Genomic DNA, 72,089 nt, shown 5'->3' on the forward strand with positions numbered 1-72,089 from the left:
TTTTGCCCCCTTCTCTGACTTTACTAAAGCACCTAAACCCCGGAACCTGCAACAACCATTCCTGTCCCTGCTCTATCCATGTCTCTGAAATGGCCACAACATCGAAGTCCCAGGTACCAACCCATGCTGCCAGTTCCCATACCTTATTTCGTATACTCCTGGCATTGAAATAGACACACTTCAAACCATCTATCTGAACACTGCCGCCTTCCTGCGAAGTCAAATCTGTGCTCCTGACCTCTCTACTCTCAATCTCTCGCACCCCAAAACTACAATCCAGGTTCCCATGCCCCTGCTGAATTAGTTTAAACCCCCCCAAAGAGTACTAACAAATCTCCCCCCCAGGATATTGGTTCCCCTTAGGTTCAGATGTAGACCATCCTGTCTATAGAGGTCCCACCTTCCCCAGAAAGAGCCCCAGTTATCCAGAAATCTGAATCCCTCCCGCCTGCACCATCCCTGTAGCCACGTGTTTAATTGCTCTCTCTCCCTATTCCTCGTCTCACTATCACGTGGCACGGGCAACAACCCAGAGATAACAACTCTGTTTGTTCTCGCTCTGAGCTTCCATCCTAGCTCCCTAAAGGCCTGCCTGACATCCTTGTCCCCTTTCCTACCTATGTCGTTAGTGCCAATGTGGACTACGACTTGGGGCTGCTCCCCCTCCCCCTTAAGGACCCGAAAAACACGATCCGAGACATCACGTACCCTTGCACCTGGGAGGCAACATACCAAACGTGAGTCTCTCTCGCTCCCACAAAATCTCCTATCTGTGCCCCTGACTATTGAGTCCCCAATTACTAAAGCTCTGCTCCTCTCCCCCCTTCCCTTCTGAGCAACAGGGACAGACTCCGTGCTAGAGTCCCGCACCCCATGGCTTACCCCTGGTAAGTCGTCCCCCCCACAAGTATCCAAAACGGTATACTTGTTACTCAGGGGAACGACCGCAGGGGGTCCCTGCACTGACTGCTTCTTCCCAGTCCCAGTCCCTCTTACAGTTACCCATCTATCTCCAGTCTTTGGTGTAACTACTTCCCTGAAGCTCCTATCTATGACCACCTCTGCCTCCCGAATGATCCGAAGTTCATCCAGCTCCAGCTCCAGTACCATAACTCGGTCTTGTAGGAGCTGGGGCTGGCTGCACTTCCTGCAGGTAAAATCAGCAGGGACACTAACAGCATCCCTCACCTCAAACATCCTGCAGGAGGTACATTGCACTACCTTCCCTGCCATCCCACTTAATTTCAACCAAGTTCTGGTAAACAAATATAAAACAAATAAAAAAAAAATAATAATATAATATAGCACTTCTTTCAGTGACGGCCGTACAAGGACTGATGTACCATCAATTCGACTCAAGACACATTTAGGATCCGAACTGTGGCTTTAATCAGCTAGTTGTTAGCCCGGTGGTCGACTACAGAGAATGGCCGACCGCCGGGAACTCTGGGTACTTATACCCCGCCTCGGAGGCGGGGCCTACTTGCCTCTCGACCAATTGGAGAGCAGTCACATGACTAGTCCTAACCAATCGGACGAGAGGCACATGACCAGCAAGAGCCAATGGGAAGCCAGTGCTCTGCACCAATGGCAGTGCTCATATCCATACCACCACAAGGACACCCAGGTCTCATAGCCCTGTTAGAATTTTAGAGGTTTGACTTCCGGTGGCGGCCATGGAGTAGGAGGCCGCACATTTGGTAATTCCCGCTCATGACGGACCTTTTGGTCCTCTCCCCCCTCAACGGAGCAGCTGGTCAAATTTATTCAGGAGGGTTTCGCCAAGCAAGAGGATGAAGGCCGAGACCTGATCAAGGCATCGATCGACCGGGTGGAGCAGGGGCTGGAAGCCCAATGTCGGGCGATCCAGAAGGTTGAGGAGGTGGTGGTCGAGCACGAGGAACTCCTAACTGCGCTGGAGGTACAGGTGGGGCTGATGAGGGATCAGCAGAAAAGGCTGCAGGAGCAGGTGGAGGACTTGGAGAACAGGGCCTATCGACCGAATGTGAGGATCGTCGGCCTCCCTGAGGGCTGCGAGGGAACGGACACAAGGGCCGGTGTGGCAAATATGCTCGAGAAGTTAACGGGTGATGGGGCGATTGCCCAACCCTTGGAAGTGGATAGAGCGAAGAGAACGCACGTGAGGAGACCGCGTGTGAAGGAGCCGCCGAGTGCGATGGTGGGGCAAACGCACCGGTTCCTGGATAAGGAACAGATTTTGCAGTGGGCCAAACAGACACGGAGCTGTAAGTGGGAGAACAGCGAGCTGGACATCTACCAGGACCTGGGAGCGAGTATGGCCAAAAGAAGAGCCGGATTCAAACGAGTAAAATCGGCCCTTTTCCAGAAGAATGTGAAGTTTGAGCTGCTTTATCCAGCTGGTTTATGGGCCACTTTTAAAGATCAGGAACTCTATGTTGAGTCGCCGGACGAGGCAATGGACTTTATTAAAAGTGAAGGGCTGGCAGGTGACTGGGAACATTGAACTCTTGGGACGGGTAATGCTGTATCGATTTTGAGCTGTATGTGAAATGTTTTTGATATTGATTCTTGGCCTGTTGCTCAGGTTTGGAAGTTAACCTGGTTCTGGTGGGGGGGGGGGGGGGGGGGGGGGGGGAGGGGGGTGGATGGAGTTTCTTTGTCCTTTCCCTGTGTTTAGTTGGAACTGTGTTTTTTGAATATGTATGTCCGAGCGGGGGAGGGGGAGGGAACGATAGTGGGTAGGATGTTTGGTGCCATGGGGGGGGGGGGAGGTTGGAGGGGGGGGGGGGGGAGCTACCAGGGTAGCTGTGGGGGCTAGCTCATGGAGGCGCAGTGGGGGGGGGGGGGGGGGCGGGGGGGGGGGGGGGGTAGGGGGGGTTGAGCAAGTGATACGTTTGCAAGAAGGGCTTGGAATTGTTGTGCTGTTGCCTCCTGGTCAGGCTGATCCCGTGGAACGTCAGAGGGCTGAATGGGCCGATTAAGAGGGCTCGCGTGTTTGAATGTTTAAGGGGATTGAAGGCGGACGAGGCAATGCTACAGGCCCGAGGGTAACAGATCAGACTAGATTGAGGAAGGGGTAGGTCGGACAGGTATTTCACTCGGGGTTAACGCAGTGTCTAGCTGACAACATGAGGGTTAAACACACAGGACGATCCAACGCTCTGGCCCCTGGATAATTTAATCCAGAGTTCCCCAGTTTTGTATTTGACCCAGATTCTTCCTCTCAGTAGCCAGAGAATGGGTTGGCCAAAGAACAAAGAACAAAGAAAAGTACAGCACAGGAACAGGCCCTTCGGCCCTCCAAGCCCATGCCGACCATGCTGCCCGACTAAACTACAATCTTCTACACTTCCTGGGTCCGTATTCCTCTATTCCCATCCTATTCATGTATTTGTCAAGATGCCCCTTAAATGTCACTATCGTCCCTGCTTCCACCACCTCCTCCGGCAGCGAGTTCCAGGCACCCACTACCCTCTGTGTAAAAAACTTGCCTCGTACAGCTCCTCTAAACCTTGCCCCTCGCACCTTAAACCTATGCCCCCTAGTAATTGGCCCCTCTACCCTGGGAAAAAGCCTCTGACTATCCCCTCTGTCTATGCCCCTCATAATTTTTTAGACCTCTATCAGGGCACCCCTCAACCTCCTTCATTCCAGTGAGAACAAACCGAGTTTATTCAACCGCTCCTCATAGCTAATGCAATGGCCATAGCTAATGGTCCATTCAAGGATACTGGAGGGAATCTATATGTGGAACCAGAGGAAATGGGAGAGATACTAAATGAATACTTTGCCTCAGTATTCACCAAAGAGAAGGACTCGGTGGATGAGGAGTATAGGGTAGAGTGTGCAGATATTCTGAGTCATGTTGATATTAATAAAGACGATGTGTTGGGCATCTTGAAAAACATTAAGGTGGATAAGTCCCCAGGGCCAGATGGTATCCACCCCAGAATACTGAAGGAGGCAAGAGAGGAAATTGCTGAGGCCTTGACAGAAATCTTTGTATCCCCATTGGCTACAGGTAAAGTTCCAGAGGACTGGAGAATAGCCAATGTTGTTCCATTGTTTAAGAAGGGCATCAGGGATAATCCAGGAAATTATAGGCCGGTGAGCCTTACGTCAGTGATAGGGAAATTGTTGGAAAAGACCATTAGACTTATGAGCAGAATGAGGCCACTCGGCCCATCGAGTCTGCTCTGCCATTCAATCATGGCTGACATTTTCTCATCCACATTCTCCTCCCTTTTCCCCATAGCCCCTGATCCCCTTATTAATCAAGAACCTATCGATCGCTGTCTTAAAGACACTCAGTGAATTGGCCTCCACAGCCTTCTGCGGCCGAGTTCTACAGATTCAACACCCTCTGGCTGAAGAAATTCCTCCTCATCTCGGTTTTAAAGGATCGTCCCTTTAATCTGAGATGGTGTCCTCTGGTTCTAGTTTTTCCAACAAGTGGAAACATCCTCTCCACGTCCACTCTATCCAGGCCTCGCAGTATCTTGTAAGTTTCAATAAGATCCCCCCGCATCCTTCCAAACTCCAACAAGTACAGACCCAGAGTCCTCAACCGTTCCTCATACGACAAGCTCTTCATTCCAGGGATCATTCTTGTGAACCTCCTCTGGACCCTTTCCAAGGCCAGCACATCCTTCCTTAGATACGGGGCCCAAAACTGCTCCCAATACTCCAAATGGGGTCTGACCAGAGCCTTATACAGCCCCAGAAGTACATCACTGGTCTTGTATTCTAGCCCTCTTGACACAAATGAAAGATCTTAGAGGTAGGAATTACTTACATTTGGAAACAAATGGACTTATTAGTGATGACAGCATGGTTTTGTGAAGGGGAGGTCGTGCCTCACTAATTTGATCAAGTTTTTTGAGGAAGTGACAAAGATGGTAGATGAGGGAAAGGCAGTAGATGCTGTTTACATGGACTTTAGTAAAGCCTTTGACAAGGTCCCTCATGTGCAAAAGGTGAAGTCACATGGGATCAGAGGAGAGCTGGCAAGATGGATAGAGAACTGGCTCGGGCACAGAGGAGAGCAGTAGAAGGGTGATTTTCTGAATGGAAGGCCGTGACTCGTGACGTTCCACAGGGATCAGTTCTGGGGCCTATAAATGATTTGGAAGAAAATGTAGCTGGGCCTGATGAGTAAGTTCGCAGACGACACAGAAATTGGTGGAGTTGCGGATAATGAAGAGGACTGTCAGAGGATACAGCAGGACATAAACTGGTCTTGGGCGGAGAAATGGCAGATGGAGTTTAATCCGGACAAGTGTGAGGTAATGCACTTTGGAAGGTCTCATGCATGTAGGAATTGCGCAATAAATGATAGAACTCTTGCGAGTACTGACGGGCAGAGAGATCTGGGCATGTCTATCGATCACTGAAAGGGGCAACACAGGTGGAGAAGGTGGTCAAGAAGGCATACGGCATGCTGGCCTTCATCGGTCAGGGCATTGAATATAAAAAATGGCAAGTCATGTTGCAGCTGTACAGGACCTTAGTTAGGCCTCATTCGGAATATTGTGTCGAATTCTGGTCGCCACACTACCAGAAGGATGTGGAGGCTATGGAAAGGGTACAGAAGCGGTTTACCAGGATGTTGCCTGGTATGGAGGGCATTAGCTCTGAGGAGAGGTTTGAGAAACTCGGTTTGTTCTCACTGGAACGACGGAGGTTGAGAGGCGACCTGATAGAGGTCTACAAGATTGTGTGGCATGAACAGAGCGGATAGTCAGATGCTCTTTCCCAGGGTAGGAGAGTCAAGTACGAGGGTACATAGGTTTAAAGTGCATGGGGGAAAGTTTAGAACAGATGTGCGAGGGAAGTGTTTGACACAGAGGGTGGTAAATATATGGATCGCGCTGCCTGGGGAGGGGGTGGCAGCAGGTATGATAGCGGAATTTAAGGGGAATTTAGACAAATATCTGAATAGGATGGGAATGGAAGGATACAGACTCCGTAAGTGCAGACGGTTTGCGTTTAGGCAGGTACCATGGTCGGCACGGGCTTGGAGGGCCGAATGGCCTGTTCCTGTGCTGCACTGTCCTTTGTTCTTTGTTGTCCAGTCTCCAAACTTTAATAATGTCCAAAGGTATTTCATTGCGTAAAGGTTGGTCAAATGGAAGAGATTGTTGAGCAATCAAACAGAAGAATGTTTGATTTCCCGGCATCCTCACACCCTGCTTTGATAAAGAGTACAAATTCCTGACAGCGATGAGCTAGAGACCAGAACCAACAAAGCAGCAAATCATTAGTGTGGGAACATCCAAAACTGCCCAACGTCAGGTCCTTGCACAACACCACTCAGCAAATTCTGGAATTTTCTTTTTGCACAAATTTCAACATTAAGATGAACTTTACAACTTCTCCCAATATCTCAGTACAACAGAACATGTCAAAGGTCATCAAACGCTCCCAGGACAGGTACAGCACGGGGTTAGATACAGAGTAAAGCTCCATCTACACTGTCCCCATCAAACACTCCCAGGGCAGGTACAGCACGGGGTTAGATACAGAGTAAAGCTCCCTCTACACTGTCCCCATCAAACACTCCCAGGACAGGTACAGCACGGGGTTAGATCCAGAGTAAAGCTCCCTCTACACTGTCCCCATCAAACACTCCCAGGACAGGTACAGCACGGGGTTAGATACAGAGTAAAGCTCCCTCTACACTGTCCCCATCAAAGACTCACAGGACAGGTACAGCACGGGGTTAGATACAGAGTAAAGCTCCCTCCACACTGTCCCCATCAAACACTCCCAGACAGGTACAGCACGGGGTTAGATACAGAGTAAAGCCCCCTCTACACTGTCCCCATCAAACACCCCCAGGACAGGTACAGCACGGGGTTAGATACAGAGTAAAGCTCCCTCTACACTGTCCCCATCAAACACTCCAAGGACAGGTACAGCACGGGGTTAGATACAGAGTAAAGCTCCCTCTACACTGTCCCCATCAAACACTCCCAGGACAGGTACAGCACGGGGTTAGATACAGAGTCTCTCCCTCTACACTCTCCTCATCAAACACTCCCAGGACAGGTACAGCATGGGGTTAGATACAGAGTAAAGCTCCCTCTACACTGTCCCCATCAAACACTCCAAGGACAGGTACAGCACGGGGTTAGATACAGAGTAAAGCTCCCTCTACACTGTCCCCATCAAACACTCCCAGGACAGGTACAGCACGGGGTTAGATACAGAGTAAAGCTCCCTCTACACTGGCCCCATCAAACACTCCCAGGACAGGTACAGCACGGGGTTAGATACAGAGTAAAGCTCCCTCTACACTGTCCCCATCAAACACTCCCAGGACAGGTACAGCACGGGGTTAGATACAGAGTAAAGCTCCCTCTACACTGTCCCCATCAAACACTCCCAGGACAGGTACAGCACGGGGTTAGATACAGAGTCTCTCCCTCTACACTCTCCTCATCAAACACTCCCAGGACAGGTACAGCATGGGGTTAGATACAGAGTAAAGCTCCCTCTACACTGTCCTCATCAAACACTCCAAGGACAGGTACAGCACGGGGTTAGATACAGAGTAAAGCTCCCTCTACACTGTCCCCATCAAACACTCCCAGGACAGGTACAGCACGGGGTTAGATACAGAGTAAAGCTCCCTCTACACTGGCCCCATCAAACACTCCCAGGACAGGTACAGCACGGGGTTAGATACAGAGTAAAGCTCTCTCTACACTGTCCCCATCAAACACTCCCAGGACAGGTACAGCACGGGGTTAGATACAGAGTAAAGCTCTCTCTACACTGTCCCCATCAAACACTCCCAGGACAGGTACGGCACGGGGTTAGATACAGAGTAAAGCTCCCTCTACACTGTCCCCATCAAACACTCCCAGGACAGGTACAGCACGGGGTTAGATACAGAGTAAAGCTCCTTCTGCACTGTCCCCATCAAACACTCCCAGGACAGGTACAGCACGGGGTTAGATACAGAGTAAAGCTTCCTCTACACTGTCCCCATCAAACACTCCCAGGACTTGTACAGCAAGGGGTTAGATACAGAGTAAAGCTTCCTCTACACTGTCCCCATCAAACACTCCCAGGGCAGGTACAGCACGGGGTTAGATACGGAGTAAAGCTCCCTCTATACTGTCCCCATCAAACATTCCCCGGACAGGTACAGCACGAGGTTAGATACAGAGTAAAGCTCCCTCTATACTGTCCCCATCAAACACTCCCAGGACAGGTACAGCACGGGGTTAGATACAGAGTAAAGCTCCCTCTACACTGTCCCCATCAAACATTCCCAGGACAGGTACAGCACGGGGTTAGATACAGAGTAAAGCTCCCTCTACACTGTCCCCATCAAACACTCTCAGGACAGGTACAGCACGGGGTTAGATACAGAGTAAAGCTCCCTCTACACTGCCCCCATCAAACACTCCCAGGACAGGTACAGCACGGGGTTAGATACAGAGTAAAGCTTCCTCTACACTGTCCCCATCAAACACTCCCAGGACAGGTACAGCACGGGGTTAGATACAGAGTAAAGCTTCCTCTACACTGTCCCCATCAAACACTCCCAGGGCAGGTACAGCACGGGGTTAGATACGGAGTAAAGCTCCCTCTATACTGTCCCCATCAAACATTCCCCGGACAGGTACAGCACGGGGTTAGATACAGAGTAAAGCTCCCTCTACACTGTCCCCATCAAACATTCCCAGGACAGGTACAGCACGGGGTTAGATACAGAGTAAAGCTCCCTCTACACTGTCCCCATCAAACACTCCCAGGACAGGTACAGCATAGGGTTAGATACAGAGTAAAGCTCCCTCTACACTGTCCCCATCAAACACTCCCAGGGCAGGTACAGCACGGGGTTAGATACAGAGTAAAGCTCCCTCTACACTGTCCCCATCAAACACTCCCAGGACAGTTACAGCACGGGGTTAGGTACAGAGTAAAGCTCCCTCTACACTGTCCCCATCAAACACTCCCAGGACAGGTACAGCACGGGGTTAGATACAGAGTAAAGCTCCCTCTACACTGACCCCATCAAACACACCCAGGACAGGTACAGCACGGGGTTAGATACAGAGTAAAGCTCCCTCTACACTGTCCCCATCAAACACTCCCAGGACAGGTACAGCACTGGGTTAGATACAGAGTAAAGCTCCTTCTGCACTGTCCCCATCAAACACTCCCAGGACAGGTACAGCACGGGGTTAGATACAGAGTAAAGCTCTCTCTACACTGTCCCCATCAAACACTCCCAGGACAGGCACAGCACTGGGTTAGATCCAGAGTAAAGCTCCTTCTGCACTGTCCCCATCAAACACTCCCAGAACAGGTACAGCACGGGGTTAGATACAGAGTAAAGCTTCCTCTACACTGTCCCCATCAAACACTCCCAGGACAGGTACAGCACGGGGTTAGATACAGAGTAAAGCTTCCTCTACACTGTCCCCATCAAACACTCCCAGGGCAGGTACAGCACGGGGTTAGATACAGAGTAAAGCTCCCTCTATACTGTCCCCATCAAACATTCCCCGGACAGGTACAGCACGGGGTTAGATACAGAGTAAAGCTCCCTCTACACTGTCCCCATCAAACATTCCCAGGACAGGTACAGCACGGGGTTAGATACAGAGTAAAGCTCCCTCTACACTGTCCCCATCAAACACTCTCAGGACAGGTACAGCACGGGGTTAGATACAGAGTAAAGTTCCCTCTACACTGCCCCCATCAAACACTCTCAGGACAGGTACAGCACGGGGTTAGATACAGAGTAAAGCTCCCTCTACACTGTCCCCATCAAACACTCCCAGGACAGGTATAGCCCGGGGTTAGAAACAGAGTAAAGCTCTCTCTACACTGTCCCCATCAAACACTCCCAGGACAGGTATAGCCCGGGGTTAGATACAGAGTAAAGCTCCCTCTACACTGTCCCCATCAAACACTCCCAGGACAGGTACAGCACTGGGTTAGATACAGATGAAAGCTCCTTCTGCACTGTCCCCATCAAACACTCCCAGGACAGGTACAGCACGGGGTTAGATACAGAGTAAAGCTTCCTCTACACTGTCCCCATCAAACACTCCCAGGACAGGTACAGCACGGGGTTAGATACAGAGTAAAGGTTCCTCTACACTGTCCCCATCAAACACTCCCAGGGCAGGTACAGCACGGGGTTAGATACGGAGTAAAGCTCCCTCTATACTGTCCCCATCAAACATTCCCTGGACAGGTACAGCACGGGGTTAGATACAGAGTAAAGCTCCCTCTATACTGTCCCCATCAAATACTCCCAGGACAGGTACAGCACGGGGTTAGATACAGAGTAAAGCTCCCTCTACACTGTCCCCATCAAACACTCCCAGGACAGGTACAGCACGGGGTTAGATACAGAGTAAAGCTCCCTCTACACTGTCCCCATCAAACACTCCCAGGACAGGTACAGCATAGGGTTAGATACAGAGTAAAGCTCCCTCTACACTGTCCCCATCAAACACTCCCAGGACAGGTACAGCACGGGGTTAGATACAGAGTAAAGCTCCCTCTACACTGTCCCCATCAAACACTCCCAGGACAGGTATAGCCCGGGGTTAGAAACAGAGTAAAGCTCTCTCTACACTGTCCCCATCAAACACTCCCAGGACAGGTATAGCCCGGGGTTAGATACAGAGTAAAGCTCCCTCTACACTGTCCCCATCAAACACTCCCAGGACAGGTACAGCACTGGGTTAGATACAGAGTAAAGCTCCTTCTGCACTGTCCCCATCAAACACTCCCAGGACAGGTACAGCACGGGGTTAGATACAGAGTAAAGCTTCCTCTACACTGTCCCCATCAAACACTCCCAGGACAGGTACAGCACGAGGTTAGATACAGAGGAAAGGTTCCTCTACACTGTCCCCATCAAACACTCCCAGGACAGGTACAGCACGGGGTTAGATACGGAGTAAAGCTCCCTCTATACTGTCCCCATCAAACATTCCCTGGACAGGTACAGCACGGGGTTAGATACAGAGTAAAGCTCCCTCTATACTGTCCCCATCAAATACTCCCAGGACAGGTACAGCACGGGGTTAGATACAGAGTAAAGCTCCCTCTACACTGTCCCCATCAAACATTCCCAGGACAGGTACAGCACGGGGTTAGATACAGAGTAAAGCTCCCTCTACACTGTCCCCATCAAACACTCCCAGGACAGGTACAGCATAGGGTTAGATACAGAGTAAAGCTCCCTCTACACTGTCCCCATCAAACACTCCCAGGACAGGTACAGCACGGGGTTAGATACAGAGTAAAGCTCCCTCTACACTGTCCCCATCAAACACTCCCAGGACAGGTACAGCACGGGGTTAGGTACAGAGTAAAGCTCCCTCTACACTGTCCCCATCAAACACCCCCAGGACAGGTGCAGCACAGGGTTAGATACAGAGTAAAGCTCCCTCTACACTGACCCCATCAAACACACCCAGGACAGGTACAGCACGGGGTTAGATACAGAGTAAAGCTCCCTCTACACTGTCCCCATCAAACACTCCCAGGACAGGTACAGCACGGAGTTAGATACAGAGTAAAGCTCCCTCTACACTGACCCCATCAAACACTCCCAGGACAGGTACAGCACAGGGTTAGATTGTTTTGGTTTTGAAAGTCTACAATACTCCGTGCTGCATGTGGCTTGCTAATTATTTGATGCAGGTACAGACTAACCTTCTGCATTTTGCTCAGTTCAGGCTGGGAGAATCGTTGAGTGAGGGAAAAGGCAGACATGTCAGATGTGCTGTTTTCGAAGTTGCTGTCATCGGAACAGATGCAGCGGGGACGGTGAAACTGGGATGGAATCCGGACTGAGGAGGGTGTGGGTAGGGAGTCACACGTAATGACACCAAGGTGACAGATAAAACCATAAGATCACAAGACATAGGAGCAGAATTAGGCCACTCGGCCCATCGGGTCTGCTCGCCATTCAATCATGGCTGATATTTTTCTCATCCGCGTTCTCCTCCCTTTTCCCCATAACCCCTGATCCCCTTATTAATCAAGAACCTATCTATCTCTGTCTTAAAGACACTCAGTGAATTGGCCTCCACAGCCTTCTGCGGCAAAGAGTTCCACAGATTCACCACCAAGAAATTCCTCCTCATCTCTGTTTTAAAGGATCGTCCCTTTAGTCTGAGATGGTGTCCTCTGGTTCTAGTTTTTCCTACAAGTGGAAACATCCTCTCCACGTCCCGGCTTGGGTCACTGTCTGTGCGGAGTCTGCACGTTCTCCCCGTGTCTGCGTGGGTTTCCTCCGGGTGCTCCGGTTTCCTCCGACCAATCCCGAAATGTGTTAGATGATTTGGACATTGTGAATTCTCCCTCTGTGTACCCGAACAGGCGCCGGATTGTGGCGACTAGGGGCTTTTCACAGTAACTACATTGCAGTGTTAATGTAAGCCTACTTGTGACAATAAGTGGGACTGTGGCGCTGTGAGGCAACAGTGCTAACCACTGTGCTACCCTGCCACCCACAGAGGGTGTACCCACACCTCAGGGACCATAGAAGTCAACTCACCACCACCTTCTGAAGGGCAACTAGGGATGGGCAATAAATGCTGGGCTACATCCGTATCCCGTAAATTATTTTTTTTGAAATGGTGGAGCAGACTCGATGGGCCGAATGGACTACACTTGCTCCTATTTGTCATGTTCCTTCGTTCTCTCTATACCTGTGGCTCTCTCTCCTCCCTCTTTGTCACTATCTCTCTCTGTATCAGGATTTCCAGGCAGTTACAGCTGTTTACTGATTTCTCAATTGGCAGCCTCTCCTGCCCTCTGTTGCAATGTCCCGGCTGATGGGCCAAGCTCTGACCACAACATTGAGCAATGGCTAGAATCTCAGAGGTGTGGAGGAGGGTATAAATGAGGAGGGGGTCCTGCAGCATTCAGTCCGCACGCTCAGCTCCTCTATTCACTTTGGAACAAGCTCACCAGCTTACTGACCAAGGTACGTGTCCAGCTTACTGACCAGCTTACTGACCAGCTTACTGACCAGCTTACTGACCAGCTTACTGACCAGGTTACTGACCAGCTTACTGACCAGCTTACTGACCAGCTTACTGACCAGGTTACTGACCAGCTTACTGACCAAGGTAAGTGTCCAGCTTACTGACCAGGTTACTGACCAGGTTACTGACCAGCTTACTGACCAGCTTACTGACCAGCTTACTGACCAGGTTACTGACCAGCTTACTGACCAGCTTACTGACCAGCTTACTGACCAGCTTACTGACCAGGGTAAGTGTCCAGCTTACTGACCAGCTTACTGACCAGCTTACTGACCAGCTTACTGACCAGCTTACTGACCAGGGTAAGTGTCCAGCTTACTGACCAGCTTACTGACCAGCTTACTGACCAGCTTACTGACCAGGGTAAGTGTCCAGCTTACTGACCAGCTTATTGACCAGCTTATTGACCAGCTTACTGACCAGCTTACTGACCAGCTTACTGACCAGGGTAAGTGTCCAGCTTACTGACCAGCTTACTGACCAGCTTACTGACCAGCTTACTGACCAGCTTACTGACCAGGGTAAGTGTCCAGCTTACTGACCAGCTTACTGACCAGCTTACTGACCAGCTTACTGACCAGCTTATTGACCAGGGTAAGTGTCCAGCTTACTGACCAGCTTACTGACCAGCTTACTGACCAGCTTACTGACCAGCTTACTGACCAGCTTACTGACCAGGGTAAGTGTCCAGCTTACTGACCAGCTTACTGACCAGCTTACTGACCAGCTTACTGACCAGCTTACTGACCAGCTTATTGACCAGCTTACTGACCAGCTTACTGACCAGCTTACTGACCAGGGTAAGTGTCCAGCTTACTGACCAGCTTACTGACCAGCTTACTGACCAGCTTACTGACCAGCTTACTGACCAGGGTAAGTGTCCAGCTTACTGACCAGCTTACTGACCAGCTTACTGACCAGCTTACTGACCAGCTTATTGACCAGCTTATTGACCAGCTTACTGACCAGCTTACTGACCAGCTTAATGACCAGGGTAAGTGTCCAGCTTACTGACCAGGGTAAGTGTCCAGCTTACTGACCAGCTTACTGACCAGCTTACTGACCAGCTTACTGACCAGGTTACTGACCAGCTTACTGACCAGCTTACTGACCAGCTTACTGACCAGCTTACTGACCAGCTTATTGACCAGCTTATTGACCAGCTTACTGACCAGCTTACTGACCAGCTTACTGACCAGCTTATTGACCAGCTTATTGACCAGCTTATTGACCAGCTTACTGACCAACTTACTGACCAGCTTACTGACCAGCTTACTGACCAGGGTAAGTGTCCAGTTGGCATCTTCCAAAAATAACCCCAAAAGTGACAAATGTGGCAAAGGGCAGCAACAATTCGAGCCCATGTTCACCGTCAGCCAACTCGGAGTGGGTTAATATTCACAGGGGGTCTCTGGGAGTGGGTTAATATTTACAGGGTGTCTCTGGGAGTGGGTTAATATTTACAGGGGGTCTCTGGGAGTGGGTTAATATTTACAGGGGGTCTCTGGGAGTGGGTTAATATTTACAGGGGGTCTCTGGGAGTGGGTTAATATTTACAGGGGGTCTCTGGGAGTGGGTTAATATTTACAGGGGTTCTCTGGGAGTGGGTTAATATTTACAGGGGGTCTCTGGGAGTGGGCTAATATTTACAGGGGGTCTGTGGGAGTGGGTTAATGTTTACAGGGGGTCTGTGGGAGTGGGTTAATATTTACAGGGGGTCTGTGGGAGTGGGTTGATATTTACAGGGGGTTTCTGGGAGTGGGTTAATATTTACAGGGGGTCTCTGGGAGTGGGTTAATATTTACAGGGGGTCTGTGGGAGTGGGTTAATATTTACAGGGGGTCTGTGGGAGTGGGTTAATATTTACAGGGGGTCTGTGGGAGTGGGTTAATATTTACAGGGTGTCTCTGGGGGTGGGTTAATATTTACAGGGGTCTCTGGGAGTGGGTTAATATTTACAGGGGGTCCCTGGGAGTGGGTTAATATTTACAGGGGGTCTCTGGGGGTGGGTTAATATTTACAGGGGTCTCTGGGAGTGGGTTAATATTTACAGGGGGTTCCTGGCGGTGGGTTAATGTTTACAGGGGGTTTCTGGGAGTGGGTTAATAGTTACAGGGGGTCTGTGGGGTGGGTTAATATTTACAGGGGGTCTGTGGGAGTGGGTTGATAGTTACAGGGGGTCTCCGGGAGTGGGTTAATATTTACAGGGGGGTTTCTGGGAGTGGGCTAATAGTTACAGGGGGTCTGTGGGGTGGGTTAATGTTTACAGGGGGTCTGTGGGGTGGGTTAATATTTACAGGGGGTCTGTGGGTGGGTTAATATTTACAGGGGGTCTGTGGGAGTGGGTTAATAGTTGCAGGGGGTCTCTGGGGGTGGGTTAATAGTTACAGGGGGTCTCTGGGAGTGGGTTAATATTTACAGGGGGTCTGTGGGAGTGGGTTAATAGTTACAGGGGGTCTCTGGGGGTGGGTTAATATTTACAGGGGGTCTGTGGGAGTGGGTTAATATTTACAGGGTGTCTGTGGGAGTGGGTTAATGTTTACAGGGGGTCTGTGGGGTGGGTTAATATTTACAGGGGGTCTGTGGGGTGGGTTAATAGTTACAGGGGGTCTCTGGGAGTGGGTTAATATTTACAGGGGGTCTCTGGGAGTGGGTTAATATTTACAGGGGTCTCTGGGAGTGGGGTAATATTTACAGGGGGTCCCTGGGGGTGGGTTAATATTTACAGGGGGTCCCTGGGGTGGGTTAATATTTACAGGGGGTCTCTGGAGTGGGTTAATATTTACAGGGGGTCTCTGGGGGAGGGTTAATATTTACAGGGGGTCTCTGGGAGTGGGTTAATATTTACAGGGGGTCTCTGGAGTGGGTTAATATTTACAGGGGGTCTCTGGGGGAGGGTTAATATTTACAGGGGGTCTGTGGGAGTGGGTTAATATTTACAGGGGGTCTCTGGGGGAGGGTTAATATTTACAGGGGGTCCCTGGGACTGGGTTAATAGTTACAGGGGGTCTCTGGGGTGGGTTAATAGTTACAGGGGGTCTCTGGGAGTGGGTTAATATTTACAGGGGGTCTCTGGGGGTGGGCTAATATTTACAGGGGGTCTCTGGGAGTGGGTTAATATTTACAGGGGGTCTCTGGGAGTGGGTTAATATTTGCAGGGGGTCTCTGGGAAGTGGGTTAATATTTACAGGGGGTCTCTGGGAAGTGGGTTAATATTTACAGGGGGTCTCTGGGAAGTGGGTTAATATTTACAGGGGGTCTCTGGGGTGGGTTAATATTTACAGGGGGTCTCTGGGGTGGGTTAATATTTACAGGGGGTCTCTGGGAAGTGGGTTAATAGTTACAGGGGGTCTCTGGGAAGTGGGTTAATAGTTACAGGGAAGTCAGCACGGACCGGTCATTCCTCCGGCGTATATTTCGGGAAGGCCACATGTTTATATGGGGCGGCTGCTCTCCCCCCCCCCCCCCCCCCCCCCCCCACACACCAGGCGGTGTATCAGTGCGGGGGCAGCACCAAACTGGTAAAACCAGACCCTTCCTCCGGACATAGCCTCAAAATCGGAGAATCCCGTCCTACGTTCCCACACAGGGCCGATCTGCAACCAGTTTCCAATCCCCCGGGAGCGCAGTCGGAATACAATGCCCTTTCCTTACCATGTAAATTCACGCATGGCGTGGAATACGAGGCAATCCGCTTCTCGGGCCGCCATGTTGAGCGAACGGCCTGATAGCGAGGGCCCACGCTGGCCCCCCCACCCCCCCGGATCACCTAGGTAGCCCACTCACCCCCACGGACAGAGGTGATCCGACCTCCGCCCTCATCCCTCCTCCACTGACCCCTGAAATATGGGGACCCCCCAGGAACCCCGCAAAATGGAGAGCCTCCGAAGGACCCCCAGTAATAAGGAGAATCCCCAACATGGACCCCATAATATGGAGACGCCCCAGGTAATCCTGTAATAGGTAGACCCCCCCCCCCCAGGTAATCCTCCAATAGGGAGACCCCCCCCCCCAGGTAATCCTCCAATACGGAGACCCCCACAGGGACCCCTGTAATAGGGGACCCCCCCCAGGATCCCGGTAATAGGGAGACCCCCACAGGGACCCCTGTAATAGGGGACCCCCCCCAGGATCCCGGTAATAGGGAGACCCCCACAGGGACCCCTGTAATAGGGAGACCCCACCCCAGATAATCCTGCAATAGGGAGACCCCCACAGGGACCCCTGTAATAGGGAGACCCCCCCCCCAGATAATCCTGCAATAGGGAGACCCCCACAGGGACCCCTGTAATAGGGAGACCCCCCCCCAGATAATCCTGCAATAGGGAGACCCCCACAGGGACCCCTGTAATAGGGAGACCCCCACAGGGACCCCTGTAATAGGGAGACCCCCCAGATAATCCTGCAATAGGGAGACCCCCACAGGGACCCCTGTAATAGGGAGACCCCCACAGGGACCCCTGTAATAGGGAGACCCCCACAGGGACCCCTGTAATAGGGGATTCCCCCCCCCAGGATCCCGGTAATAGGGAGACCCCCACAGGGACCCCTGTAATAGGGGACCCCCCCCAGGTAATTCTGCAATAGGGAGACCCCCACAGGGACTCCTGTAATCGGGGACACACCCCCAGGTAATCCTGCAATAGGGAGACCCCCACAGGGACCCCTGTAATAGGGAGACCCCCACAGGGAGCCCTGTAATAGGGAGACCCCCACAGGGACCCCTGTAATAGGGAGACCCCCACAGGGAGCCCTGTAATAGGGAGACCCCCACAGGGAGCCCTGTAATAGGGAGACCCCCACAGGGAGCCCTGCAATAGGGAGACCCCCACAGGGACCCCTGTAATAGGGGACCCCCCCCAGGTAATCCTGTAATAGGGAGACCCCCACAGGGAGCCCTGCAATAGGGGACCCCCCCCAGGTAATCCTGTAATAGGGAGACCCCCACAGGGACCCCTGTAATAGGGGACCCCCCCCAGGTAATCCTGCAATAGGGAGACCCCCACAGGGACCCCTGTAATAGGGGACCCCCCCCAGGTAATCCTGTAATAGGGAGACCCCCACAGGGAGCCCTGCAATAGGGAGACCGCCACAGGGACCTCTGTAATAGGGAGACCCCCACAGGGACCCCTGTAATAGGGAGACCCCCACAGGGAGCCCTGCAATAGGGAGACCCCCACAGGGACCCCTGTAATAGGGAGACCCCCACAGGGACCCCTGTAATAGGGAGACCCCCACAGGGACCCCTGTAATAGGGGACCCCCCCAGGTAATCCTGCAATAGGGAGACCCCCACAGGGACCCCTGTAATAGGGAGACCCCCACAGGGAGCCCTGTAATAGGGAGACCCCCACAGGGACCCCTGTAATAGGGAGACCCCCACAGGGAGCCCTGTAATAGGGAGACCCCCACAGGGAGCCCTGTAATAGGGAGACCCCCACAGGGACCCCTGTAATAGGGAGACCCCCACAGGGAGCCCTGCAATAGGGAGACCCCCACAGGGAGCCCTGTAATAGGGAGACCCCCACAGGGACCCCTGTAATAGGGGACCCCCCCAGGTAATCCTGCAATAGGGAGACCCCCACAGGGACCCCTGTAATAGGGGACCCCCCCCCAGGTAATCCTGTAATAGGGAGACCCCCACAGGGAGCCCTGCAATAGGGAGACCGCCACAGGGACCCCTGTAATAGGGGACCCCCCCCCAGGTAATCCTGCAATAGGGAGACCCCCACAGGGACCCCTGTAATAGGGAGACCCCCACAGGGAGCCCTGCAATAGGGAGACCCCCACAGGGACCCCTGTAATAGGGAGACCCCCACAGGGACCCCTGTAATAGGGAGACCCCCACAGGGACCCCTGTAATCGGGGACCCCCCCAGGTAATCCTGCAATAGGGAGACCCCCACAGGGACCCCGGTAATAGGGAGACCCCCACAGGGACCCCTGTAATTGGGGACCCCCCCCCCCAAGGATCCCGGTAATAGGGAGACCCCCACAGGGACCCCTGTAATAGGGAGACCCCCACAGGGACCCCTGTAATAGGGGGATCCCCCCCCCCACAGGGACCCCTGTAATAGGGGACCCCCCCCAAGGATCCCGGTAATAGGATGATCCCCCAACAGCAACCCCAGTAATAGTGGGATCTCCCACAAGGACCTCCTGCTTAAAGGGACCACCATAGATCCCCCCTCCCCACAGACGGCAGCCCCCCCCCCCCCTCACAGACCACACCCCTCCAGAAAAGGGACTCGTGTCTAGAAGCTAGAGAACAGTCCATACAGGGCAGTGAGAAGAATTACCACTGCACTAGTCCTGTTGAAGATCCACCTGGCAATTCCTGGAAGCTGTGACCAGTGCTTTCCACAGATCCATACGCTGCAAGCCATTCATCGCTTTATAGTAGTGGCCTGTGATTGACAACTTCTACAAACCATCTGCAACTTTGATTCATTCATTTCCCTTCACAGTTCAGTGGCCTAAGTGGTGAAACTCCAATGTTTGTAAACATTGACCACAGCAAAGAGAGGTAAGTGCATTCCAAGCACTAAGTACATTTCGAGTGCTCAAGCACTGCACTTGCCTCTCTTTGATGCGGTCAATTCCTTTGATCTACTCTTTGTTGATTGATAAAGCATCTTTTGAGTTTTCTTTGATTTCTCTTCCCAATATTCTTTCTTGCTACCTCTTTGTTTCCCTAATTTCCTCCTGATTTCACTCCTTGTAGCCACCTGGGGTGGCCACTGCCCAACACAAAATGGAAGATTGCAAGGAATGCTGGGAAATTGGACATGTTGGAAAGCAAGCAGCTTGCAAAGTGCTTGTATATTCAGACTACTGCAGAAACCAGTTTTGACTGCTGCAGAAACCAGACAGCACTGTGAAAAGAAACCAGTTAACATACTAATGAGGCAATACCGGGCAATCCCCAGATACAATGGAAACAAGTTAAACACAGATCGATACATTCTATGGAAGGCCAGACCCTTTGGCGCCAGAGAAGCCCAAAACAATAAGTCCCAAGAACCGCCCCAGTGACCGAGGAACTGCCCCATGATTGGGGGGTTCAAACATATCGATTGGGAAGAGACCCAATCGATTCCAAGCAGGTAAGTGAGTCCGCCCAAAGGGGCGCGGATCCCCTGGGACCTATAAAAGGCAGGTCCCACACATGGTTCAGTCTCCTGGCTCCTGGCTCCTACTCCAGCCGTTGAGCAGCAGACACCAACAAGTAAGTGCCTCCCAACGACCGCTACCAGAGATAGGCACTCCTGACCCCCTTTTTAATTGATACCAATCTGAAGTCTGCAGACCAGAGCAGCGCAAGAGGTCTTGTTCCCTGACCCAGCAGTTCCTTCGAGATAAGTATTAGTTATTTAGCGGTAGGAGTAAGTTTAATCCTTTTAGCGGGTGCATGGGTAGTTATTATAATTGTATTATAATAAACTCTAGTTGTTTGGACTTACTAATTGCTGTATGGTTTTATTGCTTTGAACTTCACCTTGGACTTGTGACGGTGTCTTAACGATACCTGGCGACTCCAGAGCTTAGACAAGAAACAGAGCCAAATTGAGTGTTCAGCACACTCACCCAGAACGACCAACATCCTGAAGTTTCTGTACTTCTCTGGGCTCCACTAAACTGTAAGCCTTCTTCCACTAAACTGTAAGCCTTCTTCCACTAAACTGTAAGCCTTCTCCCACTAAACTGTAAGCCTTCTTCCCCTAAACTGTAAGCCTTCTTCCACTAAACTGTAAGCCTTCTTACCCTAAACTGTAAGCCTTCTTCCACTAAACTGTAAGCCTTCTTCCACTAAACTGCAAGCCTTCTTCCCCTAAACTGTAAGCCTTATTCCACTAAACTGTAAGCCTTCTTCCCCTAAACTGTAAGCCTTCTTCCACTAAACTGTAAGCCTTCTTCCACTAAACTGTAAGCCTTCTTACCCTAAACTGTAAGCCTTCTTCCACTAAACTGTAAGCCTTCTTCCACTAAACTGCAAGCCTTCTTCCCCTAAACTGTAAGCCTTATTCCACTAAACTGTAAGCCTTCTTCCCCTAAACTGTAAGCCTTCTTCCACTAAACTGTAAGCCTTCTTCCACTAAACTGTAAGCCTTCTTCCCCTAAACTGTAAGCCTTCTTCCACTAAACTGCAAGCCTTCTTCCCCTAAACTGTAAGCCTTATTCCACTAAACTGTAAGCCTTCTTCCCCTAAACTGTAAGCCTTATTCCACTAAACTGTAAGCCTTCTTCCACTAAACTGTAAGCCTTCTTCCCCTAAACTGTAAGCCTTGTTCCCCTAAACTGTAAGCCTTCTTCCACTAAACTGTAAGCCTTCTCCCACTAAACTGTAAGCCTTCTTCCCCTAAACTGTAAGCCTTCTTCCACTAAACTGTAAGCCTTCTTCCCCTAAACTGTAAGCCTTCTTCCCCTAAACTGTAAGCCTTCTTCCCCTAAACTGTAAGCCTTCTCCCACTAAACTGTAAGCCTTCTCCCACTAAACTGTAAGCCTTCTTCCACTAAACTGTAAGCCTTCTTCCACTAAACTGTAAGCCTTCTTCCCCTAAACTGTAAGCCTTCTTCCACTAAACTGTAAGCCTTCTTCCACTAAACTGTAAGCCTTCTTCCCCTAAACTGTAAGCCTTCTTACCCTAAACTGTAAGCCTTCTTACCCTAAACTGTAAGCCTTCTCCCACTAAACTGTAAGCCTTATTCCACTAAACTGTAAGCCTTCTCCCACTAAACTGTAAGCCTTCTCCCCCTAAACTGTAAGCCTTGTTCCCCTAAACTGTAAGCCTTCTTCCACTAAACTGTAAGCCTTCTCCCACTAAACTGTAAGCCTTCTTCCCCTAAACTGTAAGCCTTCTCCCACTAAACTGTAAGCCTTCTCCCACTAAACTGCAAGCCTTCTCCCCCTAAACTGTAAGCCTTCTTCCCCTAAACTGTAAGCCTTATTCCACTAAACTGTAAGCCTTCTTCCACTAAACTGTAAGCCTTCTCCCACTAAACTGTAAGCCTTCTTCCCCTAAACTGTAAGCCTTCTTCCCCTAAACTGCAAGCCTTCTTCCACTAAACTGTAAGCCTTCTCCCACTAAACTGTAAGCCTTCTTACCCTAAACTGTAAGCCTTCTTCCACTAAACTGTAAGCCTTCTTCCACTAAACTGCAAGCCTTCTTCCACTAAACTGTAAGCCTTCTCCCACTAAACTGTAAGCCTTCTTACCCTAAACTGTAAGCCTTCTTCCCCTAAACTGTAAGCCTTCTTCCACTAAACTGTAAGCCTTCTTCCCCTAAACTGTAAGCCTTCTCCCACTAAACTGTAAGCCTTCTTCCCCTAAACTGTAAGCCTTCTTCCACTAAACTGTAAGCCTTCTTACCCTAAACTGTAAGCCTTCTTCCACTAAACTGTAAGCCTTCTCCCACTAAACTGTAAGCCTTCTTCCACTAAACTGTAAGCCTTCTTACCCTAAACTGTAAGCCTTCTTCCCCTAAACTGCAAGCCTTCTTCCCCTAAACTGTAAGCCTTATTCCACTAAACTGTAAGCCTTCTTCCCCTAAACTGTAAGCCTTCTTCCCCTAAACTGTAAGCCTTGTTCCCCTAAACTGTAAGCCTTCTTCCACTAAACTGTAAGCCTTCTCCCACTAAACTGTAAGCCTTCTCCCACTAAACTGTAAGCCTTCTCCCACTAAACTGTAAGCCTTCTTCCCCTAAACTGTAAGCCTTCTTCCACTAAACTGTAAGCCTTCTTCCCCTAAACTGTAAGCCTTCTTCCACTAAACTGTAAGCCTTCTTCCCCTAAACTGTAAGCCTTCTTCCCCTAAACTGTAAGCCTTCTCCCATTGAACTGTAAGCCTTCTTCCCCTAAACTGTAAGCCTTCTCCCACTAAACTGTAAGCCTTCTTCCACTAAACTGTAAGCCTTCTCCCACTAAACTGTAAGCCTTCTCCCACTAAACTGTAAGCCTTCTTCCCCCAAACTGTAAGCCTTCTTCCACTAAACTGTAAGCCTTCTTACCCTAAACTGTAAGCCTTCTTCCACTAAACTGTAAGCCTTCTCCCACTAAACTGTAAGCCTTCTCCCACTAAACTGTAAGCCTTCTCCCACTAAACTGTAAGCCTTCTTCCCCCAAACTGTAAGCCTTCTTCCACTAAACTGTAAGCCTTCTTCCCCTAAACTGTAAGCCTTCTTCCCCTAAACTGTAAGCCTTCTTCCCCTAAACTGTAAGCCTTCTTCCCCTAAACTGTAAGCCTTCTTCCACTAAACTGTAAGCCTTCTTCCACTAAACTGTAAGCCTTCTTCCACTAAACTGTAAGCCTTCTCCCACTCTGTTTCCGCTGACATTCATGGTAATCAAGAAAAGGGGTTTTTCAGCAGGATCTTCCGGCCTCACCGACAGCGATCTCAAACCGCAACTTTCCTGGCGGCAGAGGTTGCAAACGGCAAATGCCATTGACAGCGGTGGAACAAGATCCCGCGTCCGGCCAATGGTTGTCTGCCTCCGTCACCACGAAAGACGGCGCGTGGGGTGCGTGGAAATCCCTGCCCGGGGTTTGAGAGTGCCATCCTCTATTCTTATGGAAACATATTTGTTCTGAAACTTCTTTATCGCTTCCTTCAATGCCTCCCTCTGCTCTGCCACTGACTTCACCTCAATTGTTTCCCGTCCACTTTTGGTAAATCACGAGCTGGACTTTCCGCCGGTGGGATTCTCCGTTGCGCGGGCAGTGCGCCCACGCCCACGGCTTTCCCAGCGATGTGGGGTTGGCACAATGAGCAATGCCATTGGCAGGTGGCGGAAACTAATAATCCCGCTGCCGGCAAGGGCCGACCAGGAACGTTCGGCTGGCGGACCGGAGAATCCAGCTCTGGGTGATCCCCCCGGAATAGAATCGCTCCTGGTCTGTGCTGGTACCTGGAGTGGCACCCAGGAGTGATTCACTCCCCTTTGCCATGCAAATCTATGATACCAAGGTCTAATGGCTAGCGCCCCTCCCCCCCCCCCCATACAACACAAATAATGCCCCCTTCCCCACCCCATTGACAAGTAGGGACATCCTCTCTCCCCCATCCCCCACAGCATGCACACATGAGTGTGACCCCCCCCCCCACCCGCCCAGCTAAATGCTTCCTGTGCGAAAAAGAGGAAGTGAAAGCACTTAGCTGCTTTTGCTGCAGTGAGGGTCTGTCAATCAAAGCAAAAGTGTTTATAAACCTTGTGGTCAGCATCGAAGCAGGTAATGGAGATGCATTCAAGCGTGAAGGGAAGTATCAATTGGGAAAATCTTTAACTCAGAGGAATTATTTGTGAGGTGTAATTAGACGTGTTAAATTCCTGTCTGTCTCTCTGCAGGATGCTTCTCCAGGTTTTTGCTGTTATCCTGATGGTGTCCGGATTGGGAAACGCCCACGTTGATCCGAGTAAGGAGCAAACAGGCTTTTCGGGATGGGTGGGGGCCTGAGGTGTGACCCAGGGCAGCAAATCAGAGGTAAAGAGACTGAGGCAGGGGCACAGAGGGCAAGAGAGAATGGGGAAAGAGAGAGAGAGATAGAAAGAGAGATGGAGAGAAATGAAGAGAGAGTGTAAATGGGAGAAAGACAGACACATGAATCTGGTCCTCTGATTGGCAATGTCAGGTGGGGAGCACAGGCCAATGGGTGAATGGGACTTAATGTAATTTAGGATTTTTGAAATGAGTTGAGGGTTGGGGCGAATGGAAGATTGGCCAGGAGAACATTGGAATACTGGAGTCTGGAGGTAAACTGAACCCTAACTTCCCCATGGAGGGAGAAGGTGTTTATCGTAATGTTTTAAGAAGGTTATGGAACACAATGTAAAACACCCTAAATCTCCCTGTTTCACCCCTAGGTCTAAACCTGGCCTTACAAGGGAGAGCCACACAGTCCAGCCTGGACAGTTACCTTGGCAACGCCATCAATGCAGCAGACGGGAACTCAAACGCGGACTGTAACATGGGCTCCTGCGCCATCACTGCCCTGGAACAGGAGCCCTGGTGGAGGGTGGATCTCCTGGACTCCTACACGGTGGCCACTGTATCCATCACCAACAGGATGGACGGCAATACCGCAAACCTGAACGGAGCAGAGATTCGTATCGGAGACTCCCTGGAAAACAACGGCAAATCCAATGCGAGGTAAGCGGCAATTAGACAAAGATTCTGGAAGGGAGCCCGCTGCCTGTTTGTGATAACACGAAGGAGGAAAGGACATTCATGGAGAAGCTGAGCAGAGTGACGGGCAGGAAAGGCCATTGGGCGGAGAATCGGTCCTGACGGCAAAATGGTGACGGGGGCCGGGTTCCCGCTGAATCACTCCGTCGCCTCGACAGCGGCGTCAATGCGTTCCACCCCCGCGCGTACAGTGAACACCGTTGGCATATCATTAACAGTCCTGGGATTCTCCAGGGTCTCCGCGATTCTCCGCCTCCAATGGGGGGGGGGGGGGGGGGGGATTCCCAACAGCGCGGTTAACTTGTGCTTTCAAAAATCCGGAAATGTGCACCATGTCCAACATCGCCATAGTTGCTGCCAGTTGGCCGGGGGGGGGGGGGGGGGGGGGGGGGGGGGGGGGGGGGCGTCTGCCCCGGGGGGGGGGGGCGGAGTAGTGGGGGGGTGGCCAGGAGGTGGGCCGTGGTGTCGGCGGGGGGGGGGGGGGCAGGGAACGCCATTTCTGCAGCCGGCAAGGCAGCCGTGCAGCTGCGCCCGCCGCTGACTGCCTACTGTGAACCGAGGGTGTAACAAAACATAGACGGCCGTCGGGGTTCGGAAGCCTACTGCGGGCTGGCATGGAGTAGCTGTGCCCTCTCAATCAACGGGTCCGCCTTGTGGAGTGGCACGTGTTTACGGAGGAGAACGGGTCCTGGAGCTGCCAGCCATGTCGGGAGTGAAACCCCGGAGGTGGACTTCCTGGGGAAGGCAAAGAGACGTTCATGGGGGGTATCGTTAGTCGCGGTGCACAGGAGCGACCGAACGGAGTGGAGGGCGTCGGGGAGGACCTCCTGCCAGCGGGAGGCCGGGAGATTTCTAGACCGTAGGGCCAGCTGGACGGCCCTCCAGACCGTCCCGTTCTCCCGCTCCACCTGCCCGTTTCCCCGGGGGTTGTAGCTGGTCATCCTGCTCGAGGCGATGCCCTTGTCGAGCAGGAACTGGCGCAGCTCGTCGCTGTGAAAGAGGATCCCCGGTCGCTGTTGACGTAGGCGGAGAAACCGAATAGAGAGAAGATGGTGTTGAGGTCTTTGATGACAATGGCAGACGTCATATCGGGGCATGGGACTGTTTTGTTATGCTCCTGACGTAGCATAAGCTGCTTCCTTGATGTGCACTCTGACAAAGGAATGTTCAGACTTGGAGATAGCTTTAACACGTTTATTAAACTGTTAACCATTCTCCTACTTGGATTCGACTCTCCTGTTAATCCTTCTATAGCTACTCAGACTGACGAACCAGTCTGCTAAAATCCACGTGGTGGGTGTGATGTGTTGAATCAACCCTGTGTACTCACTGAGTGTCTCCACTGGAAAGAGGAAGATCATGTGTGCTGTGTCCTTTTATATGGGTTGGTGTAATGCCCCCCTGTGGTAGTGTCACCTCTGTGTGTATCGTGAATGCCCATTGGTCGTGTCCTATCTTACTGACCTATTGGTTCAGTGTCTGTGCGTCATGTCTCTGGTGCTCCCTCTAGTGTCTATCTAGTCTACGTGTACTTACATTAACCCCTTGTGTATCTACAGTGATGCATATCACCAAATCCCCCTTTCCTCGTGTTACATGTTTTCTGTAGAGTATTTAAGAAAATTGAACAAATACAGGTAAATAAGTGATGCTATGCACAAGTTATGACAACAGTGATCATTAAACAATAAGTCCAAATCATATGCATGAGTCCAAAATTCATTAATTATTGTAGTCGAGTGTCTTTCCTGTTTGGTTGGTGAGGTGGTGATGTTGATGGTGGCATTGCTGTGTAAACACCGTCAGTGTCCCTGTGCGTAAGGAACCAAGAAGTGGTCAAATCACTTTGTTGTCTGATTTGGAGTATTTTTTTCTTCCGATGCTTGTGGTAGCGATGTATGCAATCTGTGTTGTCCTGCCATGGTATGTCATTGTACTGAGCTGAGCAGTAACAGTGTCCCTCATGGGCAGAGTTGTACCATGTCGTACCAGTCGTTGTTCCATTGTTGTTGTTTTTGTCGTGCTTGTTAAACTGTTAAACATTCTCTTACTTGGATTCGACTCTCCTGTTAATCCTTCTATAGCTACTCAGACTGACAAACCAGTCTGCTACAATCCACGTGGTGGGTGTGATGTTGAATCAACCCTGTGTACTCACAGAGTGTCTCCACTGGAAAGAGGAAGATCATGTGTGCTGTGTCCTTTTCATATGGGTTGGTGTGATCCCCTCCTGTGGTAGTGTCACCTCTGTGTGTATCGTGAATACCCATTGGTCGTGTCCTATCTTACTGACCTATTGGTTGAATGTCTGTGCGTCATGTCTCTGGTGCTCCCTCTAGTGTCTATGTAGTCTACGTGTATTTACATTAACCCCTTGTGTATTTACAGTGATGCATATCACCACAGCGACGGCAAAGGGGAATCGGGAATATTCGTCAACCACACTGAGGAAGTGCGTGTTTAGGTCGGTGGAGGGGAGGGGCCCTTTGAAGTAGTCCACGCTGAGGCGCTCAAAGGAGCGGGAGGCCTTCATCTGGCGCGTGCGGTCTGGCCGGTAGAAGTGCGGCTTGCACTCTGCACAGACCTGGCAGTCTCTGGCCATAGCCCTGACTTCCTCGATGGACTAGGGCAGATTGCGGGCCTTAATGAAGTGGTAAAAGCGTGTGACTCCTGGGTGACAGAGATTGTCGTGCAGGGTCCGGAGTCGGTCCACTTGTGCGCTGGCACATGTACCTCGGGATAGGGCATTGGGGGGCTTGTTGAGCTTACTGGGGCGATACAAAATCTCGTAATTGTAGATGGAGAGCTTGATCCTGAATTTCAGGACTGAATTTCAGAAGCATGGAGGGTGTGTGAAAAGAATGTCACGGGCCTGCCTGCCTGGTTGAGGGTGGCAGCCAGAGCGACGTCTGATGCATCGCTCTCGACTTGAAAGGGGAGGGACTCGTCGACCGATGTCGGCCTTGACACGGTTGAAGGCCTGATGAGCCTCGGCCGTCAGGGGGAAAACAGTGGATTGAATGAGTGGACGGGCCTTGTCCACATAGTTTGGGACCCACTGGGCGTAATACGAAAAGAACCCCAGGCATCATTTGAGGGCCTTGGGACAGTGGGGAAGGGGGAGTTCCATCAGGGGGCGCATGCGGTTGGGGTCGGGCCCTAGAACTCCGTTCTGAACCACATAGCCGAGGATGGCTAATCGGCTCATGCTGAACACACACTTCTCCTTGTTGTAGGTTAGGTTGAGGAGTTTGGCAGTGTGGAGAAATTTGGAGAGGTTTGCGTCATGGTCATGCTGGTCATGGCCGCTGATGGTGACGGTATCTAGGTATGGGAAAGTGGCCCACAGTCTGTACCGGTCAACCATTCGGTCCATCTCACGTTGGAAGACCGAGACCCCGTTAGTGACGCTGAATGGAACCCTAAGGAAGTGGTAAAGGCGGCCGTCTGCTTTGAAGGCAGTGTCTGGGCGGTCAGCCTTGCGGATGGGGAGCTGGTCCACTATCGAGAAGACCCGGTACTGTGCAATCTGATTGACCATATCAGATATGCGTGGGAGGGGGTACGCGTCGGGCTGTGTGTATCGATTGATGGTCTGGCTGTTGTCCACGACCATTCAATGTTTCTCCCCAGTTTTCACCACTACCACGTGGGCTCTCCAGGGGCTGTTGCTGGCCTCGATGATGCCTTCCCGAAGCAGCCGCTGGACCTCAGACCTGATGAAGGTCCTGTCCTGGGCGCTGTACCGTCTGCTCCTGGTGGCGACGGGTTTGCAATCCGAGGTTAGGTTTGTAAACAGGGAAGGTGGATCGACCTTAAGGGTCGCGAGGCCGCACACAGTAAGGGGTGGTAAGGGCCCACCGAATTTCAGGGTTAGGCACTGGAGGTTACACTGGAAGTCCAGGCCGAGTAGCCGGGCAGCGCAGAGGTTGGGGAGGACGTAGAGGCGGAAGCCGCTGAACTCCATGCCCTGGGCGGTGAGGGTGGCAGTGCAGTACCTCCGGATCGCCACGGAGTGGGATCCGGAGGCCAGGGAGATTCTCTGGTTAGAGGGGTGTACCGTGAGGGAGCAGCGCCTTACGGTATCGGGGTGAATGAAGCTCTCGGTGCTCCCGGAGTCCAGCAGGTAGGGTTAGAGGGGTGTACCGCGAGGGAGCAGCACCGTATCAGGGTGAATGAAGCTCTCGGTGCCCCCGGAGTCCAGCAGGCAGGGTTAGCGGGGTGTACCGTGAGGGAGCAGAGCCTTACCGTATGGGGGTGAATGAAGCTCTCAGTGCTCCCAGAGTCCAGCAGGCAGGGTTAGCGGGGTGTACCGTGAGGGAGCAGAGCCTTACCGTATGGGGGTGAATGAAGCTCTCAGTGCTCCCAGAGTCCTGCAGGCCAGGAGATCTCGTGCCCGTCGACCTTCACCTTTGTCGAAGCAGTCGCGAGGTTCTACGGTCGAGACTGGTCAATCGTGACCGAGGCGAGTCGCGGCTGGTCGTCGGCGCTGGCAGGCGATGAGCAGCCTGATGTGGTGCCCAACGGGCAGGGGTCCTGAAGCGGGTATGATGGCGGCGCCCACGGGCCGCACGTGTCCTGGGGCGGGCAAGGTGGCGCCGCCCATGGGCCGCATGTGTTGTGAGTGGAGCAAGATGGCGCCGCCCACTGGCCGCACGTGGGGGGGTGCCGGGACAATAGCGGCGATTGAGCGGGCCTGGCACACAGCAGCGAAATGTCCCTTATTGCCACAGGCCTTGCAGAGCGCGCTCCGTGCCGGGCAGCGCTGCCGGGTCCCCCAGGGTCCCCCGGGGTTGGTTGGCTGCCGTGCAGCGCAGGCGTGGGGTTGGCTGGGGGCGGTCGCTGATGGGGTGGCCGTCGGCGGGGTCCACGATGCGTAGGGGGAGTGGGCCACGCGCTCGGGGGCATAGGACTGAACGTTGCGTGAGGCGACCATGAGCGAGAACGCTAGCTTTTTGGTCACTGCGAGGTCGAGCGTGGCCCCTTCTAAGAGGCGCTGACGGATGTAGTCAGACCCTATGCCCATAACGAACGCGTCTCTCATCAGCAGGTTCAAATGTTCAGTGGACGAAATGGCCTGGCAATCACAGTCTCTCACTAGGGCGAGCAGGGCACGCCAGAAATCTTCTACAGACTGACAGTGAAGTTGGTGCCACGTGGACAGGAGGTGCCTGGTGTAGATCTTGTTGATCCACTGAGCATAATTCTCCTTCTGTAGCGCCATGGCCTCTGCGTAGATCAGTGCATCCTGGACCAGGGGAAAAACATTGGAGCTCAGCCGCGTGTACAGAATCTGGAGCTTCTGGGATTGGGTCTGGCGCAGACCCGATGTACGTTTCAAAGCAGGTTAGCCAATGTTCAAAGTCCTTTTTTGCCGTTGTCTGCTTGCGATGCAGCTGCTGGCAATCGGCTTGATGCGGAGGTCTATCTCTGAAAAAACTGTGTGATAAATTGATGCACTATCAATTACAACGAGATGAGAGTAGGATGTAATCGTGGCTTTATTACACAGAGATGTGTGGCCTCCTACAGCAGCTGGCAAAATGGCTGCTGTACGGGGAGCACACATATTTATACTCAGCCTACTGGGCGGAGCCAGCAGGCAGGGACTACCCCCGTACCTGTATGGCTGAGACTTGAAGTCGGAAGGCAGTCAAGCACAAACTGCTGAGTCCGTCCCAAGTCTGCGATCTCACAGAAGAATAAGGCGATTTTTATACATTATAGGATCAAGATAACATGAATACAGCTTGGTCAGGAATTTGATCGAAAGTAAAACATAAGTAATAATCGTTACAATGGCGTCACCTTGCTGACCTTTAGGGGACTGGAGTCTCACATCATTATCTTGTCTTTGTTTTAAGAAATGGACAAATTTGTTTACGTACAGGAAGAGGCAGTTTTTTAGCTTATCGTATATATTTAGACTGCTCTGGTCTCATGACGAACGCGTCTTATCTGAGTTTTAGAGTCAGCCAGTTCTCAGGTCAAGTTGACCTCGGCTGTTTGTATCTGTGTATTTGTATCTGTGCCTTAGGTTATGTGAAGTCAGTTTAAATTCAATTGTACCAAAAAGACTTGACTAGTTTTCCCATCATGCCATTATTTGCTTCGCACAATACCACACAGAGGCCTTACCATAATACCCATATATACAATATAATACCCATATATAATATAATACCAATATAATATAATATAATATAATATAATATAATACCAATATAATACCAATATATACCCATATATACAATATAATACAACAGCGGTGACTACCACACTCATATACTCACTCACTCACTCACTCACTCACTCACTCACTCACTCACTCACTCACTCACTCCACTCACTCCATTCACTCACTCCATTCACTCACTCCATTCACTCACTCACTTACTAACTCCACTCGCTCACTCCCATCCATTGACTCTGTCTACAACACCTGCTGCCTGGGGAAAGCGGGCAGCATAATCAAAGACCCCTCCCACCCGGCTTATTCACTCTTGTTGTTCCTTTGTTTAAGAAGGGTTGCAAGGATAATCCAGGGAACTACAGGCCGGTGAGCCTTACGTCAGTGGTAGGGAAATTACTGGAGAGAATTCTTCGAGACAGGATCTACTCCCATTTGGAAGCAAATGGACGTATTAGTGAGAGGCAGCACAGTTTTGTGAAGGGGAGGTCGTGTCTCACTAACTTGATAGAGTTTTCAAAGAGGTCGCAAAGATGACTGATGCAGGTAGGGCAGTGGATGTTGTCTATATGGACTTCAGTAAGGCCTTTGACAAGGTCCCTCATGGTAGACTGGTACAAAAGGTGAAGTCACACGGGATCAGGGGTGAGCTGGCAAGGTGGATACAGAACTGGCTGGGTCATAGAAGGCAGAGAGTAGCAATGGAAGGGTGCCTTTCTGATTGGAGGGCTGTGACTAGTGGTGTTCCGCAGGGATCAGTGCTGGGACCTTTGCTGTTCATAGTATATATAAATGATTTGGAGGAATATGTAACTGGTCTGATTGGTAAGTTTGCAGACGACCCAAAGGTTGGTGGAATTGCGGATAGCGATGAGGACTGTCAGAGGATACAGCAGGATTTAGATCGTTTGGAGACTTGGGAGGAGAGATGGCAGATGGAGTTTAATCCAGACAAATGTGAGGTAATGCATTTTGGAAGGTCTAATGCAGGTAGGGAATATACAGTGAATGGCAGAACCCTCAAGAGTATTGACAGTCAGAGAGATCTGGGTGTACAGGTCCACAGGTCACTGAAAGGGGCAACACAGGTGGAGAAGGTAGTCAAGAAGGCACACAGCATGCTTGCCTTCATTGGCCGGGGCATTGAGTATAAGAATTAGCAAGTCATGTTGCAGCTGTATAGAACCTTAGTTAGGCCACACTTGGAGTATAGTGTTCAATTCTGGTCGCCACACTACCAGGAGGATGTGGAGGCTTTAGAAAGGGTGCAGAAGAGATTTACCAGGATGTTGCCTGGCATGGAGGGCATTAGCTATGAGGAGAGGTTGAATAAACTCGGATTGTTCTCACTGGAACGACGGAGGTTGAGGGGCGACCTGATAGAGGTCTACAAAATTAAGAGGGGCATAGACAGAGTGGATAGTCAGAGACTTTTCCCCAGGGTAGAGGGGTCAATTTCTAGGGGGGCATGAAATGAAATGAATGAAAATCGCTTATTGTCACGAGTAGGCTTCAATGAAGTTACTGTGAAAAGCCCCTAGTCGCCACATTCCGGCGCCTGTCCGGGGAGGCTGGTACGGGCATAGGTTTAAGGTGCGAGGGGCAAGGTTTTGAGGAGATGTACGAGGCAAGTTTTTTACACAGAGTGTAGTGGGTGCCTGGAACTCGCTGCCGGAGGAGGTAGATATAGATATAATTTACAGTGCAGAAGGAGGCCATTCGGCCCATCGAGTCTGCACCGGCTCTTGGAAAGAGCACCCTACCCAAGGTTAACACCTCCACCCTATCTCCATAACCCAGTAACCCCACCCAACACTAAGGGCAATTTTGGACATTAAGGGCAATTTAGCATGGCCAATCCACCCAACCTGCACATCTTTGGACTGTGGGAGGAAACCGGAGCACCTGGAGGAAACCCACGCACACACGGGGAGAATGTGCAGACTCCACACAGACACTGACCCAAGCCGGAATCGAACCTGGGACCCTGGAGCTGTGAAGCAATTGCGCGATCCACAATGCTACCGTGCTGCCCCTGGTGGTGGAAGTAGGGACGATAGTGACATTTAAGGGGCATCTTTACCAATACATGAATAGGATGGGAATAGAGGGATACGCACCCAGGGAGTGTAGAAGATTTTAGTTTAGACGGGCAGCATGGTCGGCACAGGCTTGGAGGCCCGAAGGGCCTGTTCCTGTGCTGTACTTTTCATTGTTCATTGTTCTTCCAACTTCTTCCATCGGGCAGGAGATACAGAAGTCTGACAACACGCACAAACAGACTCAAAAAACAGCTTCTTCCCCGCTGCCACCAGACTCTTAAATGACCCTGTTATTGACTGACCTCATTAACACGACACCCTGTATGCTTCAACCGATGCCGGTGCTTATGTAGTTACATTGTATATCTTGTGTTGCCCTATTATGTATTTTCTTTTATTCCCTTTTCTTCCCATGTACTTAATGATCTGTTGAGCTGCTCGCAGAAAAATACTTTTCACTGTACCTCGGTACACGTGACAATAAACAAATCCAAATCCAGTACACCCCAGAACACTCCCAGTACACTCTCAGTACACCCCCAGTACACTCCCAGTACACCCCCAGTACACTCCCAGTACACCCCAGTACACGCCCAGTACGCCCCCAGTACACTCCCAGTACACTCCCAGTACGCCCCCAGTACACCCTCAGTACACTCCCAGTACACCCCCAGTACACCCCCAGTACACTCCCAGTACACCCCCAGTACACTCCCAGTACGCCCCCAGTACACCCCAAGTACACCCCCAGTACACTCCCAGTACACCCCCAGTACACTCCCAGTACGCCCCCAGTACACCCCCAGTACACTCCCAGTACGCCCCCAGTACACCCTCAGTACACTCCCAGTACACCCCCAGTACACCCCCAGTACACCCCCAGTACACTCCCAGTACACTCCCGTTCCACTCCCAGTACATTCCTAGTACACTCCCAGTACACTCCAAGTACACTCCCAGTACACTCCCAGTACACTCCCGTTACACTCCCAGTACATCCCCAGTACACTCCCAGTACACTCTCAGTACACCCCCAGTACACTCCCAGTACACTCCCAGTACACCCCCAGTACACCCCCAGTACACTCCCAGTACGCCCCCAGTACACCCTCAGTACACTCCCAGTACACCCTCAGTACACTCCCGGTACACCCCCAGTACACTCGCAGTACACTCCCGGTACACTCCCGTTCCACTCCCAGTACATTCCTAGTACACTCCCAGTACACTTCAAGTACACTCCCAGTACACTCCCAGTACACTCCCGTTACACTCCCAGTACATCCCCAGTACACTCCCAGTACACTCCCAGTAAACTCCCAGTACACTCCCAGTACACTCCCAGTACGCTCCCAGTACACCCCAGTACACCCCCAGTACACTCCCAGTACACCCCCAGTACACTCTCAGTACACTCCCGTTCTACTCCCAGTACATTCCTAGTATACTCCCAGTACACTCCCAGTACACTCCCAGTACACTCCCAGTACACCCCCAGTACACCCCCAGTACACCCCCAGTACACCCCCAGTACACTCCCGGTACACTCCCGTTCCACTCCCAGTACATTCCTAGTACACTCCCAGTACACTCCAAGTACACTCCCAGTACACTCCCAGTACACTCCCAGTACGCTCCCAGTACACCCCAGTACACCCCCAGTACACTCCCAGTACACCCCCAGTACACTCTCAGTACACTCCCGTTCTACTCCCAGTACATTCCTAGTACACTCCCAGTACACTCCCAGTACACTCCCAGTACACTCCCAGTACACTCCCAGTATACTCCCGTTCCACTCCCAGTACACTCCCAGTACACCCCCAGTACACTCCCAGTACACCCCCAGTACACCCCCAGTACACCCCCAGTACACTCCCGGTACACTCCCGTTCCACTCCCAGTACACCCCCAGTATACTCCCAGTACACTCCCAGTACATCCCCAGTACGCTCCCAGTACACTCCCAGTACGCTCCCAGTACACCCCAGTACACCCCCAGTACACTCCCAGTACACCCCCAGTACACTCTCAGTACACTCCCGTTCTACTCCCAGTACATTCCTAGTACACTCCCAGTACACTCCCAGTACACTCCCAGTACACTCCCAGTACACTCCCAGTATACTCCCGTTCCACTCCCAGTACACTCCCAGTACATCCCCAGTACACTCCTAGTACACCCCAGTACACTCCCAGTACACTCCTAGTACACCCCCAGTACACCCCCAGTACACTGCTAGTACACCCCCAGTACACTCCCAGTACACCCCCAGTACACCCCCAGTACACTCCCAGTACACTCCCAGTACACTCCCAGTACACTCTCAGTACACTCCCGTTCCACTCCCAGTACACTCCCAGTACACTCCCAGTACACTCCTAGTACACTACCAGTGCACTCCCAGTACACTCTCAGTACACTCCCGTTCCACTCCCAGTACACTCCCAGTACACTCCCAGTACACTCTCAGTACACTCCCGTTCCACTCCCAGTACACTCCCAGTATACTCCTAGTACACTACCAGTGCACTCCCAGTACACTCTCAGTACACTCCCGTTCCACTCCCAGTACACCCCCAGTACACTCCCAGTACACTCCCAGTACATTCCTAGTACACTCCCAGTACAGTCCCAGTACACCCCCAGTACACTCCCAGTACACCCCCAGTACACTCCCAGTACACTCCCAGTACACCCCCAGTACACTCCCAGTACACTCCCGTTCCACTCCCTGTACACCCCCAGTACACTCCCAGTACACTCCCAGTACACCCCCAGTACACTCTCATTACACTCCCAGTACACCCCCAGTACACTCCCAGTACATTCCCAGTACAATCCCAGTACATTCCCAGTACGCCCCAGTACACTCCCAGTACACCCCAGTACACTCCCGTTCCACTCCCAGTACACCCCCAGTACACTCCCAGTACACTCCCAGTACACTCCCAGTACATTCCCAGTACGCCCCCAGTACACTCCCAGTACACCCCAGTACACTCCCGTTCCATTCCCAGTACACCCCCAGTACACTCCCAGTACATTCCCAGTACACTCCCAGTACATTCCCAGTACACCCCCAGTACACTCCCAGTATACCCCCAGTACACTCCCAGTACACTCCCAGTACACTCCCAGTACACCCCCAGTACACTCCCAGTACACCCCCAGTACACTCCCAGTACACCCCCAGTACACTCCCAGTACACTCCCAGTATACCCCCAGTACATTCCCAGTACACTCCCAGTACATTCCCAGTACACTCCCAGTACACCCCCAGTACACTCCCAGTACACCCCCAGTACACCCCAGTACACTCCCAGTACACCCCCAGTACACTCCCAGTACACTCCCAGTACACTCCCAGTACACCCCCAGTACACTCCCAGTATACCCCCAGTACACTCCCAGTGCACCCCCAGTACACTCCCAGTACACTCCCAGTACAGTCCCTGTACACCCCCAGTACACCCCAGTACACTCCCAGTACACCCCCAGTACACTCCCAGTACACCCCCAGTACACCCCCAGTACACTCCCAGTACACTCCCAGTACATCCCCAGTACACTCCCAGTACACCCCCAATACACTCCCAGTACACTCCCAGTATATTCCCAGTACATTCCCAGTACACTCCCAGTACAGTCCCAGTACACTCCCAGTACACTCCCAGTACCCCCCCAGTACACTCCCAGTACACCCCCAGTACACTCCCGTTCCACTCCCAGTACACCCCCAGTACACTCCCAGTACACTCCCAGTATACCCCAGTACATTCCCAGTACATTCCCAGTAAATTCCCAGTACACTCTCAGTACACCCCCAGTACACCCCCTGTACACTCCCAGTATACCCCCAGTACACTCCCAGTACACCCCCAGTACACTCCCAGTACACTCCCGTTCCACTCCCAGTACACCCCCAGTACACTCCCAGTACGCCCCCAGTACACTCCCAGTACATTCCCAGTACAGCAAACTGTCACTAAAGGCAAATCCAATTCTATTACAAGTTAATTTCCACACCAGCGTGCAGCAACAATCTTGCTCAATGCTTTTGGGCGTGAAACCAGGGAAGGAAAGATGTTTAACTGGGTAAGGGATCTTTGGAATATGGGGTATAGATGGGTAAATGGGATTGGGGATAGAATTTGGTGGAAAGGGCTGAATGGCCTGCTGACCCTCATGTCGTTCTGTTGCCATGGTAACAGGTGTGGAGAGGTCACATCGATTGGTCCTGGAGAAACACAGACTTTTGCCTGCAATGGGATGCTTGGCCGCTATGTTACCGTGGTGATTCCAGGCCGGCCGGATTCACTGGCCATCGCTGAGGTCGCTATCTATGGAACTGACCATCACCATCACTGAGACAGACACCGGCCAATCACAAGGTTCGTGGCAGCATAACCCAGGCTCAATATCCCCCTTCCCACATCCTCAGAGACTGACACAGAGAGTTACATCGGAGAGTGACCCTGGACTGGGAGTGACCCCTGGACAGAGAGTGACCTCTGGACAGAGAGTGAACCCTGGAAAGTGAGTAACCCCTGGACAGAGTGACCCCTGGACAGAGAGTGACCCCTGGACAGAGAGTGACCCCTGGACAATGAGTGACCCCTGGACAATGAGTGACCCCTGGACAGAGAGTGACCCCTGGACAGAGAGATACCCCCTGGACAGAGAGTGACCCCTGGATAGAGAGTGACCCCTGGATAGAGAGTGACCCCTGGAACAGAGAGTGACCACTAGACAGAGTGACCCCTGGACAGAGAGTGACCCCTGGACAGAGAGTGACCCCTAGACAGAGAGTGACCCCTGGACAGAGAGTGACCCCTGGACAGAGAGTGACCCCTAGACAGAGAGTGACCCCTGGACAGAGAGTGACCCCTGGACAGAGAGTGACCCCTGGACAGAGAGTGACCCCTAGACAGAGAGTGACCCCTAGACAGAGAGTGACCCCTGGACAGAGAGTGACCCCTAGACAGAGAGTGACCCCTGGACAGTGAGTGACCCCTGGACAGTGAGTGACCCCTGGACAGGGAGTGACCCCTGGACAGAGAGTGACCCCTGGACAGAGAATGACCCCTAGACAGAGTGACTACTGGACAGAGAGTGACCCCTAGACAGAGTGACCCCTGGACAGAGAGTGACCCTTAGACACAGTGACTACTGGACAGAGAGTGACCCCTAGACAGAGAGTGACCCCTAGACAGAGAGTGACCCCTGGACAGACAGTGACCCCTGGACAGAGAGTGACCCCTGGACAGAGAGTGACCATTGGACAGAGAGTGTCCACTGGACAGAGAGTGACCCCTGGACAGAGAGTGACCCCTGGACAGGGAGTGACCCCTAGACAGAGAGTGTCCACTGGACAGAGAGTGACCCCTGGACAGAGAGTGACCCCTGGACAGACAGTGACCCCTGGATAGAGAGTGACCCCTGGACTGTGAGTGACCCATGGACAGAGAGTGACCCCTGGACAGAGAGTGACCCTTGGATAGAGAGTGACCCTTGGATAGAGAGTGACACCTGGACAGAGAGTGACCCCTGGACAGAGAGTGACACCTGGACAGTGAGTGACCTCTGGACAGAGAGTGACCCCTGGACAGAGAGTGACCCTTGGACAGAGAGTGACCCCTGGACAGAGAGTGATACCTGGACAGTGAGTGACCCCTGGACAGAGAGTGACCCCTGAACAGAGAGTGACCCCTGGACAGGGAGTGCCCCTGGACAGAGAGTGACCCCTGGACAAGGAGTGGCCCCTGGACTGTGAGTGACCCCTGGACAGAGAGTGAACCCTGGACAGAGAGTGACCCCTGGACAGTGAGTGACCCCTGAACAGTGAGTGACCCCTGGACTGTGAGTGACCCCTGGACAGAGAGTGACCCCTGCACAGAGAGTGACCCCTGGACAGGCAGTGACCCCTGGACAGAGAGTGACCCCTGGACAGAGAGTGGCCCCTGGACAGAGAGTGACCCCTGGACAGGGAGTGACCCCTGGACAGACAGTGACCCCTGGAATGTGAGTGACCCCTGGACAGGGAGTGACCCCTGGACAGAGAGTGACCCCTGGACAGTGAGTGTCCCCTGGACAGAGAGTGACCCCTGGACAGAGAGTGACCCCTGGACAGAGAGTGACCCCTAGACAGAGAGTGACCCGTGGACAGAGAGTGACCCCATGACAGATAGTGACCCCTGGACAGAGAGTGACCCCTGGACAGACAGTGACTCCTGGACAGAGAGTGACCACTAGACAGTGACCACTGGACAGGGTGTGACCCTTGGACAGAGAGTGACCCCTGGACAGGGAGTGACCCCTGGACAGGGAGTGACCCCTGGACAGAGAGTGACTCCTGGACAGGGAGTGACCCCTGGACAGAGAGTGACCCCTGGACAGAGAGTGACCCCTGGACAGGGAGTGACCCCTGGACAGAGAGTGACCCCTGGACAGGGAGTGACCCCTGGACAGGGAGTCACCCCTGGACAGAGAGTGACCCCTGGACAGTGAGTGACCCCTAGACAGTGACCACTGGACAGATAGTGACCCTTGGCCAGAGAGTGACCCCTAGACAGTGACCCCTGGACAGAGAGTGACCCTGGACAGTGAGTGTCCCCTGGACAGGGAGTGACCCCTGGACAGAGAGTGACCCCTGGACAGTGAGTGACCCCTGGACAGAGAGTGACCCCTGGACAGAGAGTGACCCCTGGACAGAGAGTGACCCCTGGACAGTGAGTGTCCCCTGGACAGAGAGTGTCCCCTGGACAGAGAGTGACCCTGGACAGAGTGGCCCCTGGACAGAGAGTGACCCTTGGACAGAGTGTGACCCCTGGACAGGGAGTGACCCCTGGACAGGGAGTGACCCCTGGACAGAGAGTGACCCCTGGACAGGGAGTGACTCCTGGATAGAGAGTGACCCCTGGACAGTGTGTGACCCCTGGACAGGGAGTGACTCCTGGATAGAGAGTGACCCCTGGACTGTGAGTGACCCCTGGACAGAGAGTGACCCCTGGACAGAGAGTGACCCCTGGACTGTGAGTGACCCCTAGACAGAGATGACCCCTGGACAGAGAGTGACTCCTGGACAGTGAGTGACCACTGGACAGAGATTGACCCCTGGACAGAGAGTGACCCCTGGACAGAGAGTGACCCCTGGACAGGGATTGACCCCTGGACAGAGAGTGACCCCTGGACAGAGAGTGACCCCTGGACTGTGAGTGACCCCTGGACAGAGATGACCCTTGGACAGAGAGTGACCCCTGGACAGTGAGTGACCCCATGACAGAGAGTGACCCCTGGACAGTGAGTGACCCCTGGACAGAGAGTGACCCCTGGACAGAGAGTGACCCCTGGACAGACAGTGACCCCTGGACAGAGAGTGACCCCTGGACAGGGAGTGACCCCTGGATAGAGAGTGACCCCTGGACTGTGAGTGACTACTGGACAGAGAGTGACCCCTGGACAGAGAGTGACCCCTGGACAATGAGTGACCCCTGGACAGAGATGACCCCTGGACAGAGAGTGACCCCTGGACAGAGAGTGACCCCTGGACAGAGAGTGACCCCTGGACTGTGAGTGACCCCTGGACAGAGAGTGACCCCTGGACAGGGAGTGACCCCTGGACAGAGTGACCCCTGGACAGGGAGTGACCCCTGGACAGTGAGTGACCCCTGGACAGAGTGTGACCCCTGGACAGGGAGTGACTCCTGGATAGAGAGTGACCCCTGGACTGTGAGTGACCCCTGGACAGAGAGTGACCCCTGGACAGGGAGTGACCCCTGGACTGTGAGTGACCCCTAGACAGAGAGTGACTCCTGGACAGTGAGTGACCACTGGACAGAGAGTGACCCCTGGACAGTGAGTGACCCCTGGACAGAGAGTGACCCCTGGACAGGGATTGACCCCTGGACTGTGAGTGACCCCTGGAAAGAGATGACCCTTGGACAGAGAGTGACCCCTGGACAGACAGTGACCCCTGGACAGAGAGTGACCCCTGGACAGGGAGTGACCCCTGGATAGAGAGTGACCCCTGGACTGTGAGTGACTACTGGACAGAGAGTGACCCCTGGACAGTGTGTGACCCCTGGACAGGGAGTGACTCCTGGATAGAGAGTGACCCCTGGACTGTGAGTGACCCCTGGACAGAGAGTGACCCCTGGACAGAGAGTGACCCCTGGACTGTGAGTGACCCCTAGACAGAGATGACCCCTGGACAGAGAGTGACCCCTGGACAGAGAGTGGCCCCTGGACAGAGAGTGACCCCTGGACAGGGAGTGACCCCTGGACAGACAGTGACCCCTGGAATGTGAGTGACCCCTGGACAGGGAGTGACCCCTGGACAGAGAGTGACCCCTGGACAGTGAGTGTCCCCTGGACAGAGAGTGACCCCTGGACAGAGAGTGACCCCTGGACAGAGAGTGACCCCTAGACAGAGAGTGACCCGTGGACAGAGAGTGACCCCATGACAGATAGTGACCCCTGGACAGAGAGTGACCCCTGGACAGACAGTGACTCCTGGACAGAGAGTGACCACTAGACAGTGACCACTGGACAGGGTGTGACCCTTGGACAGAGAGTGACCCCTGGACAGGGAGTGACCCCTGGACAGGGAGTGACCCCTGGACAGAGAGTGACTCCTGGACAGGGAGTGACCCCAGGACAGGGAGTGACCCCTGGACAGAGAGTGACCCCTGGACAGGGAGTGACCCCTGGACAGAGAGTGACCCCTGGACAGGGAGTGACCCCTGGACAGGGAGTCACCCCTGGACAGAGAGTGACCCCTGGACAGTGAGTGACCCCTAGACAGTGACCACTGGACAGATAGTGACCCTTGGCCAGAGAGTGACCCCTAGACAGTGACCCCTGGACAGAGAGTGACCCCTGGACAGTGAGTGTCCCCTGGACAGGGAGTGACCCCTGGACAGAGAGTGACCCCTGGACAGTGAGTGACGCCTGGACAGAGAGTGACCCCTGGACAGAGAGTGACCCCTGGACAGAGAGTGACCCCTGGACAGTGAGTGTCCCCTGGACAGAGAGTGTCCCCTGGACAGAGAGTGACCCTGGACAGAGTGGCCCCTGGACAGAGAGTGACCCTTGGACAGAGTGTGACCCCTGGACAGGGAGTGACCCCTGGACAGGGAGTGACCCCTGGACAGAGAGTGACCCCTGGACAGGGAGTGACTCCTGGATAGAGAGTGACCCCTGGACAGTGTGTGACCCCTGGACAGGGAGTGACTCCTGGATAGAGAGTGACCCCTGGACTGTGAGTGACCCCTGGACAGAGAGTGACCCCTGGACAGAGAGTGACCCCTGGACTGTGAGTGACCCCTAGACAGAGATGACCCCTGGACAGAGAGTGACTCCTGGACAGTGAGTGACCACTGGACAGAGATTGACCCCTGGACAGAGAGTGACCCCTGGACAGAGAGTGACCCCTGGACAGGGATTGACCCCTGGACAGAGAGTGACCCCTGGACAGAGAGTGACCCCTGGACTGTGAGTGACCCCTGGACAGAGATGACCCCTGGACAGAGAGTGACCCCTGGACAGTGAGTGACCCCATGACAGAGAGTGACCCCTGGACAGTGAGTGACCCCTGGACAGAGAGTGACCCCTGGACAGAGAGTGACCCCTGGACAGAGAGTGACCCCTGGACAGAGAGTGACCCCTGGACAGGGAGTGACCCCTGGATAGAGAGTGACCCCTGGACTGTGAGTGACTACTGGACAGAGAGTGACCCCTGGACAGAGAGTGACCCCTGGACAATGAGTGACCCCTGGACAGAGATGACCCCTGGACAGAGAGTGACCCCTGGACAGAGAGTGACCCCTGGACAGAGAGTGACCCCTGGACTGTGAGTGACCCCTGGACAGAGAGTGACTCCTGGACAGAGAGTGACCCCTGGACAGAGTGACCCCTGGACAGGGAGTGACCCCTGGACAGTGAGTGACCCCTGGACAGAGTGTGACCCCTGGACAGGGAGTGACTCCTGGATAGAGAGTGACCCCTGGACTGTGAGTGACCCCTGGACAGAGAGTGACCCCTGGACAGGGAGTGACCCCTGGACTGTGAGTGACCCCTAGACAGAGAGTGACTCCTGGACAGTGAGTGACCACTGGACAGAGAGTGACCCCTGGACAGTGAGTGACCCCTGGACAGAGAGTGACCCCTGGACAGGGATTGACCCCTGGACTGTGAGTGACCCCTGGAAAGAGATGACCCTTGGACAGAGAGTGACCCCTGGACTGTGAGTGACCCCTGGACAGAGAGTGACCCCTGGACAGACAGTGACCCCTGGACAGAGAGTGACCCCTGGACAGAGATGACCCCTGGACAGAGAGTGACCCCTGGACAGAGAGTGACCCCTGGACTGGGAGTGACCCCTGGACAGGGAGTGACCCCTGGACAGAGAGTGAACATAGACAGAGAGTGACCCCTGGACAGGTAGTGACCCCTGGACAGAGAGTGACCCCTGGACAGAGAGTGACCCCTGGACAGGGAGTGACCCCTGGACAGAGAGTGACCCCTGGACTGTGAGTGACCCCTGGACAGAGAGTGACCCCTGGACAGACAGTGACCCCTGGACAGAGAGTGACCCCTGGACAGAGATGACCCCTGGACAGAGAGTGACCCCTGGACAGAGAGTGACCCCTGGACTGGGAGTGACCCCTGGACAGGGAGTGACCCCTGGACAGAGAGTGAACCTAGACAGAGAGTGACCCCTGGACAGGTAGTGACCCCTGGACAGAGAGTGACCCCTGGACAGGTAGTGACCCCTGGACAGAGAGTGACCCCTGGACAGAGAGTGACCCCTGGACAGAGAGTGACCCCTGGACTGGGAGTGACCCCTGGACAGAGAGTGACCCCTGGACAGAGAGTGACCCCTGGACTGTGAGTGACCCCTGGACAGAGAGTGACCCCTGGATAGAGAGTGACCCCTGGATAGAGAGTGACCCCTGGACTGTGAGTGACCCCTGGACAGAGAGTGACCCCTGGACAGAGAGTGACCCCTGGACAGAGAGTGACCCGTGGACAGAGAGTGACCCCTGGATAGAGAGTGACCCCTGGACTGTGAGTGACCCCTGGACAGTGACCCCTGGACTGTGAGTGACCCCTGGACAGTGACCCCTGGACTGTGAGTGACCCCTGGACAGATAGTGACCCCTGGACTGTGAGTGACCCCTGGACAGGGAGTGACCCCTGGACAGGGTGACCCCTGGACAGAGAGTGACCCCCTGGACAGAGAGTGACCCCCTGGACAGAGAGTGACCCCCTGGACAGAGAGTGACCCCTAGACAGTGACCCCTGGACAGAGAGTGACCCCTAGACAGTGACCCCTGGACAGGGAGTGACCCCTGGACAGAGAGTGACCCCTGGATAGAGAGTGACCCCTGGATAGAGAGTGACCCCTGGATAGAGAGTGACCCCTGGACTTTGAGTGACCCCTGGACTGTGAGTGACCCCTGGACAGAGAGTGACCCCTGGATAGAGAGTGACCCCTGGACAGAGTGTGACCATTGGACAGAGAGTGACCCTGGACAGAGAGTGACCCCTGGACTGTGAGTGACCCCTGGACAGAGAGTGACCCCTGGACAGAGAGTGACCCCTAGACAGAGAGTGACCCCTGGACAGAGAGTGACCCCTGGACAGAGAGTGACCCCTGGACAGAGAGTGACCCCTGGACAGTGAGTGACCCCTGGACAGAGTGACCCCTGGACTGTGAGTGACCCCTGGACAGACAGTGACCCCTGGACAGAGTGACCCCTGGACAGGGAGTGACCCCTGGACTGTGAGTGACCCCTGGACAGAGAGTGACCCCTGGACAGAGAGTGACCCCTGGACTGTGAGTGACCCCTGGACAGAGAGTGATGCCTGGACAGAGAGTGACCCCTGGACAGAGTGACCCCTGGACTGTGAGTGACCCCTGGACAGAGTGACCCCTGGACAGAGAGTGACCCCTGGACTGTGAGTGACCCCTGGACAGAGAGTGACCCCTGGACAGGGAGTGACCCCTGGACAGACAGTGACCCCTGGACAGAGTGAGCCCTGGACAGTGAGTGACCCCTGGACTGTGAGTGACCCCTGGACAGAGAGTGACCCCTGGACAGACAGTGACCCCTGGACAGAGAGTGACCCCTGGACATAGTGACCCTGGACAGAGTGACCCCTGGACTGTGAGTGACCCCTGGACAGAGAGTGACCCCTGGACAGAGAGTGACCCCTGGACAGACAGTGACCCCTGGACTGTGAGTGACCCCTGGACTGTGAGTGACCCCTGGATAGAGAGTGACCCCTGGACAGAGTGACCCCTGGACAGAGAGTGACCCCTGGACTGTGAGTGACCCCTGGACAGACAGTGACCCCTGGACAGAGAGTGACCCCTTGACTGTGAGTGACCCTGGACAGATTGCTCTCAGTGCTGTGAAGATCCTGACGTGTTAATGTTTTGTGTGATTTGATGTAGGTCTGTGACTTTCGGCTGTGTCCTCTCTGCACATTCTCTACGGCCTCTTTTGACTCGCTTGTCCACGGGACCCTCGGACCTTTCAGTGTGATTCCTTGGTGGAAATTACCACGTGCGGTGTTTCTGGAATGTTCTGGCATCGCCTCGCGCTCTGTGGATTACTCCTTGTTTAATAAAGTCACCTGACCCCTCAGACTATTTGTTTATTAATCAAAAGGTCACATTGGGACAGTAACCGGGGAAATGGTGGTCGGCTTGGGACTCGTTCTCGAGAGGATTTCAGTTCAGGAGTTGGGATGCTGCAGGAGGCCACACTTTGAGTATTGTGGGTAGTTTTGGTCTCCTCGTTTGAGGAAGGGCTCAGTAAGAAGTCTGACAACACCAGGTTAAAGTCCAACAGGTTTGTTTCGAATCACTAGCTTTCGGAGCACTGCTCCTTCCTCAGGTGAGTGGAATTTGAGGAAGGACATTGTTGCTATTGAGGGTATCCAGCGAAGGTTCAGCAGACTAATCCCCGGGATGGCAGGACGGACAGATGGAGAAAGACTGGATTTCGATTTGTTTATTGTCACGTGTACCGAGGGACAGTGAAAAGTATTTTTCTGCAAGCAGCTCAACAGATCATTCAGTACATGGGAAGAAAAGGGAATTAAACAGAATTCAAGAAAATACATGAGAATACATAATAGGGCAACACAAGATATACAATGTAACTACATAACTCTGGCATCGGATGAAGCGTACAGGGTGTAGTGTTAATGAGGTCAGTCAATAAGAGGGTCGTTTAGGAGTCTGGTAACAGCGGGGAAGAAGCTGTTTTTGAGTCTGTTCGTGCGTGTTCTCAGACTTCTGTATCTCCTGCCCGATGGAAGAAGTTGGAAGAGTGAGTAAGCTGGGTGGGAGGGGTCTTTGATTATGCTGCCCGCTTTCCCCAGGCAGCGGGAGGTGTAGACAGAGTCAATGGATGGGAGGCAGGTTTGTGTGATGGACTGGGCGGTGTTCCCGACTCTCTGAAGTTCCTTGCGGTCCTGGGCCGAGCAGTTGCCATACCAGGCTGTGATGCAGCCCGATAGGATGCTCTCTATGGTGCATCTGTAAAAGTTGGTAAGGGTTAATGTGGACATGCCGAATTTCCTTAGTTTCCTGAGGAAGTATAGGCGCTGTTGTGCTTTCTTGGTGGTAGCATCGACGTGGGTGGGCCAGGACAGATTTTTGGCGATGTGCACCCCTAGGAATTTGAAACTGCTAACCATCTCCACCTCGGCCCCGTTGATGCTGACAGGGATGTGTACAGTACTTTGCTTCCTGAAGTCAACAACCAGCTCTTTAGTTTTGCTGGCATTGAGGGAGAGATTGTTACCGCTGCTCCGGGGGGGGGGGGGGGGGGGGGGGCAGACCAGGGGAAGTTTTGGAATCGAAGGCAGAGACTTTTCAAATTGGGGCTTTGCTGATTGGGGCGGCTGTGTGGGTGAATGAGCTGAGGGGATGCTGGGGGACTGGAGGGTTAGAAAAAGGAGAGCTTTACAAGGCGGACGGGGCTGGTTTTGAAAAGTGTGACAGCAGGCGGCTGAGGCCAATGAGATGGGGGCTGAACTGAATGCAGATTTCAGTCTGAGCTGCACGTTGAAGTCTGGGCAGAGGGGCTGGAAGCCACAACATTCTGACGCCAAGCCGAGCGAGAGTTCACTGGGTCACAGTGAGGAATGGGTGAAGTTCTGCTCCGTCCCCAGCTATCGACAAACCTCTGCCAAACACTGCGTAACTTCCCCAAAACAGACCCGGTGATGTCTGCCTAATAACTGGGGACGGGGAATAAATGCTGGGATACACATAGCCCAGGAAAATCCTTCCATGTTGTTACTACCCTATTCATTAACCAGCCGGTGGTTTCAGCAACGGAATGCACCCTATCCAAACACGGCAGCGGCGTCCCCTCCCTCTCCCATCCTGCCGATAGTCCACAGAGATTTCAGTGGGTCAGTGCTGATTATCTCCATTTATATCTAATGAGCCTGGGGTCAGCGATGGAACCATCAATTCACCAGACACGTGTTTCCGATATGAATCTAGGCTTTAATCGACTTACTACAGAGCCAGCCTGTTACCCGTTGATGAACTCTTAGTGAACTCAGGTTGACTCTGGACAAGGGTATTTATACAGCAGCACTAGGGGGAGGAGTCATGGGCGGAGCCAAGGGTGGAGCCCAGTACAAGTTCCTGAGTGCTCCCAGAGCTACTCCCCCTAGTGGTAGGATAGCGCTACTGCGCTTACAAAGACAGAGTGAATTATCATATCATATATCTTACATTCACCACATTCACCCCCTGCAAAAAAATCAAGTCCGGCGGGGGTGGTGGTCTACAACGTCAGTCTGTCCGGTGGTCGAACTGTCCGTTGTGATCTGCGGAGCACCGGGGTTGCAGCCTCTTGCGGTGGCTGGACGGGTGTTGTGTGCTGGAGTACGATGGCGGACTCCAGGGAGGGTTGTATCCGAGCTTCATACGCTCCTGGTTCGACCGGGGACTGGGGGCGCTGGGGGCTGGCCGGCGCGGGGGCGCGAAACTGGTGGAGCGAGCTCGTGGGCCCGGGAGCGCGAGGGGGCGGCAGCATGGGGTGTAGGGTGAGAGATCCTTCTGTGGGGGTAGGGGGGGCGCTGGATCCGGCGGGTGCCAGATCCCGGAGGGATACAGAGTCCTGACGGCCGTCAGGGAACTCGACGAAGGCGTACTGGGGGTTGGAGTGGAGCAGGCGCACCTTCTCAACAAGAGGGCCGGTTTTGTGCGCCCTGACGTGATTCCTCAGAAGTACGAGGCCCGGTGTCCTCAGCCATGCCGGAAGTGAGACCCCCGTGGAAGTGCCCCTGGAAAAAATGAAGAGCCTCTCGTGAGGGGTCTGATTGGTCGCCATACACAAGAGGGACCTAATAGTGTGGAGCGCGTCTGGGAGGACTTCCTGCCACTGGGAGACTTGGAGATTCCTGGACCGGAGGGTCAGTAGGACAGTCTTCCAGACCGTCGTGTTCTCCCTTTCCACCTGCCCGTTCCCCCTGGGGTTGTAGCTGGTAGTCCTGCTCGAGGCAATGCCCTTTTCGAGAATGTACTGACGCAGCTCGTCGCTCATGAAGGACGAACCCCGGTCGCTGTGCACATAGCTGGGGAAACCGAACAGGGTGAAGATGCTATGCAGGGCCCTCATGACTGTGTGGGAGGTCATGTCGGGGCACGGGATAGTGAATGGGAAACGGGAGAACTCGTCTACGACGTTTAGAAAGTAAACGTTCTTGTTAGTTGAGGGGAGTGGCCCTTTGAAATTAATCACGAGGCGTTCAAAGGGCCTAGAAGCCTTGACCAGGTGGGCCTTGTCTGGTCTATAGAAGTGCGGTTTGCACTCCGCACAGATCGGGCAGTCCCTGGTGACCGCTTTTACCTCCTCGTTGGAGAAAGGCAGGTTTCGGGCCCTGATGTAGTGGGCGAGCCGGGTGACCCCCGGGTGGCAGAGGTCGTTGTGGATGACTTTTAATCGGTCGATCTGCGCGCTGGCGCATGTCCCGCGGGATAGGGCATCCGGAGGCTCGTTGAGCCTCCCCGGTCGATATTTAATATCGTAATTGTAGGTGGAGAGTTCGATCCTCCACCTCAAAATTTTGTCGTTCTTAATTTTGCCCCTTTGCGAGTTGTCAAACATGAAGGCAACCGATCTTTGGTCGGTGATGAGGGTGAACCTCCTACCTGCGAGGTAGTGCCTCCAGTGACGGATAGCTTCCACGATGGCTTGTGCTTCTTTCTCGACTGAGGAGTGTCGGAGTTCTGAAGCGGAGAGGGTACGGGAGAAAAATGCAACGGGCCTCCCTGCCTGATTTAAAGTGGCTGCTAGAGCTACCTCTGAGGCATCGCTCTCAACCTGGAATGGAGTGGATTCATCCACCGCCCGCATGGCTGCTTTGGCGATGTCCTCCTTGATGCAGTTGAAGGCCTGGCGCGCCTCAGCTGACAGGGGAAATAGTGTGGCCTTAAAGAGTGGGCGGGCTTTGTCCGCATATTGAGGGACCCACTGGGCGTAGTCGGAGAAGAAGCCCAAGCACCGTTTGAGGGCCTTGGGGCAATGAGGGAGAGGGAGTTCTAAGAGGGGGCGCATACGGTCCGGGTCTGGGCCCAGGACTCCGTTCTCCACGACGTAGCCGAGGATGGCCAGTCTGTTTGTGCGGAAAACGCATTTCTCCTTGTTATAAGTGAGATTCAGTTTCTGTGCCGTTTGGAGAAAACGGTGGAGGTTGGCGTCGTGGTCCTGCTGGTCATAGCCGCAAATGGTGACATTGTCCAGATACAGAAACGTGGCCCGCAGCCCGTACTGGTCCACCATTCGGTCCATTGATCGTTGGAACACCGAAACCCCGTTAGTGACGCCGAAGGGGACCCGGAGGAAATGGAAGAGGCGGCCATCGGCCTCGAACGCTGTGTAGTGGCGGTCCGCCGGGCGGATTGGGAGCTGGTGGTATGCAGACTTCAGATCCACCGTGGAAAAGAGCCGATACTGGGCAATCTGGTTTACCATGTCTGCAATCCTGGGGAGGGGATACGCGTCGAGGAGCGTAAATCTATTTATGGTCTGACTATAGTCGACAACCACGCGGAATTTTTCCCCGGTCTTCACGACCACCACCTGAGCTCTCCAGGGACTATTGCTGGCCTCTATAACACCCTCACTGAGTAGCCTTCGGACCTCAACTCTGACAAATACCCTATCCTGCAGGCTATACCGCCTGCTGCGAGTGGCTACGGGTTTACAGTCCTTTGTGAGATTGGCGAAGAGAGGAGGGGGGGGGATTCGCAGCATAGCGAGGCTGCAGATAGTGAGTGGGGGCAGGGGCCCGCCGAAGCCGAGGGTGAGGCTCTTGAGGTTACATTGGAAGTCTTGGCCTAATAAGAGTGGCGCGCAGAGTTCGGGCAAAATGTAGAGTTTGAATTTCGAGTAACTAGCGCCTCGGATTGTGAGTGTCGCGGCAGTGCGCCCCTGGATCTGGACCGAGTGGGAGCCTGAAGCGAGCGAGATAGTTTGCTGCACGGGGAAAACGGGGAGCGAACAGCGTCTTACCAGATCTGGGTGTATGAAGCTCTCCGTGCTCCCGGAGTCGAAGAGGCATGGCGTTTTGTACCCGTTGATATGGACCTCTGCCATCGAGCTTCGTAGATAATTTGGTCGTGATTGGTCCAGGGTGGCTGCGCTGAGTTGCGGGTAGTTGGCGGCTCGATCAGCTGTGCTGGAGTGGCCCCGTGATGACTGCCCTCTGAGTTCATAGTCTAATTCGAATTCTTCTGCAGAGTTGTCCGAGCGAGGAGATGCCGATCACACTGGTGTAACTACGCACCACGTTGTTCATTCACAACGGGATTAGAGGCTCCATGGGCAGTGGGACACATTCAAAATCTCTCTCAAAGTGCTGGCACCGGGGAGAGGGGCCAAATGGCCTTGTGCTCTCCTGTACATAGAACATACAGTGCAGAAGGAGGCCATTCAGCCCATCAAATCTGCATCGACCCGCTTAAGCCCTCATTTCTACCCTATCCCCATAACCCAATAACCCCTCCTAACCCTTTTTGGACACTAAGGGCAATTTATCACGGCCATTCCACCTAACCCGCACGTCTTTGGACTGTGGGAGGAAACCGGAGCACCCGGAGGAAAGCCACGCACACACGGGGAGAACATGCAGACTCCGCACAGACAGTGACCCAGTGGGGAATCGAACCTGGGACCGTGGCGCTGTGAAGCCACAGTGCTAACCACTGTGCTACCGTGCTGCCCTGTCATTTGTGTACACAGCATAGCTGGGCATTCCAGGAGGCTTGTGGAGGGACTTGGAGAGGGTGTGGAGGAGCTGGACCAGGATGGTTCCAGGGAGGAGGAGGTTCAGCTAATGTGGAGAGACGGCAGAAACAACAGCAGAGAAGGTCAGCGGACATTTAATCCAGGTGTTCAAATTCAGGACGTGTCAACATAGATTTGACAAAATGCCCCTGCTCCAGTTGGCACAAACAGCTTGTCCAAGTTCACATGATGACGGCAGCGATGAGGACAGTACAGAGAAACTAGCTCAGCAAACCCTCACCCTGATTCTCAGACAGAGAGACAGCAGTGAGAGACGCTGGGGAACCGGCAGAGAGCTCGGTGTACTGACTAATAACTAACTCTGTGTAAATACCTCCTGTAAACACTGCTTATTGCAAACCCGTCACAGTTAATTCCAATAATCTCCTAACAGACATCTCACTCTCCACTAATGTCAACTAATCCACCATCCAGTCAGCATTAACCATTCCACTTCCTCCAGCACTCTCTCTACAGCACTCCCTCAGTACTGACCGTCTGACAGTGCAGCACTCCCTCAGTACTGACCCTCTGACAGTGCGGCACTCCCTCAGTAATGACCCTCTGACAGTGCGGCACTCCCTCAGTACTGACCCTCTGACAGTGCGGCACTCCCTCAGTACTGACCCTCTGACAGTGCGGCACTCGCTCAGTACTGACCCTCTGACAGTACAGCACTCCCTCAGTACTGACCGTCTGACAGTGCAGCACTCCCTCAGTACTGACCCTCTGACAGTGCAGCACTCCCTCAGTGCTGACCCTCTGACAGTGCAGCACTCCCTCAGTACTGACCCTCTGACAGTGCGGCACTCCCTCAGTACTGACCCTCTGACAGTGTAGCACTCCCTCAGTACTGACCCTCTGACAGAGCAGCACTCCCTCAGTACTGACCCTCTGACACTGCAGCGCTCCCTCAGTACTGACCATCTGACAGTGCAGCACTCCCTCAGTACTGACCCTCTGACAGTGCAGCACTCCCTCAGTACTGACCCTCGGACAGTGCGGCACTCCCTCAGTACTGACCCTCTGACAGTGCAGCACTCCCTCAGTACTGACCCTCTGACAGTGCAGCACTTCCTCAGTACTGACCCTCTGACAGTGCGGCACTCCCTCAGTACTGACCCTCTGACAGTGCAGCACTCCCTCAGTACTGACCCTCTGACAGTGCGGCACTCCCTCAGTACTGACCCTCTGACAGTGCGGCACTCCCTCAGTACTGACCCTCTGACAGTGCGGCACTCCCTCAGTACTGACCCTCTGACAGTGCAGCCCCCCCTCAGTACTGACCATCTGACAGTGCGGCACTCCCTCAGTACTGACCCTCTGACAGCGCGGCACTCCCTCAGTACTGACCCTCTGACAGTGCGGCATTCCCTCAGTACTGACCCTCTGACAGTGCAGCACTTCCTCAGTACTGACCCTCTGACAGTGCAGCACTCCCTCAGTACTGACCCTCTGACAGTGCAGCACTCCCTCAGTACTGACCCTCTGACAGTGCGGCACTCCCTCAGTACTGACCCCCTGACAGTGCGGCACTCCCTCAGTACTGACCCTCTGACAGTGCGGCACTCCCTCAGTACTGACCCTCTGACAGTGCGGCACTCCCTCAGTACTGACCCTCTGACAGTGCGGCACTCCCTCAGTACTGACCCTCTGACAGTGCAGCCCCCCCTCAGTACTGACCATCTGACAGTGCGGCACTCCCTCAGTACTGACCCTCTGACAGTGCGGCACTCCCTCAGTACTGACCCTCTGACAGTGCGGCATTCCCTCAGTACTGACCCTCTGACAGTGCAGCACTTCCTCAGTACTGACCCTCTGACAGTGCAGCACTCCCTCAGTACTGACCCTCTGACAGTGCAGCACTCCCTCAGTACTGACCCTCTGACAGTGCAGCACTCCCTCAGTACTGACCCTCTGACAGTGCAGCGCTCCCTCAGTACTGACCCTCCGACAGTGCAGCACTCCCTCAGTACTGACCCTCTGACAGTGCAGCACTCCCTCAGTACTGACCCTCTGACAGTGCGGCACTCCCTCAGTACTGACCCTCTGACAGTGCGGCACTCCCTCAGTACTGACCCTCTGACAGTGCAGCACTCCCTCAGTACTGACCCTCTGACAGTGCGGCACTCCCTCAGTACTGACCCTCTGACAGTGCAGCACACCCTCAGTACTGACCCTCTGACAGTGCAGCACTCCCTCAGTACTGACCCTCTGACAGTGCAGCACTCCCTCAGTACTGACCCTCTGACAGTGCGGCACCCCCTCAGTACAGACCCTCGGACAGTGCGGCACTCCCTCAGTACTGACCCTCTGACAGTGCAGCACTCCCTCAGTACTGACCCTCTGACAGTGCAGCACTTCCTCAGTACTGACCCTCTGACAGTGCGGCACTCCCTCACTACTGACCCTCTGACAGTGCAGCACTCCGTCTGTACTGACCCTCTGACAGTGCAGCACTTCCTCAGTACTGACCCTCTGACAGTGCGGCACTCCCTCAGTACTGACCCTCTGACAGTGCAGCACTCCCTCAGTACTGACCCTCTGACAGTACGGCGCTCCCTCAGTACTGACCCTCTGACAGTGCGGCACTCCCTCAGTACTGACCCTCTGACAGTGCGGCACTCCCTCAGTACTGACCCTCTGACAGTGCGGCACTCCCTCAGTACTGACCCTCTGACAGTGCGGCACTCCCTCAGTACTGACCCTCTGACAGTGCAGCGCTCCCTCAGTACTGACCCTCTGACAGTGCAGCACTCCCTCAGTACTGACCCTCTGACAGTGCGGCACCCCCTCAGTACAGACCCTCTGACAGTGCAGCGCTCCCTCAGTACTGACCCTCCGACAGTGCAGCACTCCCTCAGTACTGACCCTCTGACAGTGCGGCACTCCCTCAGTACTGACCCTCTGACAGTGCAGCACTCCCTCAGTACTGACCCTCTGACAGTGCAGCACTCCCTCAGTACTGACCCTCTGACAGTGCAGCCCTCCCTCAGTACTGACCATCTGACAGTGCAGCACTCCCTCAGTACTGACCCTCTGACAGTGCGGCACTCCCTCAGTACTGACCCTCTGACAGTGCGGCATTCCCTCAGTACTGACCCTCTGACAGTGCAGCACTCCCTCAGTACTGACCCTCTGACAGTGCAGCACTCCCTCAGTACTGACCCTCTGACAGTGCGGCACTCCCTCAGTACTGATCCTCTGACAGTGCAGCACTCCCTCAGTACTGACCCACTGACAGTACGGCACTCCCTCAGTACTGACCCTCTGACAGTGCGGCACTCCCTCAGTACTGACCCTCTGACAGTGCAGCGCTCCCTCAGTACTGACCCTCTGACAGTGCAGCACTCCGTCAGTACTGACCCTCTGACAGTGCGGCACTCCCTCAGTACTGACCCTCTGACAGTGCAGCGCTCCCTCAGTACTGACCCTCTGACAGTGCAGCACTCCCTCAGTACTGACCCTCTGACAGTGCGGCACCCCCTCAGTACAGACCCTCTGACAGTGCAGCGCTCCCTCAGTACTGACCCTCCGACAGTGCAGCACTCCCTCAGTACTGACCCTCTGACAGTGCGGCACTCCCTCAGTACTGACCCTCTGACAGTGCAGCACGCCCTCAGTACTGACCCTCTGACAGTGCAGCACTCCCTCAGTACTGACCCTCTGACAGTGCGGCACTCCCTCAGTACAGACCCTCTGACAGTGCGGCAATCCCTCAGTACTGACCCTCTGACAGTGCGGCACTCCCTCAGTACTGACCCTCTGACAGTGCGGCACTCCCTCAGTACTGACCCTCGGACAGTGCGGCACTCCCTCAGTACTTACCCTCTGACAGTGCAGCACTCCCTCAGTACTGACTCTCTGACAGTGCGGCACTCCCTCAGTACTGACCCTCTGACAGTGCAGCACTCCCTCAGTACTGACCCTCTGACAGTGCGGCACTCCCTCAGTACTGACCCTCTGACAGTGCGGCACTCCCTCAGTACTGACCCTCTGACAGTGCGGCACTCCCTCAGTACTGACCCTCTGACAGTGCGGCACTCCCTCAGTACTGACCCTCTGACAGTGCTGCACTCCCTCAGTACTGACCCTCTGAGAGTGCAGCACTCCCTCAGTACTGACCCTCTGGCAGTGCAGCACTCCCTCAGTACTGACCCTCTGACAGTGCGGCACTCCCTCAGTACTGACCCTCTGGCAGTGCGGCACTCCCTCAGTACTGACCCTCTGGCAGTGCAGCACTCCCTCAGTACTGACCCTCTGACAGTGCGGCACTCCCTCATTACTGACCCTCTGGCAGTGCGGCACTCCCTCAGTACTGACCCTCTGGCAGTGCAGCACTCCCTCAGTACTGACCCTCTGACAGTGCAGCACTTCCTCAGTACTGACCCTCTGGCAGTGCAGCACTCCCTCACTACTGACCCTCTGACAGTGCAGCACTCCCTCTGTACTGACCCTCTGACAGTGCAGCACTTCCTCAGTACTGACCCTCTGACAGTGCGGCACTCCCTCAGTACTGACCCTCTGACAGTGCAGCACTCCCTCAGTACTGACCCTCTGACAGTACGGCGCTCCCTCAGTACTGACCCTCTGACAGTGCGGCACTCCCTCAGTACTGACCCTCTGACAGTGCGGCACTCCCTCAGTACTGACCCTCTGACAGTGCGGCACTCCCTCAGTACTGACCCTCTGACAGTGCGGCACTCCCTCAGTACTGACCCTCTGACAGTGCAGCGCTCCCTCAGTACTGACCCTCTGACAGTGCAGCACTCCCTCAGTACTGACCCTCTGACAGTGCGGCACCCCCTCAGTACAGACCCTCTGACAGTGCAGCGCTCCCTCAGTACTGACCCTCCGACAGTGCAGCACTCCCTCAGTACTGACCCTCTGACAGTGCGGCACTCCCTCAGTACTGACCCTCTGACAGTGCAGCACTCCCTCAGTACTGACCCTCTGACAGTGCAGCACTCCCTCAGTACTGACCCTCTGACAGTGCAGCCCTCCCTCAGTACTGACCATCTGACAGTGCAGCACTCCCTCAGTACTGACCCTCTGACAGTGCGGCACTCCCTCAGTACTGACCCTCTGACAGTGCGGCATTCCCTCAGTACTGACCCTCTGACAGTGCGGCACTCCCTCAGTACTGACCCTCTGACAGTGCAGCACTCCCTCAGTACTGACCCTCTGACAGTGCGGCACTCCCTCAGTACTGATCCTCTGACAGTGCAGCACTCCCTCAGTACTGACCCACTGACAGTACGGCACTCCCTCAGTACTGACCCTCTGACAGTGCGGCACTCCCTCAGTACTGACCCTCTGACAGTGCAGCGCTCCCTCAGTACTGACCCTCTGACAGTGCAGCACTCCCTCAGTACTGACCCTCTGACAGTGCGGCACTCCCTCAGTACTGACCCTCTGACAGTGCAGCGCTCCCTCAGTACTGACCCTCTGACAGTGCAGCACTCCCTCAGTACTGACCCTCTGACAGTGCGGCACCCCCTCAGTACAGACCCTCTGACAGTGCAGCGCTCCCTCAGTACTGACCCTCCGACAGTGCAGCACTCCCTCAGTACTGACCCTCTGACAGTGCGGCACTCCCTCAGTACTGACCCTCTGACAGTGCAGCACGCCCTCAGTACTGACCCTCTGACAGTGCAGCACTCCCTCAGTACTGACCCTCTGACAGTGCGGCACTCCCTCAGTACAGACCCTCTGACAGTGCGGCAATCCCTCAGTACTGACCCTCTGACAGTGCGGCACTCCCTCAGTACTGACCCTCTGACAGTGCGGCACTCCCTCAGTACTGACCCTCGGACAGTGCGGCACTCCCTCAGTACTTACCCTCTGACAGTGCAGCACTCCCTCAGTACTGACTCTCTGACAGTGCGGCACTCCCTCAGTACTGACCCTCTGACAGTGCAGCACTCCCTCAGTACTGACCCTCTGACAGTGCGGCACTCCCTCAGTACTGACCCTCTGACAGTGCGGCACTCCCTCAGTACTGACCCTCTGACAGTGCGGCACTCCCTCAGTACTGACCCTCTGACAGTGCGGCACTCCCTCAGTACTGACCCTCTGACAGTGCTGCACTCCCTCAGTACTGACCCTCTGAGAGTGCAGCACTCCCTCAGTACTGACCCTCTGGCAGTGCAGCACTCCCTCAGTACTGACCCTCTGACAGTGCGGCACTCCCTCAGTACTGACCCTCTGGCAGTGCGGCACTCCCTCAGTACTGACCCTCTGGCAGTGCAGCACTCCCTCAGTACTGACCCTCTGACAGTGCGGCACTCCCTCATTACTGACCCTCTGGCAGTGCGGCACTCCCTCAGTACTGACCCTCTGGCAGTGCAGCACTCCCTCAGTACTGACCCTCTGGCAGTGCGGCACTCCCTCAGTACTGTCCCTCTGACAGTGTAGCACTCCCTCAGTACTGACCCTCTGGCAGTGCTGCACTCCCTCAGTACTGACCCTCTGTGTCTCAGGACACCATTTGGTGTATGAGTGTGTATGTGTATGTAGACGTGTGTGTGTGTCTGTGTGTGCACATCGGTGTGTGTTTGAGTGTGTACATATGTAAGCGAATGTGTCTGGGTATGCACATGTGTGTGTGTGTGTGTTTGAGCATGTACATCTGTGTGTACATGCATGTGTGAGTATGTACACATGTGTGTGTACACATATCTGTCAGTGTGTACATCTGTGTGTACAAGTATGTGTATATGCTTGTATGAAATGTGTACACGTGTGTGTGTGTTCACGTTTGTGTGTACGTGTGTGTACACATGTGTGTGTGTGTGTGTGTGTGTATGTGTGTGTACACATGTGTGTGTGTGTTGTTATGGGTCAGAGTTTAGAAATCTGCGCAGTATATCTTGGTGTTGACCTGATCTATAACTGTTTATTGATATTGGTTACGGTGAGCACAATGTCCTGCCTTTCAGATGTTATTGAACGATGTTCTCAGGCACTTTTCATGAAAACAATAAGGTTTATTCTACAAATTTAGTGAACATTTGTATGAACACACACAGTAAGAATTTTCAACAACTACAAAAATAAACACCTCACATAGCTACATTAATCTATGTATAACCCTTAATGAATTCCCCCTTAACTGTTCCAATTCAATAACAAATCCAAGTAAAACCAAAAACCCTTTTCAAAGGTGTGGCCCAGCACACAGCACTCTTGCTGGTATCAGACTTGTTACATAGATACGTAGAACATACAGTGCAGAAGGAGGCCATTCGGCTCATCGAGTTGGCACCGACCCACTTAAGCCCTCACTTCCACCCTATCCTCATAACCCAGTAACCCCTCCTAACCTTTTTTTGACACTAGGGGGAATTTATCATGGCCAATTAATCTAACCTGCACATTTTTGGACTGTGGGAGGAAACCGGAGCACCCGGAGGAAACCCACGCACACACGGGGAGGACGTGCAGACTCCGCACAAACAGTGACCCAAGCCGGGAATCGAACCTGGGATCCTGGCGCTGTGAAACAACTGTACTAACCATGTGTGCTGCCGTGTGCCCATAAGTGATGCTCTATTCTGCTTTTCAACCAGCAGATTTGAATTCATTCCCAGGCAACTGCGTAGGGCAAGAGGGGTGCAATATGAGTAAGATAGATAGATAGATAGATAGAGAAATACAGCACAGAACAGGCCCTTTGGCCCACGATGTTGCGCCAAACTTTTGTCCTAGGTTAATCATAGAATTTTGGACAATTTTTCATGGCCAATCCACCCAACCTGCACATCTTTGGACTGTGGGAGGAAACCGGAGCACCCGGAGGAAACCCACGCAGACACGGGGAGGATGTGCAGACTCCGCACAGACAGTGACCTAAGCTGGAATCGAACCTGGGACCCTGGAGCTGTGAAGCAATTGTGCTATCCACAATGCTACCGTGCTGCCCTTAAGAAGTTAACCTACACTCCATTATTCTACCATAATCCAAGTACCTATCCAATAGCCGCTTGAAGATCCCTAACTTTTCCGACTCAACTACTACCACAGGCAGTGCATTCCATGCCCCCACTACTCTCTGGGTAAAGAACCTACCTCTGACATCCCCTCTATATCTTCCACCATTTATCTTAAATTTATGCCCCCTTGTAATGGTGTGTTCCACCCGGGGAAAAAGTCTCTGACTATCTACTCTATCTATTCCCCTAATCATCTTATAAACCTCTATCAAGTCGCCCCTCATCCTTCTCCGTTCTAATGAGAAAAGGCCGAGCACCCTCAACCTTTCCTCGTATGACCTACTCTCCATTCCAGGCAACATCCTGGTAAATCTCCTTTGCACCTTTTCCAAAGCTTCCACATCCTTCCTAAAATGAGGTGACCAGAACTGCACACAGTACTCCAAATGTGGCCTGACCAAGGTTTTGTACAGCTGCATCATCACCTCACGGCTCTTAAATTCAATCCCTCTGCTAATGAACGCTAGCACACCATAGGCCTCCTTCACAGCTCTATCCACTTGAGTGGCAACTTTCAAAGATCTATGGACATAGACCCCAAGATCTCTCTGCTCCTCTACATTGCCAAGAACCCTACCATTAAACCTGTATTCCGCATTCATATTTGTCCTTCCAAAATGGACAACCTCACACTTGTCAGGGTTAAACTCCATCTGCCACTTCTCAGCCCAGCTCTGCATTCTATCTATGTCTCTTTGAAGCCGACAACAGCCTTCCTCACTATCCACAACTCCACCAATCTTCGTATCATCTGCAAATTTACTGACCCACCCTTCAACTCCCTCATCCAAGTCATTAATGAAAATCACAAACAGCAGAGGACCCAGAACTGATCCCTGCGGTACGCCACTGATAACTGGGCTCCAGGCTGAATATTTGCCATCCACCACCACTCTATGATTTCTATTGGTTCGCCAGTTCGTTATCCAATTGGCCAAATTTCCCACTATCCCATGCCTCCTTACTTTCTGCATAAGCCTACCATGGGGAACCTTATCAAATGCCTTACTAAAATCCATGTACACTACATCCACTGCTTTACCTTCATCCACATGCTTGGTCACCTCCTCAAAGAATTCAATAAGACTTGTAAGGCAAGACCTACCCCTCACAAATCCGTGCTGACTATCCCTAATCAAGCAATGCCTTTCCAGATGCTCAGAAATCCTATCCCTCAGTACCCTTTCCATTACTTTGCCTACCACCGAAGTAAGACTAACTGGCCTGTAATTCCCAGGGTTATCCCTATTCCCTTTTTTGAACAGGGGCACGACATTCGCCACTCTCCAATCCTCTGGTACCACCCCTGTTGACAGCGAGGATGAAAAGATCATTGCCAACGGCTCTGCAATTTCATTTCTTGCTTCCCATAGAATCCTTGGATATATCCCATCAGGCCCGGGGGACTTGTCTATCCTCAAGTTTTTCAAAACGCGCAACACATCTTCCTTCCTGACAAGTATCTCCTCAAGCTTATCAGTCTGCTTCACGCTGTCCTCTCCAACAATATGGCCCCTCTCATTTGTAAATACTGAAGAAAAATACTTGTTCAAGACCTCTCCTATCTCTTCAGACTCAATACACAATCTCCCGCTATTGTCCTTAATCGGACCTAACCTCGCTCTAGTCATTCTCATATTTCTCACATATGTGTAAAAGGCCTTGGGGTTTCCCCTGATCCTACCTGCCAAAGATTTTTCATGCCCTCTCTTAGCTCTCCTAATCCCTTTCTTCAGTTCCCTCCTGGCTATCTTGTATCCCTCCAGCGCCCTGTCTGAACCTTGTTTCTTCAGCCTTATATAAGTCTCCTTCTTCCTCTTAACAAGACATTCAACCTCTCTTGTCAACCATGGTTCCCTCACTCGGCCATCTCTTCCCTGCCTGACAGGGACATACATATCAAAGACACGCAGTACCTGTTCCTTGAACAAGTTCCACATTTCACTTGTGTCCTTCCCTGACAGCCTATGTTCCCAACTTCTGCACTTCAATTCTTGTCTGACAGCATTGTATTTACCCTTCCCCCAATTATAAACCTTGCCCTGTTGCTCGCACATATCCCTCTCCATTACTAAAGTGAAAGTCACAGAATTGTGGTCACTACCTCCAAAATGCTCCCCCACTAACAAATCTATCACCTGCCCTGGTTCATTACCAAGTACTAAATCCAATATGGCCTCCCCTCTGGTCGGACAATCTACATACTGTGTTAGAAAAGCTTCCTGGACACACTGCACAAACACTACCCCATCCAAACTATTTGATCTAAAGAGTTTCCACTCAATGTTTGGGAAGTTGAAGTCGCCCATGACTACTACCCTGTGACTTCTGCACCTTTCCAAAATCTGTTTCCCAATCTGTTCCTCCACATCTCTGCTGCTATTGGGGGGCCTATAGAAAACTCCCAACAAGGTGACTGCTCCTTTCCTATTTCTAACTTCAACCCATATTACCTCAGTAGGCAGATCCCCCTCGAACTGCCTTTCTGCAGCTGTTATACTATCTCTAATTAACAATGCCACCCCCCCACCTCTTTTACCACCCTCCCTAATCTTGTTGAAACATCTATAACCAGAGACCTCCAACAACCATTTCTGCTCCTCTTCTATCCAAGTTTCCGTGATGGCCACCACATCGTAGTCCCAAGTACAGATCCATGCCTTAAGTTCACCCACCTTATTCCTGATGCTTCTTGCATTAAAGTATACACACTTCAACCCATCTCCTTGCCTGCAAGTACTCTCCTTTGTCATTGTTACCTTCCCCACTGCATCACTACGTGCTTTGGCGTCCTGACTATCGTCTACCTTAGTTGCTGGACTACAGATCCGGTTCCCATTCCCCTGCCAAATTAGTTTAAACCCTCCCGAAGAGTACTAGAAAACCTCCCCCCAGGATATTGGTGCCCCTCTGGTTCAGATGCAACCCGTCCTGCTTGTACAGGTCCCACCTTCCCCAGAATGCGCTCCAATTATCCAAATACCTGAAGCCCTCCCTCCTACACCATTCCTGCAGCCACGTGTTCAACTGCACTCTCTCCCTATTCCTAGCCTCGCTATCACGTGGCACCGGCAACAAACCAGAGATGACAACTCTGTCTGTCCTGGCCTTTAACTTCCAGCCTAACTCCCTAAACTTGTTTATTACCTCCACACCCTTTTTCCTACCTACATCGTTGGTACCAATGTGCACCACGACTTCTGGCTGCTCACCCTCCCCTTTCAGGATCCTGAAGACACGATCAGAGACATCCCTGGCCCTGGCACCCGGGAGGCAACATACCTTCTGTGAGTCTCGCTCGCGACCACAGAATCTCCTATCTATTCCCCTAACCATTGAATCTCCTATTACTATTGCTTTTGTATGCTCCCCCTTCCCTTCTGAGCCCCAGAGCCAGACTCATTGCCAGAGACCTGGCCGCTGGGGCCTTCCCCCGGTAGGTCATCCCCCCAACAGCATTCAAAACGGTATACGAGGGATCCCTGCACTGTCTGCCTGTTAATTTTCTTTCCCCTGACTGTAACCCAGCTACTCTTGTCCAGTACCTTTGGTGTGGCTACCTCCCTGTAACTCTTCTCTATAACCCCCTCTGCCTCCCGGATGATCCGAAGTTCATCCAGCTCCAGCTCCAGTACCTTAACACGGTCTCTGAGGAGCTGGAGTTGGGTGCACTTCCCGCAGGTATAGTCAGCGGGGACACCAGTGGTATCCCTCACCACCCACATCCAACAGGAGGAGCATGCTACTGCCCTAGCCTCCATCCCCTCTTACTTTACAGAATTAGCTGCCCCTTGGACCAACTGGACCTCCGCCCTCCGACTCTACTTCCAGTCAGCTGTACTCTAAACTCCTGGCTCCCTTCACGCTCTTTGATAAATATAGGAAATGAAATGTAAGGAGCTCCTTACTCCCTCCTCACCTAACTCCCTCAGTCACCAAACTCTCACTGTAGCACTCAAATGCCACAAGCTCAGCACTCCCTCAGTCACCAAACTCTCACTGTAGCACTCAAATGCCACAAGCTCAGCACTCCAGTGTAAACAAAGTCTGCACTGTAACTAGCTCCTATTTATACTGTGACTCTAGCTTCTGAAAACTGGCCTAATCCAATTAACTAATTAACAAGCTCCAGCTGCAAGTAAGTCCAAGTAGAATCTTGTTTAAAGCTGATTCAAAATTCACCATCTTATAGACCAAACAGCAACTTTTAAGTTAATTAACTAAATAAAAGAAATACTAGACTTTAAATAAAAATGAACCCTTATACTCCCTCAGTCACCAAACTCACACTGTAGCACTCAAATGCCACAAGCTCAGCACTCCAGTGCAAACCGTAAGGGAAGAAGGCGAGCCGCATGCTGGCACATCAGGTGGAGGAAGCAATGAGGCAGGCATTGGGAGAGCCCCTGGGGCTGAGGGAGGTGCTGGATAGTATCAGGGATATGAAGTCGGGAAGGCCCCTGGGCCGGATGGGTACCCGGCAGAATTTTATAAGGAATTTGCAGCGGACCTGGCACCACATCTGTTGGGGGCGTTTAATGAAGCCCTGGACAAGGGGGAGTTGCCGGTGACGATGAAGCAGGCAGTAATCACACTAATCCCCAAAAAAGGGAAGGATCCGGTGGAATGTGGGTCGTATAGGCCCATATCACTATTGAACACGGATGTGAAAGTATTGGCTAAGTTGCTGGCGGGGAGGATGGAGGATTGTGTCCCGGGGGTGGTTATAGAAGATCAAACAGGCTTCGTGAAGGGCAGGCAGCTCGCGAGTAATATAAGACGGCTGTTAAATGTGGTGATGAATCCGTCGGGAGCTCTGGTACCGGAGGTGATGGTGTCCATGGACGCGGAGAAAGCATTTGATCGGGTGGAGTGGCGGTACTTGTTGAAGTTTTGGGAAGGTTTGGGCCGAGATTTGTGGCATGGGTGCGGTTGCTGTATGTGGCACCAAGAGCGAGGGTGAGGACGAATGATGACCTCACAAAGCTTTGACTTACACGAGGCAGGGGTGCCCGCTGTTGCCGCTGCTGTTATCGCTGTCCATACAGCCATTGGCGATGGCTCTCAGGGCAACGGCAGAGTGGCAGGGGATAATGAGGGGACAGAGGGAGCATCGGGTGTAGCTCTATGCCGATGACCTCTTGCTGTATGTTTCGGATCCGTTGGAGAGTATGGGAAGGATTATGGGCCTCCTGGGGAGGTTTGGAGGGTTCTCGGGATACAAGCTGAATGTAGGGAAAAGCGAGGTATTCCCGGTGAATGAGCTGGCACAGCGGGCTAATTTAGGGGGGGGGGGCGCCATTTACGGTAGCGAGGGATAGGTTTAGGTATTTGGGGATTCAGGTGGCGAGGGAATGGACGGGGCTCCATAAGTGGAACTTAACGAAGCTGCTGGAGGAGGTCAGGGAGGATTTTAGGAGGTGGGATACACTGTACTTAACGTTGGCAGGGAGGGTCCAAGTGGTGAAAATTAATATTCTGCCGAGATTCTTGTTTATCTTTCAGGCTCTCCCGATTTTTATGCCAAAGGCCTTTTTTGGAAAGCAGACACGATCATCTCGGTCTTTGTATAGGTGGCGAAGGTGCCGAGGGTGCGGAGAACCCTGCTACAGTTTGCTTTGTTTTGCCCCTTGTTCCGCACTGTAACCAATCACTGTTTGTTGATGTTCCATTTGTCAATGTTCTCTGTCGATTATTCTTTTGTCTACTATGTACGTACTGTGTACGTTCCCTCGGCTGCAGAAAAAATACTTTTCACTGTACTTCACTACATGTGACAATCAATCATCAATCAATCAATCATCAATCAATCAATCAATCAATCAATCAATCAATCAATCAATCAATCAATCAATCAATCAATCAATCAATCCAGAGGCAGAGGCAGCAGGGGGGTGTTGACATTGCCAAACTTGCTTAATTATTATTGGGCAGCGAATGGGCTGGTTTAGCTCACTGGGCTAAATCGCTGGCTTTTAAAGCAGACTAAGCAGGCCAGCAGCACAGTTCGATTCCCGTACCAGCCTCCCCGGACAGGCGCCAGAATGTGGCGACTAGGGGCTTTTCACAGCAACTTCATTGAAGCCTACTCGTGACAATAAACGATTTTCACTCTTCATGTGGACACGGTGCGGCGGTGGTGGGAAGGAGAAGGGGTGGAGTGGGTTAGGATGGAGGAGGAACCTTGTCTAGGGTCTAGTTTGAGGGCTGTGGTGACGGCAGCATTGCCAATGGCTCCGAGTAGGTATTCAGGGAGCCCGGTGGTGCATGGTGAGGATATGGAATGAGTTGAGGCGGCATTTTAGGGTGGAAGGGATGTCGGTGCTAACGCCGCTGTGCGAGAATCATGGGTGGGATTCACCGACCCCCCGCCGGGTCAGAGAATCGCTGGGGGTCGGCGTGAATCCCGCTCCAGCGCTCCGACGCTGGCTGCCGAATTCCCCGGCGCCGGTTTTCGTGCGGGGGCGGGGATCGTGTCGCGCTGGTTGGGGGCCGTTGGCAGCCCCCCCCCGGCAAATCTCCGGGCCCTGGTGGGCCGAGCAGCCGCCCGCTTTCGGCCAGTCCCGCCGGCGTGAAATGGACATGGTCCATCCCGGCGGGACCTGGTTTGGAGGGCGGTTAGCGGGGTCCTCAGGGGTCCCCGCGAGGGGATCCAGCCCTGGGTGGGGCCCCCACGGTGGCCTGGCCCGTGATCGAGGCCCACCGATCTGTGGGCGGACCTGTGCCGTGGGGTCACTCGTTCCCTCCGCACCGGCCTCTGTAAGGCTCCTCCATGGCCGACGCGGAGAAGAAACCCCACCGTTTGAGTCGGGGGGGAGGGAGGGATAGTGTATGCAGGAGGTGGAGGGAAGTGAGGCTGGTCAAGGTGAGGGATCTGTATTTGGAGGAAGGGTTCGCCAGCCTGGAGGAGCTAAGGGAGAGGGTAGAGCTGCCGAGGGGTAGTGAGTTCAGGTATCTGCAGGTTAGGGACTTTGCACAAAAGGTCTGGAAGGGTTCCCTAGTTTGCCGGGATACACCCTGCTGGAGCGACTGCTGCTTCCGGATGTGGAAGGGGAGGGAAGAATTGGGGATATATATAAGTGGCTGAGGGAGCAGAGAGGCGAGCGGGTGGTGAAGATCAAGGAGAAATGGGAAGTGGAGTTGGGAATGGAGATCAATTGGGGAGTATGGAGTGAGGCACTGCGTAGGGTAAATGGGACCTTCTCCTGTACAAGGATGAGCCGGATACAGTTTAAGGTGGTGCACAGGGTGACTATGACTCGGGCGAGAATGAGTGGGTTCAGGGGGCAGCAGATGAGTGTGGGAGGTGTGGGAGGGGCCAGCGAATCATGCGCACATGTTTTGGGGTTGTGAAAAATTAGGAAGATTCTGGGCGGGAGTGTCCGCGGTCTTATAGAATTTACAGTGCAGGAGGCCATTCGGCCCATCGGGTCTGCACCGGCTCCTGGAAAGAGCATCCTACCCAAGGTTAACACCTCCACCCTATCCCCATAACCCCATAGCCCCACCCAACACAAAGGGCAATTTTGGACACTAAGGGCAATTGATCATGGCCAATCCACCTAACCTGCACATCTTTAGACTGTGGGAGGAAACCGGAGCACCCGGAGGAAACCCACGCAGACACGGGGAGGATGTACACGGGGGTGGGGGGGGGGGAGGCTGGGCGAGGGACGGTGAAAAAGGGGAAAACATTTGTACAGACTGTACAGTTGATTACTGAAGTCGCTGCCAGGACATTTTGGGCACTTGGGGGATTTGACGTTGGACCAGCTCTTTCAGCTCACTGACGTCAGGAGGCCATCTCCAGGCTGGCACAGGGCAGGCTGGCACTGAACCACCACAGCGCACTCAGACACACAGGTGCCACAGCGCACTCAGACACACAGGCCGGTCGGCCTTAGGAGCATCACAAAATAAAATAGCATCACAACTCAGGGACCGTCTCTAAATAAAATTAATAAATAGTGACAGTGTAGTAAGGGACTGTCTCTAAATAATAATCCTTAAATAGTGACAGTGCAGTAAGGGACTGTCTCTAAATAATAATTCTTAAATAGTGACAGTGCAGTGAGGGACTGTCTCTAAATAATAATCCTTAAATAGTGACAGTGCAGTAAGGGACTGTCTCTAAATAATAATTCTCAAATAGTGATGGTAAAGTAAGGGACTGTCTCTAAATAATAATTCTTAAATAGTGACAGTGCAGTAAGGGACTGTCTCTAAATAATAATTCTTAAATATTGATGGTGCAGTAAGGGACTGTCTCTAAATAATAATCCTTAAAGGGGGCCCTGCACAAGCTCAACCTCACAAGGTTGGTGGAGCAGATGGAGGAGGAGTTCAAAAGGTGGGATATGTTACCGTTGTCACTGGCGGGGAGGGTGCAGTCCGTCAAGATGACGGTGCTCCTGAGGTTTTTGTTCCTGTTCCAGTGCCTCCCCATCCTTATCCCGAAGGCCTTTTTTAGGAGGGTCAACAGGGGTATTACGGGATTTGTGTGGGCACATGGGACTCCGAGGGTGAGAAGGGTGTTCCTGGAACGAGGCAGGGATAGGGGGGGGGGCTGGCGCTGCCCAACCTCTGTGGGTACTACTGGGCTGCCAACGCAGCGATGGTGCGTAAGTGGGTAATGGACGGGGAAGGGGCAGCATGGAAGAGAATGGAGGTGGCGTCCTGTGTGGGCACGAGCCTGGAGGCACTGGTAACGGCGCCGTTGCCGCTCCCTCCAATGAGGTATACCATGAGCCCGGTGGTGGCGGCTACCCTCAAAATTTGGGGGCAATGGAGACGGCATAGGGGAGAAATGGGGGGCTCGATGGAGGCCCCGATACGGGGGAACCATCGGTTTGTCCCAGGGAGCATTGATGGCGGATTTCTGGGCTGGCACAGGGTAGGGGTTAGGAGGTTGAGGGACCTGTTTGTGGAGGGGAGGTTCGCGAGCTTGGGAGAGTTAGAGGGGAAGTTTGGGCTCCCCCCGGGGAACATGTTTCGGTACATGCAGGTTAGGGAGTTTGCCACGCGGCAGGTGCAGGGGTTCCCCTTGTTACCCCCACGTGGGGTACGGGACAGGGTGCTCTCGGGGGTGTGGGTTGGAGGAAGGAGGATTTCGGACATATACCGGGTAATGCAGGAGGTAGACGAGGCCTCGGTGGAGGAACTGAAGGGTAAATGGGAAGAGGAGCTGGGTGAGGAGATTGAGGAAGGGACGTGGGCGGATGCCCTGGAGAGAGTGAATTCCTCCTCTTCCTGTGCGAGGCTTAGCCTCGTACAGTTCAAGGTGCTGCACGTGGCCCACATGACTGGGACGAGGATGAGTAGGTATTTCGGGGGCGAAGACAGGTGTGCTAGGTGCTCGGGGAGCCCAGCGAACCACGCCCATATGTTTTGGGCATGTCCAGCGTTGGGGGAGTTTTGGAAGGGGGTAGCAAGGACGGTGTCGAGGGTGGTGGGATCCAGGGTCAAGCCAGGCTGGGACTCGCAATTTTTGGGGTTGGGGTTGGGGTGGAGCCGGGAGTGCTGGAAGCGAAAGAGGCCGGGGTCCTGGCCTTTGCAGCCCTAGTAGCCCGGCGGAGGATCTTGCTTCAATGGAAGGATGCGAGGCCCCCAAGCGTGGAGGCCTGGATCAATGATATGGCGGGGTTCATCAAATTGGGAAGGTGAAATTTGCCCTGAGGGGATCAGTACAGGGGTTCTTTAGGTGGTGGCAGCCTTTCCTGGACTTCCTGGTGGAACGGTAGGGAAATAGGCCGACAGCAGCAGCAACCCGGGGGGGGGGTTTGGTTTGGTGGGAGGGAGAACTGTGTACATGTGTTTGTGGGATGTGGTGGGTGTTATCTCTTTCCCTTTTGTTGTTTGGGTGTTGTTTTTTTTTGGGGGGTTTTCTTTTTTTTCCCCTTTGTTTGCAGTTGCTTTTGTAGTTGGGTGGGTGTTCTTGGGTTTTTACCGCCGTTGTTTTGTTAATATTGTTTTGTTGTTTATATTTTGTGAAAATCTTAATAAAAATTATTTTAAAAAAAATAATCCTTAAATAGTGATGGTGCAGTAAGGGACTGTCTCTAAATAATAATTCTTAACTAGTGACGGTGCAGTAAGGGACTGTCTCTAAATAATAATTCTTAAATAGTGACAGTGTAGTAAGGGACTGTCTCTAAATAATAATTCTTAAATAGTAACAGTGCAGTAAGGGACTGTCTCTAAATAATAATTCTTAAATAGTGACAGTGCAGTATGGGACTGTCTGTAAATAATAATTCTTAAATAGTGACGGAGCAGTAAGGGACTGTCTCTAAATAATAATTCTTAAATAGTGACGGTGCAGTAAGGGACTGTCTCTAAATAATAATTCTTAAATAGTGACGGTGCAGTAAGGGACTGTCTCTAAATAATAATACTTAAATAGTGACAGTGCAGTAAGGGACTGTCTCTAAATAATAATTCTTAAATAGTGACGGTGCAGTAAGGGACTGTCTCTAAATAATAATTCTTAAATAGTGACGGTGCAGTAAGGGACTGTCTCTAAATAATAATTCTTAAATATTGATGGTGCAGTAAGGGACTGTCTCTAAATAATAATCCTTAAAGGGGGCCCTGCACAAGCTCAACCTCACAAGGTTGGTGGAGCAGATGGAGGAGGAGTTCAAAAGGTGGGATATGTTACCGTTGTCACTGGCGGGGAGGGTGCAGTCCGTCAAGATGACGGTGCTCCTGAGGTTTTTGTTCCTGTTCCAGTGCCTCCCCATCCTTATCCCGAAGGCCTTTTTTAGGAGGGTCAACAGGGGTATTACGGGATTTGTGTGGGCACATGGGACTCCGAGGGTGAGAAGGGTGTTCCTGGAACGAGGCAGGGATAGGGGGGGGGGGCTGGCGCTGCCCAACCTCTGTGGGTACTACTGGGCTGCCAACGCAGCGATGGTGCGTAAGTGGGTAATGGACGGGGAAGGGGCAGCATGGAAGAGAATGGAGGTGGCGTCCTGTGTGGGCACGAGCCTGGAGGCACTGGTAACGGCGCCGTTGCCGCTCCCTCCAATGAGGTATACCATGAGCCCGGTGGTGGCGGCTACCCTCAAAATTTGGGGGCAATGGAGACGGCATAGGGGAGAAATGGGGGGCTTGATGGAGGCCCCGATACGGGGGAACCATCGGTTTGTCCCAGGGAGCATTGATGGCGGATTTCTGGGCTGGCACAGGGTAGGGGTTAGGAGGTTGAGGGACCTGTTTGTGGAGGGGAGGTTCGCGAGCTTGGGAGAGTTAGAGGGGAAGTTTGGGCTCCCCCCGGGGAACATGTTTCGGTACATGCAGGTTAGGGAGTTTGCCACGCGGCAGGTGCAGGGGTTCCCCTTGTTACCCCCACGTGGGGTACGGGACAGGGTGCTCTCGGGGGTGTGGGTTGGAGGAAGGAGGATTTCGGACATATACCGGGTAATGCAGGAGGTAGACGAGGCCTCGGTGGAGGAACTGAAGGGTAAATGGGAAGAGGAGCTGGGTGAGGAGATTGAGGAAGGGACGTGGGCGGATGCCCTGGAGAGAGTGAATTCCTCCTCTTCCTGTGCGAGGCTTAGCCTCGTACAGTTCAAGGTGCTGCACATGGCCCACATGACTGGGACGAGGATGAGTAGGTATTTCGGGGGCGAAGACAGGTGTGCTAGGTGCTCGGGGAGCCCAGCGAACCACGCCCATATGTTTTGGGCATGTCCAGCGTTGGGGGAGTTTTGGAAGGGGGTAGCAAGGACGGTGTCGAGGGTGGTGGGATCCAGGGTCAAGCCAGGCTGGGACTCGCAATTTTTGGGGTTGGGGTTGGGGTGGAGCCGGGAGTGCTGGAAGCGAAAGAGGCCGGGGTCCTGGCCTTTGCAGCCCTAGTAGCCCGGCGGAGGATCTTGCTTCAATGGAAGGATGCGAGGCCCCCAAGCGTGGAGGCCTGGATCAATGATATGGCGGGGTTCATCAAATTGGGAAGGTGAAATTTGCCCTGAGGGGATCAGTACAGGGGTTCTTTAGGTGGTGGCAGCCTTTCCTGGACTTCCTGGTGGAACGGTAGGGAAATAGGCCGACAGCAGCAGCAACCCGGGGGGGGGGTTTGGTTTGGTGGGAGGGAGAACTGTGTACATGTGTTTGTGGGATGTGGTGGGTGTTATCTCTTTCCCTTTTGTTGTTTGGGTGTTGTTTTTTTTTGGGGGGTTTTCTTTTTTTTCCCCTTTTGTTTGCAGTTGCTTTTGTAGTTGGGTGGGTGTTCTTGGGTTTTTACCGCCGTTGTTTTGTTAATATTGTTTTGTTGTTTATATTTTGTGAAAATCTTAATAAAAATTATTTTTAAAAAAAAATAATCCTTAAATA

General features: G+C 53.2%; 1 protein-coding gene across 2 annotated transcripts; it reads left to right on the plus strand.

Moving 5' to 3' along the window:
* The first annotated feature begins 12,798 nt into the window (after window positions 1-12,798).
* LOC119966656 (fucolectin-4-like) lies at window positions 12,799-46,051 on the plus strand. 2 transcript variants are annotated; one of them, XM_038798713.1, is made up of 6 exons: window positions 13,062-13,103; window positions 19,485-19,543; window positions 24,362-24,429; window positions 24,878-25,163; window positions 37,648-37,827; window positions 45,897-46,051. In XM_038798713.1, exons 2-5 carry the CDS (start codon window positions 19,512-19,514, stop codon window positions 37,802-37,804), a joined length of 543 nt encoding a protein of 180 aa, XP_038654641.1. In that variant the 5' UTR covers window positions 13,062-13,103; window positions 19,485-19,511; the 3' UTR covers window positions 37,805-37,827; window positions 45,897-46,051. The 2 variants fall into 2 exon arrangements, with proteins under 2 accessions (XP_038654642.1, XP_038654641.1); XM_038798714.1 differs by lacking the exons at window positions 13,062-13,103; window positions 19,485-19,543 and adding an exon at window positions 12,799-12,958.
* The last annotated feature ends 26,038 nt before the right edge of the window (window positions 46,052-72,089 follow it).

Source organism: Scyliorhinus canicula, chromosome 5, assembly GCF_902713615.1.
Source record: "Scyliorhinus canicula chromosome 5, sScyCan1.1, whole genome shotgun sequence".
Classification (NCBI taxonomy): domain Eukaryota; kingdom Metazoa; phylum Chordata; class Chondrichthyes; order Carcharhiniformes; family Scyliorhinidae; genus Scyliorhinus; species Scyliorhinus canicula.

What these genes read in the sequence shown, in the direction of transcription:
- LOC119966656 (XM_038798713.1), top strand. Translation starts at nt 19,512, where the DNA reads ATGTTTGTAAACATTGACCACAGCAAAGAGAG. An exon ending in ATTGACCACAGCAAAGAGAG is followed by an intron (nt 19,544 to 24,361) that starts GTAAGTGCATTC and finishes GTCTCTCTGCAG; the next exon opens with GATGCTTCTCCAGGTTTTTG. An exon ending in AAACGCCCACGTTGATCCGA is followed by an intron (nt 24,430 to 24,877) that starts GTAAGGAGCAAA and finishes TTTCACCCCTAG; the next exon opens with GTCTAAACCTGGCCTTACAA.